This window comes from Sceloporus undulatus, chromosome 7 (assembly GCF_019175285.1).
Source record: "Sceloporus undulatus isolate JIND9_A2432 ecotype Alabama chromosome 7, SceUnd_v1.1, whole genome shotgun sequence".
Taxonomy (NCBI): domain Eukaryota; kingdom Metazoa; phylum Chordata; class Lepidosauria; order Squamata; family Phrynosomatidae; genus Sceloporus; species Sceloporus undulatus.
The window spans coordinates 42,561,773-42,615,295 of NC_056528.1; the positions used below are offsets into that span (position 1 = coordinate 42,561,773).

A 53,523-nucleotide genomic window follows, 5' to 3' on the forward strand; every position below is an offset into this window, starting at 1 on the left:
CTGCCTGCCTGCCTGCCTGCCTGCCTGCCTGCCTGCCTGCCTGCCTGCCTGCCTGCCTGCCTATCTATCTATCTATCTATCTATCTATCTATCTATACTTTAAATAAATTGATAGAAGATTCAATTCATTGGTTTTGCAACTACTTGCCTCACTATGAGCTGATTGCCTGGGTAATTGCAAGTAGTTGCAAAATCAATTAAGCAAATCTTCTATCAATTTTTTTAAAAATCATGCACCCATAGGTCACACCACAAGCACAAAGGCAGCGCTGGGAGGGAGGAATTGGTGGATCTACCAAAAGCTGAGGAGGGATGGTAAACACCCCTCTGCCATTAGTCCCTCACCTCCAGAATGACGCAATACAGAGCCGTTGTTTCCACTTGTTGAACACTCATTGGAATCGATTATTTTCAAAAGAACCACCAAAGAACTAGTGTCAGGAAAAGGGGGTGGTTGCGTTTGCCTCACTTCATCACGATTGAAACTGATCACAGTAGGATCGGAACCGGTTTCAAATGGGAATGACGGTCATATAACCCGATCAACAATTTGCTTTAAATCATAATGGGAATGCAGCCCTGATCACACTCATGAAATAAGACAGCCAGGGACTCCAGAACTGTTTTAAAGGCTGAGCCTCAACATTGGCAGGAAGGTTGTTATTAATTTCATCTACTTGCAGTGAGTAGTGTCACTAGGGGGTGTGGTGGTGCTGACCACACTGGGTGACTCCACAGAGGGAGGTGTCACTCTAGCAGAAAGGCGGGTGGCTGCCTTCCGGGTCCCATGCAGCCATGGCCACATGGGACTTGGAAGGTGGGGAGAAGGTGCCAGATGAAGGAAAAACTTTCAGTTTAGGTTGACACACTAGTGTGCTTCTCAGAGACTTGGACAATTCTGGACCTGCTCTATTTTCAGGGGTTTTTAATAAGTAATGTTAATGGAAAACATTTCTGTTCAGTGCTTTCCAAAAGGAGTACCCTTGTTAGCCTCTTGTGGTGAAACACTGGAAGACTGTGTGGCACCTTTGGGAGTGGCAGATTTGTGATGTCATGAACTTTTGTGGACTACAAAATTTGTACAAGATTTCCACAAGATTTGGGGCTCCATGCTATGAAATTGTGGACCACAAACCCACTTCCTCAGATGCATGAACTATAATTTTAAAGGCTCAGGTACATATACAGTTGGGTGTGTGACTCTGACATGTAGAAAATACTGACAGTGTGTAAATAGAGTTTCCCATAAAGCATCTTGTCCATCAGTTCGGGCAACAAAATGTCTAGGGCTGCATACACAGTGCAGAAATAATCCAGTTTGACGGCACTTTAACTGCCATGGCTCCATGCTCTGGAATTCTGGGAAATGTAGTTTGCTGTGGCCCCAGAGCCATGGCAGTTAAAGTGATTGATTGATTGATTGATTGAGATTTTATTTCTATACCGCTGTTCCCACGATCACGGTGGTTTACAGGCAATACAAATGCGATACAATACAGATTAAAAGAAAACAAACTTCACAATAAGAAACACCCCAATTAAAACCAGCATAACTATACATCATTAAAATCCACATAGAATCAATTAAAAATACTAGTCAATCTGAAAAATACAATACAATACAACACACAGTACCTAGGGGAAAAACAGTCAGGACATGTGAGGGAAGGCTTGACAGAATAAATGAGTCTTCAAGTTCTTCTTGAACGACTCCAGGGAGGGGGGCTAAGCGGAGCTCCTCAGGGAGAGCGTTCCAAGATTGCGGGGCTGCCACAGAGAATGCCCTTTGCACCGTTAGTACAAATTTTGTCTTGGGAACGCTCAAAAGATTTTCCCCCCCTGACCTGAGTGTACGGGGCGGATTGTATGGGGAAACGTGATCCTCCAAGTACTCTGGGCCCAAGCCATTTAGGGCTTTATAGGTAACAACCAACACCTTGTATTGGGCCCGGAAGCGAATTGGCAGCCAATGCAGATCTTTCAGTATCGGTGTTATGTGGCTGGCCCTGGAACTACCAGTGCCATCCCTAAAGTGCCATCAAAGTGGATTATTTCTGCACTGTGGATGCAGCCTAGGCACAAGCCCTTCAGAAAGGATCCCAGCAAGGATGCTGGAAGGACAAAAAAATGTTACAATCTCCTCTTTGAACTGCCATCCCCTTTGCTCCAAAGAAGCCTATTAGAGTATATTTGAAGCCCTGGGATATAAGGACATTGTCCAGAAGCTGGGGAAAGCTTAAAGGAATGTAGGCTCTGATTCACTGGCTAGTTAAAGGATGCAAGGCCTGCCCTATGTTCCTGTAGGTCACAACCTCTGACCTGGCTGCAAATGGTGATACTTTACAGGGCAGCCAGAATCGCACACACATCCTGGCTCAGTGACACTGTGCTGCCTGTTTGTGCTTCTCTTGTCCTCACAGTGCCTTCAGCAGCTGCAGCTGAGTTGCATTGTCAACTGGCTCTCCTTTTTAAAATTCTCCCAGGGTTTCTAAGTGGAAAATCTGATAACATTCAACTGATAGGAGCTCATCATAAAAGTGATACTTCAGCACTGGATCGGATTCACGTTGGTTTTATCCCTCTCCTGTGGCCATCTGTTTATGTTCAAGCCCAGCAAGGCATATTCACAGCTCATAGCTCATGCAGGTAAAGGATCTGTGAACAGCATTTTACCACTGACCCTGGAAAAAAAGAGACACAAATCTCTCCAAGGAAGTTATTAAGAACGATGGTTTCCAGATAGTGTGGTGAGGAAAATACCAAAGTTATCATTTGAACAAGTTCTCCAAATGTGTGTGCACACAACCGAGTGCATGGGTGATTTCATGCCCACAGATGGTTGAATATGTTGGAGAAAATGGGTGAGTTGTTGTATTTTGTTTTTCTCCAAAAAGTGAACATTTATTAAGGGAGACCACAAGATTTATTAAGGCAGACCACAAGTAGCATAAAGGATTGCCAATTACTCAGGAAAAAAGAAAGAAAGAAAGAAAGAAAGAAGACAAAAGAAAAGAAAAATAGATTGATTTATGACTATCCCTTTCATAGATTCTTGCAATGCAACGTTCAATAGGTGATGGTTGCTCATTCATACCTGTAAAGGAAATGACAATGCAGTGCTACAGGGAGTTATTTAAAAAGTTGACAGAACAATTGGATCTCTTCTTGTTGTGTGCTTTCAACATTTTATTCCACTTCCATCCCTCATACTGATACTTGCCTAAGCGTCATTTTCTGCCTAGACCCTAGGGATGTCTAGATACAAAGGAAGCAGAGCCTGTAAAAGTTACTTTTGGGGAGGGACTATAGCATGGATGGAGAATTCTGGAACCTAAATTGGAACTTTTCCATGCTTTGAAAAGAAGATAGTGGAGGTAGAACAGAGTACTTTAACTGGTATATAGCATTGGTGGTGTAGTGGTTTGAGTGTTGGACTATGGGGATTATCACGCAGAAGGCTTACCATCATTAAAATGACGGTAAAATGCTCCAGAAGCATGAAGGTGTGATAGCCAGTCATGCTTCTGAAGCATCACTGAAGCATCCCCTCTCCCGTCTGCAAAGTGTTCACTCAGTGACACTTCAGAAGCACGCCCAGCTATCACACCTTCACACTTCTGGGGTGTTTTACCGGCATTTTAACCACGGTAAGCTTGGGTGTGATAATCTCCTATGACTCAGGAGATCAGGGTTTGAATACTAACTGAACCATGGAAACCCACTGGGTGACCTTGGGCAAGTCACACTCTCTCATCCTCAGAGAACAACAATGGCAAACCTGCTCTGAAGAAACTTGCCAAGAAAACCCCATAGGGTCACCATAAGTCGGAAACAGTTTGAATACACACAACAACAACAAATCTCACATGATGCTCCCACTTCCATCTATTCTTTGGCATTTGGCCATCCTATAGAACAGTAGCCTATGCTATCAACTGTAACTATGCATGTGATCAAGAGATAGAATAAATGGGCCTACCTTGGAGGGTTGTTTTGTGAACCATCTTGGACTACTACTATACAGCATTTGGCTAGTTGACAAAAACTTTTTAAAAACCCATCGCCGTGGAAATGTCTATTCCAGAGATTCCCATCAGCACAACAGTAGGGCAGTTATTACTCAAAGGACTCCTGATGGTTCCTCTGAAACATGTAACATAAATTAAAAGAGACATAATCTGCATGAGATTTGGAACAGACACTTGCCAAGATAAACCTCCTTCATCTTTCTAATAATTACATAAACGTTTAAAGAAGAAGAAGAAGAAGACAAACATCTTAATCAATCCAGCCTGTCTTTTTCCTAATGTTTTTGTACTGGTACGGAATTAAACATTCATTTGGAACATCCCTATCCCTGGCATGGAATGAACACCAAAATATGAGATACGCACACACACATACACACAGCCCTCCATAATTTATCACAAGAGGAGAGAAATGGGAATAAAGCCTGCCATGAAGGGAATTAAAATCCTCAAACAGGAAGGATGGCTGCAAGACAAATGGGAGGGGAGCAAAGTGGCCGGTTAAGATGCTATTTTTAATTGCAACAGCAGTGGAAAGGGAGGGAGGGAACAACCCTGCTTCCTTGTTACCATAGCAACGCCATACCATCCTGAAATTTGGGTTGCCATGGCAATATGAACTGCCCAGCTATCTCCACCTCAAGTCATCAAGATGTCTTCTTTGGGTAATTTATTTAAAACTGGTGGCTTCTCACACCTCTGGTTGGGCTATCATTATCACTATTATTTTCTACGAAGACTGAGGCTGCATCTGCACTGCAGAAATAATCCACTTTGACGCCACTTTAACTACCATGGCTGCATGCGATGGAATTCTGGGAATGGCTGTTTGGTGGAGCACCAAGGCCTTTCCCAGAAATCCATCACATGGAGCCATGGCAGTTAAAGTGGCATCAAAGTGGATTATTTCTGCAGTGCGGATATAACCAAGGGGGAGGGAGGAAACAGCTACTATGGACTTGTTTACACTAAGATGAATGAAAATTGCAAGGTGTTGCCTCAGATTGAATTTGGTGGGAATAATAAGATACAATGGTTCCTCCACATTTGCTGGGGTTGGGGTAAAAGACCCCCATGAAGGTAGAAAAGTGGCAAATTAAAAAAAGCACTATTCTTTTTACCTAAGAGGACATCTCACTAGGAATCTCCAGTATGACTCTATGGTCAACATCTGCCAGACATTGCTCACAAGATCATGCTGGAGGACCTACAAAATGCCTAGAGGAGTGTTTTCTCTAGGGAGGTCTAGGTTCTCCAGCACAGCTCTGTGGTCAACTTCCAGCAGAAGTTGGAGGACTTAAGAGATTCCTAGAGAGGACATATTAATCACAACTGCAAATAATCAAATCTGCAAAAGTCAAAGCCGCAAATGTGGAGGGCCCATTGTAATTAGTAAACGGTTAGAAATGGGGCAAAAATAATGCATTAGCACAGGGCAACAAGCAGCTGCCTTTTGTTCTTGTTTATTTTTATGGGACAATGAAAATATTTTGCATCTTCATAGTGTTCAGGAGCTTGTATATTGTTGTTAACTGCCCTTGAGTCGACCTCAACTCATGGCGACCCTATAAGTGAGATATCTGGCCCTGCTCAGGTCCTGCAAATTCAGGCCCATGACCTCCCTGAGAGTCCATCCATCTGGAGTGCAGTCTTCCTCTCTTTCTACTGCCTTCTACCTTTCCTAGCATTATTGGTTTTTTCCTAATTATTCATTTTTTTCTCATAATGTGGCCAAAGTACAACAGCCTCAGTCTGATCATCATGGCTTCCAGGGAGATCTCAGGCTTGATCTGTTCAAGGACCCATTTGTTTGTCTTTTTCGGCTGTCCACAGCACTTTTCTCCTGCACCACATCTCAAATGAGTTTATTTTCTTCCTATCTACCCTTTTCCCTGTCCAGCTCTCCCATCTGTACATAGTGATTGGGAATACAGTAGGTTAGATGTTTCTAACTTTAGCATTCAGTTGTATATCTTTACCCTTCCAATTTTTATTCTTCTTCTTATTTCTTGACTGCAATCTCCATTCTGATCAAAGTTTGATCCATTGTATGAGAAATCTTTATTTAAAATGATATCTATCTATCTATCTATCTATCTATCTATCTATCTACCTATCTATCTATCTATCTATCTTATTATTATTATTAACCTTTATTTATAAAGTGCTATAAATTTACACAGCGCTGTACATACAATCTTTTTAATTGGACAGTTCCCTGCCCTCAGGCTTACAATCTATCAATAAATATATATCAAGCAGTAACAATATCAGTTTCAAAATCCCAGGCTGTAATACAGCAAAATGTGAAAAAGTCATGGGACAGATGTCAATATGGAATTTTGGAATAGTAATATGCCTTGCAGGAATATTAATACCGTCTCTGTCACATAATGATCTCGTCTGACAGGCCCGGTTATTAGAAACGTGGGTCAAGATTGAGCTTTACGGGGTTCTGTCTCCACAACCGACCCAAGAAATTTTGCTGCCTGAGGCACAAGACCAAATGCCATTGCATGCTAGGGTTGCAAAACTGAAAAACAGAGAGGGCTCCTGTACTTTTATGGTTATGTAGAAGAGGGATGTCATATAAGCAAGCAACAAGCAACCTCTGCTGAAAGTCTCTCTTCGACACATTGAAGGCAGCCCTGACACACATACACAACCATGCAAACACAGTGGTGTTTATCACACAAAGAAGATCGGAAGTTTATCCCATGAATAACCCGGAAAAATTGCATAATTACACATAACTATTTCACACAGTGTGGCACAAAACCTGCCAATAAAGTGATCACAAAGAAGCATTAATGCACATCTTTCAGTGACAATGCATTTCCAATATCATTTTATTTGCGCAATTGCATGTGATAATCATTTGCGCAATTACTCTAATTTCTGCTTCATTTGCGGGATGCGTCAAATGTGCTTTAATCTCTCTTTTTAATGTCAAAATCAGGCCCAGTGTGATAAACTGTAGGGTGTGTGAGAGAGAGTAAGAGAGGGGTTTCCAGATCTGGAGCATCACAGACCCTGAGATTTCAGTGCCAGAACCTGGATTCCCTTGGGACAACTCCTGGAAATGTCAAGTGCCTAGGGGCCCTTTCGCGCTACACAGTCATAGCACTGTACTCTACTTTAATTGCCATGGCAACATCCTATGGAATTCTGGGATTAGCATTTACAGTATTTACAGAGGGGTATTTAGAGTTGCTGGGGGAGGGGGAGAAAGAGAAAGGGGACAATGGAGAGAAGTCAAGAACGGATAGAGAAACTGAGAGCCTGAGCAGAAAGACATGTGCTACCACCCTTCTTGCTGGCAACATGAGACTCAGACCCCCCCAAATGAGCCTCACCGCAAGAAAGGAAATTGTCCTGTGGCTTTAACTAATTAGGATAGGATGCGGAGGGTGGGGAGAAAACTGGGAAAGTGAACAATAAGATCAGAAAAGCCACAAAGCAGCAGTCCCTTAGTACCAGATTCAGCAGCTCCCAAGGCAGTATTTCCCCATGCTGATCACCCCCTCCCTCCCAGTGAACCCTGGAATCTTCAGAGCAGGGATCCCCAAACATTTTGGGGGCTACCATCCCTTTCCTCTTTGGTGACAACTTCTAGTGCCCTCCCCATGCTTATTTTGGGGGCATTCACCCTCATATTTTTGTCCCGAGGAGATGTGGATCACTGTGCTAACGCATATCAGATATGTTGTTCCCCTTTTGAGTGGGTTCGCGAGTTTAATCTCTTTAAATCACTGTAACCCCTTTGTTATTCACACGTGTCATGGTTTCATGATAAAACGGAGTCGCTGCCCTTCCCTTGAATGATATAGAGCAATCCAAATTGATTTCGAAGCTTATTCATGATGCTGACGATGCAGATTGATGCAGATCTTTCTTGAAAAATCAGAGGTGGGAACGGTATCAGATATCCCAGTTTAAGTGGGTATTTTGCCAGTTCCCTCCACCCCAAAGTGCATCGAGTGCATTCGGGACATGTGTGAACAACAAGGATTCAACCCGAATCCATCCCAGATTCTTTTTGTAGTGTGATTGGTGCTAAATTTTTCCTTGAATGTCCTACATTTTGTGGTGCTTAATCCTCCTTTGTGGTTAGGCCATCTAGTCACTGTGCTAGAAGTAATACTGAGCAGGCGGTGATTCAGGATGTTCTTCTATCTAACCAGAAGTAATATGCCAATAAAATGGCATTTACGACTGGAACAGGAGTTGGGAAGAGCTCATGATTCACATGAGGACCTTTTCCTTGCTATTCTCTATTTCAGTCTTGGGCTTTTCTGACTAAAACAGCTGCTTCCATATCACCAAAACAAAAGACAAAAGTAGACAACAATTTGCCAAAGTAAAAATAAAAATACGTTTTGTATAGATGCTAATTGAAAAGTAATTACTCAGATTTAAACAGAGGTGCAGTACCTTTTGGCAATGTAAGGATTGCAGAAATAATCAGGTTTGACACCACTTTAACTGACATGGTTCAATCCTATGGAATTCTGGGAAGTGCAGTGTGATGAAGTTATACAATTCCTCATCCTCCTGCACAATCTAGTAAGGATTAAAGTTACAGGTGCACCATCCTGAGCCAACCTTGCAGTGCTAGGTGTTTTCAATGGGCAGCCTTAATGGGCATCATCAAACTCTTTAGAGTGCCAGCATGGCGTAGTGGTTTGAGTGTTGGACTATGACTCTGGAGACCAGGGTTTGATTCCTGGCTCGGCCATAAATCCCACTGGGTGACCTTGAGCAAGTCACATCCTCACAGCCTCAAGGGAAGGCAATGGCAAACCTCCTCTGAACAAATCTTGCCAAGAAAACCCCACAATAGTTCACCTTAGGGTTGCTTTAGGTTGGACATGACTTGAAGGCACACAACACACACATGTTGAAGCCCCTTGCTCTCTTTGCTTTATTTTTAAACTGGACTTAGACTGAAAGGCCTTCCAATAGAGGACATCTCCAAAAAGACCCGCTACTCTCTGCCTTTCAAGTAGAACTGCATTGAAAGGAGTGGAAAAACTTTGGTCCTCTAGATGTTTTGGATTTTGTTGTTGCTATGTGCCTTCAAGTTCACTCAGGCTTATGGTGCATGTCTTCTAGAGTTTTCTTGTCCAAAAAAAAATGGTTTAAATGAGGTTTGCCATTGTTTTCCTTGTTTTCCATTGAAAGAATGTGGTGAGCCTAAGGTCACCCAGTGGGCCTCTATGGATGAAGAGGGATTCAGACTCTGGTCTTGAGGAGTCCCTATCCAACATTCAAATCAGTAGAGTATGCTGGATTAATTTTGGGCTACAGTTTCCATAACCATTGAGTATGTTGGATGGGGCTTCTGGGAGCTGAAATCTAAAATACGTGGAAGTTCAAGTTAGGAGATTCGCATAGTAGCGCGCCCCATTCACCTCAATGGCAGGTCACCCCTCCACAGATTGTCAAGTTCACCGATTTCAAGTCTGTGGACTTGGAGGGGCGACTGTAGAGGACTGTCCTCTGCAGTAGCGTGTTTCAATCTTTGGTACTCCAGCTGTTTTGGACTTCCATTACTGAAAGCTGCAGCATGCATAGCCAATGGCCAGAGACTGTAGGGGTTAGAACATCTAATATGACCAAAAGTTAAGGACCACTGTGAACTCATGGTCTGTCCATCTGCCACGAAAATTATCCCAGGTTCATGGGGTGGAGTGGACCCAGTTTGAAATGGTCAGCTACCTGCAGCAGCAAAAATACAATGGGCCCTTGGTATCTCCTGGGGTTTGGTTCCAGGACTTCCTGTGGATACAAAATCCATGGATGCTCAAGTCCCATTAAATACCATGGCAAAATCAAGGTTTGGTTTTTGCAATTTATATATTTTGGGAATATTTCCAAGCCATGGATGCTTGAATCCATGGATAAAGAATCCGTGGATATGGAGGACAGGCTGTAGATTGATCTGGAGTAGATGGTCTAGTAGTACCATGCAGTTTCATGTAGTCATAACAGCCACTAGACTAGGGTTGGTCAGTGACAGCCCTCCAGATATTTCTGGTTTATAACTCCCATCATCCTGAGCCTTCATAGTCAATGGGAGGGAGTTGCAGTCCAAAAATATCTGAAGGGTCACTGCTGCCTGTCTCTGGAACCTCCTTTGTTTCATTACAGCAAGATAGTATGTGTCACCAGCAACCTGAAAACCCTGCTTCTTTTTACAAAGGGTCTTGGCTGTACCAACCTTAGAATAGCCAATGCCCAGTGCCTGGTAGCCAGTCCTCCCAGCAAGTTACAGTGCAACAGGAGTGCCACCTAGTGGTATAGCCAAGGTGTTGCTAGGTAGAATTACATAGGCTCTTTCTTTAAGACAAAACACAACAACAATAACAACAACAACCCTGTTTGTATTTTCAGGGATACTTCACAGAACACTCTTTTATGATCATGTTTTTATGTTCTGGTTGATTCAGTCATATTCTTTCGCAACTTTCTTTTGGTGCTCTCCAGTAATTAAATGTTTCCTTGCTTCCGTGCAGAAGATTATTATTATTATTTCCCTTAAAAGCAAGGGTGAGCAACTTGTGGCTCTCCTGATACTGCTGGACTGAAACTCCCATTGTTTCTCACAAAATAACCAGTGTAGAAGCTGCAGCTTTACTTGGAAGTAAATCGTTTGGATCTGAAGCAGGCCCATTTTGGAGGAGTGCAGAAATGATCCGGCGCACTGGGGAAATAATCCGGTTTGACTCCACTTTAACAGTCCTGGTTCAATGCTATGGAATTCTGGGAACTGTAGTGTCGTGAGACATTGAGCCTTCTCTGCCAGAGAGCTCTGGTGCCTCTGCAAACTAATAAATTATTATTATTATTTTGCAGTGCCTTGTTCTCCTTTGGGTACCCTGCCTCCAGCCTTGAGGAGAGGCAGGAAAGAAATAATAATAATAATAATTATTATTATTATTATTATTATTATTATTATTATTGTTGAAATATTATGCAGTCTCCATTCTTGATGAAGTACCGGAAGTAAATGGAGCAAAACTGCAGTGCCGCATCATAGGGAATTTGCCACCTTGGAGGTTTGGGGGGTGTACCAGGACAGAAGCAAAGTTGCATTCCACACCAGACCAATTCAGATTGAAATAGAAGTGAGCTTGGAAACTATTTTTGTGAATTCACTTGTTACCGAATTCACCTACATCAGGAGTCACTTTGGACTGGCTTTGGATCTGGCTCAGAAGTATTCCCCATTGAAAGCAATCAAATGTGATAATCTATCACGTTTTAGCGTGAATTTGCATGGTTGGACCAGAAGTGACTTTGGATTGGAGCTGCAAAACCCGTCATGTGATACCGTCCTTCGTCTCTCTTAAAGCAGCAACTATTAAAAAGAGGCAATAATCCTTTTTATTTTCCTTTCCAAGTGATCTTTGGGAGTCCCTGAAGTTTCCATTCTTTGTTGCTTTCATTAGATTGCTTGTTGAACATATGGAACAGCTTCCAGAAACAGCAGATGTTTGGCCAAGGATGAGTCCTGCCCAGCCCCACTATTTTGGGGATTCCAGGAAAACGAAACACTAAACAACTTGAGAGACAACAACAGTTACACTCAGAATGGGTAGGGTTCAGTTTTGCTCATCAAAGAGTAATTGGGACCTGCATTTTTCCAGTGCAAGGAAAATGATCCAAAGGCCCCTTTTTCCCCTGCCACACTGTATAGGAAGCCAACAGCCATTCTTATAGGAGGGTGTCTGTCACACTGTGTAAGCTGCAGCTGGACTTGTCTCTCTGTGTCAAGTTTAGCCCCTCAGCTTGAAAGCAGGTGGTCCAATGTCAGTCCCAAGGAAAAAGCCAAGGAATGTCCTTCTGAGACCTTGAGAAGGAGCTTTGCACACTGTCTACTTCTCTGAAGCAGAGAGCTCTGCAGTGGACTGTGGAAATGCAGCCCCGCTAGGATCTCATAAACTATCTGTATCTGCTGGACTTGATCCCCTTCCCCACTGCCATTCCCTTCTCCTTTTGTGCCATGTCTTTTTAGACTGCGAGCCTGGGGGCAAGGAACTGTCAAATTCAAAATCTGTAAGATACTCTGAGAGCATTTCTGAAGAGCGGGGTATAAATACAATAAAATCATCATCGTCATCATCTGAAGTTTTGCCAATGGACACATCCCAGTCACAAATTTTGTCAAAGTAAACTACAGAAAGCCCACCTGCACCTGAGGCTTTGGTTCTTGAAACAGGACTTGCCGCTGTTAAACTGGCATTTTTTCAATGCCATATTTTCAATAGGCCACTGCCTCTGTACCATCAGCGTAGGAATGGTGATGTGTGGGCTTAACAGCAAGGTTAAACTGTAAGTTCGATCAGTACTAACCAGCTAGCCAGTGGTGAAGGATCATGGGAAATACAGTTCAACAACATCCAATGGGCCACATTTTCTCCACTGCTGCTTGAATAGGTTTTGATACGCAAACATGGGGAGATCCCCAGGGAGGGGGAGTTCTACTTACTGATGTCTACCATTATAGGGCAGTGTGTATCTGTGTTTATTTTGCCACCATAGCCACACCTATGTGTAGTGTAGTGTAGTGGGGGACCCTCCTCAGATGGCAACTGTATTGAGTGTCTGCTCCCTTCCTGTGCCCAAGTGCCACTTTGAATGTTAATATCTGCATATGTATTCTGGCAGCTTTGATGCATCCTCACAATCAGTAAAAGAAAGCAATGAGAAGGAGGGAAGAGGGCATGCTGGCTAGCTTCTCAGTGTTTGCAGCCAGGAAAGAGGCTGCCTAGGAAAAGTGCAACGTCAGGGATCAATTTCTCTTGGAATTTGCTTTTGGCTGGGTGGGTACTCTCTGGGGTCCAAGGGTCAGCAACAGAGAGAAGCCTTGGCACAGGAATTGTGAGCAGCAAGATTATTAACAATAAAGAGGAAATTTCTTATTAAAAAAAAACCCCACACACACACAATTTTGCAAATACTAATTTTTACGGACAAGTCCAGATTTGGAAATAATTATTACAACTTATATAATGTGTCTGATCATAGAGGGAAAGACTAACAGGTTGTAACTGAATTACTTTCAAAGACCCTTCTTGAAGTTGGCAGCAGTTGCAATCTTTCAGTTATTGCGCTCTGTGAGTGCGCGCACGCACACACACACACACACACACACACATGTGCCTTCAAATTGCCTGTCAACGTATGACCCCATGAATTTTTCACTGGGTTTTCTTAGGTAAGGCTCTCTCAGATATAGTTTGCCAGTTCCTTCCTCTGAAATAGAGCCTACAGCACCTAGCTAGTGGTCTCCCATCCAAGTACTACCCAGGGCTGACCCTTGCTTAACTTCCAAAATCAGACAGGATCTGGTGCCTTTAAGGGTATTTAGATCTTCCTTTTGCACTATGCTACAGCAAAATTCATGGAGTCACCATAGGTCCACAGGCAATTTGAAGGTGTGCTTGCACAGCACACACATACACACAAAGAGAGCAAAGGCAGAAACAGAAGAAAGAGACCGACAGTGACACTCTTTAGGCAGCCAAGCCGTTGCTATGAACAGGGAGTGGCTGACGGAAGATCTTCTAGGAATTGGTGCATGCATTTCTGCACGTTAGCAAAGTCATGGGAGGCTTTCCACATGGATCTAAGAGGACAGAAGAGACTGAAATGTCTCCTGCTAGGGCTGCCATGTGACAGAGGAAAGAAATGGCACACCAGCTGCCCTCTGAATGCAAGTGCTTTGGCACTGCCCATGGAAAGGAAAGAAGCTGACTTTCCCTAGCTTCCTAGATATACTACAGTTTGTGGCCATGGCCTGTGGGGCACAGCCAGCACTGCTGTAATCTGATGAGTATTTATTACACTTATATAACCAAGGCAGATCTTGGGACTTGCTGAAAGTAGAGCTGAACAGTAGAGCTGGAGCAAGGGCATAGCCAGGATGGGCAGCAAAATCCCCTGCTCTGGAAATCTAGGAGGAGATTGAAGCAGAGGTGCGATCGCACTATACTTGCAGAGATGAAGGCAGTAGCGGAGCAAAATGTACCAGCCCTAACAGCCAATGGCAGGCTGCTGATGCAGTTCCCATGGCAACTGCATCCCTGAGGATGCTCTGAGCCAAGCTGTTTCCTTTCATCCACAGAGGTGGAAGGGAAAATCTTTGTATTATTCGTTTTTTGTGGGGTTTTGTGGCTATGTGGCCATGTTCTAGAAGAGTTTCTTCCTGATGTTTCGCCAGCATCTGTGGCTGGCATCTTCTGAAGCCCAAGATTGTAAAGCTTCTCATATGCACACATGCTAATAATAGTAGCAGCAGTAGTTATATTGAATGGTGTGCTTTGTGCAAGGATAGGTGGATGTTTCTATTTCTCATTGGAAATATCTCCCAAAATGGAACTTCTGTTCCACGCTTTATTCATTCTGTAATGGACTTCTAGCCACCATTCTAAAGTAAATTGATTGTACTAAGGTTCAGTTATTTAAGTTATAAAAGTATTCCACTTTGATTAGACTTTTCTAGTGATTGTCAGAGTATCTTAGGACCATGTTTATGGTCATGTGTGACTAAACTTAATTATCTGTTTAAGAGTACTCTTCCTGTCCCCTATTTTGCGGGAAATTTCTACAAATCTACAATTTTTAGAGTTCTTTAGAATCATAACATCATAAAACTGGAAGGACTGCAAGTGCCATATAGCTGAGCTTTCTGTCATGCAGGAACTCTTATAAGATGCCCATCCAGCCTCCCAAGATGGAGACCTTTAAAGATGAAGAGTCCACTACCCTCCAAGGCAGTTCATTCAACTCTTGAACTGCTCTTACAGTCAAGAAGATGGTCTTAATGATTATATTGTAATTTTAATGCATTAGTTCATGTTCTAGTTTATTGAGCAGCAGTAAACAACCTTACACCATCTTAATCTACATGATATCCCTTCAGATATTTAAAGATAGGTATCATGTCACCTCACAGTCTTCTCTTCTCCAAGCTAAACATTCCCAGTTCCCTAAGTTGCTCCTCATAAAGCTTGGTTTTCAGACCTTTGATCACCTTGGTTGCCCTTCTCTGGCACATTCCAGCTTGTCAGTATCTTTCTTGAACTGCACTGCCCACAAATGGACTTCAGATAAGCTGTGACAAACGCAGAATACAGTAGGATTACTTGATCTGGGCACTATACTCCACTTCTTCCAGTGGTTTCGTGCAGATGTTAAACAGCATGAAGGACAGAACTGAGCCCTGGGTACCCATTCGCTACTGGCCAGGGTGTTGAACAGGCATTCCCCCAGCCACTTTTTGGTTGTGCTGTCCCACAAGATGGACTGGAGCCACTGTAAAACAGTTCCCATAGGCACAACCCAGAGAGATGACTCAGAAAGATACCATGGTTGGTGGTACTGAAAGCATGGTTAGTGGTACTGAGGGCAGACCCAGCTCCACCAGGGCTAGCCTGAAGAAAGAGTCTCCTCCCTCCTTAACTGTCATCTTCCAACCTCCTATTCCCCTCCAGCTATGCTCTGACTGTGTGGGGGAGAGGCTTGCATACCCTAATGAAGTTGTGAGCTATGCTGGCGGTGGTATAATAGTCAGCGGCAGCGCCTCCCATGCCAGACAGGTCACAACTGAAGGGTCTGACCAAGAGCGCCAAAGGGCAGGATGGGTTCTCTAGCCTTATGGCAACCATCCTAGGAGAAGTAAAACTCTAATCTCAAACCCAGGCAGATGGTGCTCGTCTAACCCTGTAAGGTCAATCATCTAAGAGAAGGAAACTCTAATCAAACCTACGACCCGAGGACCTCGCTGCCACCGTCCATGCTTGTCAAGGCCTCAGCAGTCGAACCTCTGGTTTAAAGGGTGAGGCCAGGCCTGAAGCCAGACTGAAATGGATCTAGATAATCCATTTCATCCAGCAAACCTTGGAGCTTGAAGGCCACCACATGCTCCAATACTTGCCACAAAAGGGGGTATTTGTGACTGGCTGATAGTTCTCCATTCTGGTGGGATCTAGGGAAGATATTTTCAGTAATGGCCTCCCCAATTTTTTAACCGGATTTCAGCTACCTATTGGGTTTACATCCAGTTTAATCAAATGTACAATGTCCTTGGGGCTGGCTGTGCCTTACCATTGGGCAGTGAGGTAGCTGCTTCAGGCAACATGTGTTGGAAGAAGGTGAGCTTTGACAGACATGGCTTGTCCTCTACCTCCAAGCTGGACTACTGCCTTCAGCTGTTTTCCATCACCTGTGCTGAAAAAAGATCCAGCTCCCAGTCGATTCAGCTCTTTGACATGGAATGAGAAGGTCTTCCATCTTTGTCTCTGGCAGCAAAATGTCTTGGACCAACTCTGACATCCTGTTTCCAAAGGTAAATTATAGCCCAGAGCTGGAAAAGCTATGGTAGGGTTACCATATGTCCTCCTTTTCCTGGACATATCCCCTGTTTCAGAGATAAGATTTCTACCTGGGCAGGTTTTTTAAATGACTGGTGATTTTAAAAATTGCCTGTTGCTGCTCTGCCTCTTGCCTGCCGACATTGCCTTTCATCACTGTCTTTCCGGCTCCATCAAGAGCTCCACTGAAAGGGATGAAAACCAAGCCAGAGGAGGGTGCAGAGAGAGAGACAACAACTCAGGCGAGGAGAGAGGAGAAGGGAGACAGACCCAGAGAGAGAAGTAGAGTTATCTGAATGAGGCACATGGGGGCAAATGGAACAGGGCCACTTAGTAGTGTGGATGAAACTGTACCAGCTCCAGAAGCAGAGGTTTCAATCAGGAATTGTGTGAAGTGAAATGGCTCAGCAGCTGCCTGTGGCTCCAGCAGTGCTGAGGAGTCAAGGGAGATACAGTAGGCCCTCCTTATCTATGGATTTTTTATCCATGGATTCAAGCATCCACAGCTTGAAAATATTCCAAAAAAGTATAAATTCCACTTTATATAAAGGACACTATTTTGCTATTCCATTATATTTAATTAGACTTGAGCATCCATGGATTTTGTTATCCATGGCGGACCCTGGAACCAAACCCCAGCGGATAACAAGGGAGTTTATCGCACACATTTTCCAGCCCAATCTGTGCACTGGACGGGATCGGGCTGGAATGGGGGGAAACGGGTTTTACTGCACATAAAATTACGGCTGCGCTGCCATCTGACTATGATCCATCCCCAAACAGTGCTCTAGCAGCTGATTTTGGTAAGACAGAAAGCTTTTGTAGTACCAAAATTGGCTGCCAGAGTACTGCTTGGGGATGGATCATGGTCAGACAGCAGGGCAGCAGCAATTCTGCATACATTAAAACTCATTTTCCTCCATTCCAGCCCAATCCCATCCAGTGCATTGTTTGGGCTGGAAAATGTGTGCGATAAACTCCAAGGTCCCACTGTACTGACAAGGTGTCTGTCTGACCTCAACTAAGCCTGAATTGGAACTGCTTGAATGGGTACCTTTATACGGCACAGTCTATCCTGGAGCAATTTTGGGACTGAGATGGGTTTTCCAGATGAGAGAATCAGCAAGGAAGTGGAGACTAGCCCGGCCATCTACACAGATGTCCCTTTACAAAGGCATATCTCTCCTAAAGGGAGGTACTCTTGAATTTCTATTTACTTGCAAGCACAAGTATTGCACACGCTATTATTTCCATTGATGAGGGAATGCAGATTTCGATCACTGGCAGATTTCTCTGGGCTTTGCACTAAGTGCTCCCATGCTGAGCCTATGGGAACTCCTTATATCAAGCAAGTCAAGCTGCTTCCTCCATACTGGGACTCCCTCCAGCTTTAAACCTTGTGACAGCCACTTTAACATTAAGTTTATATCAAATGAATGGTTACCCTGCATGGAGGCATGATCTTTGAGATAACAAAGGACAACAGTCTTGCAACATGTAGTGGCTCTTGCTTTTCCAAGGATCCTGTTCACATCTGCAGGTTGTATGCAGACCATACATTTTAGGCATCCTAGCATGCTCATGTGGCAACCTGGCTGGGGAATTCTGGGAGCTATAGTTCAAAACCTAACTTTCCCAAACTCTGTTTTTATGGGATAGATGCATCCCATGAAGAGGTAAGGAAAGCCAGAGAGATCCATATTAAGCACACATGCATTTACATGTGTACTTGTCAGTTAGTTCCTACCTACAGAGGCCCTTCCCTGTCCCAGTTCATCTTCTTTTTCAGCAAGCACAAGTTTGGCAATATAATCTGCTAACATCTAGTTTTGTCCTCAGATTAAAGCAGTCTTGCTTTAGGCCTAAAAGAAAATAAATCAATGTAAATCTCCAGAAAAAGTTCCAAGAGACAGTGGACTTTCAGCTGCCTTACATTTGGACTTTGTGTCTCTGTCATGTGCCTTGTTATCTGTTTGTTTTATCTGGTGAATAGAATCTGATCTCTGGGGCATAGCGAGCTATAGTATCTGGAAGGTTAACAGGCGTTCTTATACTGCTCTAACATCTTTAACAACAAGACTTGGACATTGACAGAGGGAAACTCTGAGGCTGATTTTTTTTAACCTTCTTCAGAAACCACAGCTTGGTGAGGTCTCCAGTCTGAGAAAAAACATCATGGTCTGTTCCTCTGGTATCTTGTGGGTCTGGATTTCCCTACTTCTTCCTCTTCATGGTACGTATGCTGGTGTGGGTGCCATCTTGCTTTTCTGCAGCAGTTCTTAGCAAGTTGAGCTTGTTTGTGTTGGCACACAGGCTCAGAGCAGAACTACACATTGCACCAGAGCTGGCCCAAAACAGTTGGCTGTCTAATGCAAAGCAGAAAATGGTGCCACCTGCATTACCAACTCAAGGTACATAGTAGCTAATGCAGCCAAATTATCCTGTCATCTGAGACAGAAGACTCACAAAACTCTGGGAATAATAATATGTTCTAATGTGTTGATAACATTTCCTGCTTTTTCACGAGATCAAAAATCAGCTGTTGCACCCTAATGTTAATGTAAATCCAATGTAATGCAGAGTTCCTTCCCAATCATGCAATTAGATAGGCTGCATCTGCACTGCAGCAATAATCCCATTTGACACCACTTTAACTGCCACGGCTCAAGGATATGGAATTCTGGGAATTGTAGTTTATTGCAGCACCAGAGCTTCACCTGAATGATATCAGTGATCCAGGGATGGGGAGAAAAATTGGTTGGGAGTGCTTAACACTTCTCCCACCTACCAGTTCTTCTCTGCAGCTTCTTCCCCTCATTAGACAGTGTCAAGAAAGACAGCAAATTACTAGTGATTTAGGCCCTATACAGACCGGCACTTTGCGCCAGCATGGGGGCAGAGTTGGTGTGTAGTGTCCTCACAACACACACTCGACCCCACCCTCCAGAGCATCAGCATCATGGCGCACCTCCAGTGCTGCGTCTAGATGATGCAGCACCAAACGAGCACTATATATCCGCATTGCCGAAACTATGGTGCCCTTTCAAGCTTTTTGTGGCTCCTTTTTGCACCCTCGAAAGGCCAGATCAGGTCCACGGCGTGAGATTGCCGCAGCCCCAATCCAGAGAGGAAAGGAGCAGCTGCAGGCCACCCCTTTGGGGTGGTTGGTCGAGCCCCTTAATTTATTATATCTTTTGTATTTTTCTGACAGGAAAAACACTTGTGAATTTGTTTGCCTCAAATCTTGATTTGCTTTGAGTAATGCGAAGTATGAGTTGGGCCCATAATTTGCTAGGTTTATACACCTCCAGCAGCAAAATATTTGGGATCAGCAAAATATAATCAAGTGAAAGTAGTTGGCGGTAAAACTGCAGAGGCAAATCAGCAGTAACTTGTTCAGTCCACAATTTTTTTTCTGCCAACACTTCTTTTCTAGTTGCGCTGTGCATGTACAGTATTACAAAGCACAGATAGGTTTGTGCTTGGAAACTCCATGCATGCTTTTGAAGAGACAGTTCCACCAAGAACCAGACATTTTCCAACTTTTTAAAAAACTTTATTAATCATTAAAATATTACATACATCAAACTTCAATTGCATTAGTTCTTTACAAGTAGTTAAATTACCTAATCATTCAACTATATTAGCTACTACTAACATGGACTTCCTCGAAGATAGCGAGTTCCCCCCATTCACTAATCTTATCAATAAAACTAACTCTTATTACTCTACCCATTTTGCAGCTTTTAAAGGCAGAGCAGCAAATAGTACCCCTGCTCAAGCCAAGTCAAAGTTCATATTACACAAACTTTCACATCTACATGGTTTTAACTCATTTAAACTGTTGGAACTCATTTTAACCTTTCTGCTTTACTTGTTAAATTGTTTAAAATTCTCTTAGCTTCAAAAAAAAACTTTTAACATTTTATTCTAACACCGCAAAACAGGGATACCTTTACTGGGCCAACCAAAATGTACAGGATACATTTGCGTGGAGCTTTGAAAGCTTGCAATGTGTATCATGTGCATTTTGGTTGGCCCAATAAAGGTATCCCTGTTTTGTGGATTATGGATGATGCTGTATTGTTTAATATATGAGCTTATTGCTTGGGAAAATAAACCAGCTTATCTCTTCCGACTTCAATTCAGGATCTCCGATGCCCCCAGATGTTATCATATCTAAACAACCACCAATCTAGCTGGGATGCCACTGCCCAGTTGCATCCTGGATTGAAGCCGCTCTCAGCCAGTATTTTTTCAAAGTTGGGGAGTTTTCAATCTCAAAAATTGGCCGGCTGAGCAAAGTTTCGACCTGGGATGCATCCAGGCAGCAGCATCCCGACTAGATCACTAGCAATTTAGGTATGATAACATCTGAGGGCATCCCAGATCCAGAATGTAAGCTGGAAGAGGTAAACTGGTTTATTTGCCAGTGATAAATTCCTTAGTCAGGCTGGTTTTATTGTATGCCGCCCTGAAATTTTTAGACAGAGGGCGCAATATAAATATTTAGATAAATGGTAATAAATAAATTACTCAAAGCCAGAGGAGATGTTTTAGCAACTGAGGCAGGAAAACCCGCAAACATCCCCCTTGCAGTAAAAATACAACAATAAACAACAAATTAAATAATTTTCTGCCATTTAATGACATCCTGCCCTTATTTCATGAGCAGAAGAATCCTTATTGACATTGGTGAGGGAACAGCGTTCTCCACTGCACCAGTTTAGAAGGATGCCTAGAAAGCCACCTGCCACACATAGCTCTCTAGTATTTAAATGCTCTTCCTTGACCATGCTGCCTAATGGTAGGGCCAGCCTTGTCCAATCAAGGCCAACTCCAGGTCATGCACATTTGAATGGTAAGTGGGAAAATACAAGCCCTATAGTTCACCCTGTACCCAAAATAGCCAAGAACTATGCAGTCTGCATACCAAGCCTGTGAGACTGCATGAATTGCTGCTATGAAGTTTTAGTAGCATGCTGTGTGTCATCTCCCTATCCCTCAAAGGATGAGAGAAGGATAGATTTTTTTGAATAGTCACTTACTGCACTGGATTTGCAGTTTTAGCTTTCCGGACACTTGCAGAGATGATGTTTGTGATACAAAAAGATGTATCACCAATGGCGCACTCGTGATGTAACGGACGCGCAATGATGTGCGGATGCTGTGCATCCCTTATGTCAAGATGGCGGTACCCGTGTGGACGGACACCGCCATCAGGCCACCGCCATTACATACCAGGGTTCCAGACCATGCGGTTTCTGCGCCGTCTGGAACCCTAGTATCGCCGCCACCACACCCCTTTTGGCCCGTCTGTCTCAGGCCTCAGATACTACATTAACTAATATAATCAGGTTAAAAGCTGACAACTTTTTCTGAGTAAAGAATCGACTACACTGTTCGTTGGCTAGTATAAAAAGTGATATTCCCACTGCTCAACATGTCAAATCTTTTATCCAGTTTTGCAGTGAATACTGTACATACATGTGTTTTCTGAATACTCTTATTGCATGAGCTTTCTATATGCTCTTCTTTTTCCAAGCAACCAAGTCCCATTTCTTCTAGGTTGGATCACCAACTTTTTTCACTGACCCTGCTCATATGCCTTTTGCAGGATGGCACATAGAAAGCTAAATAGGAAAGTTAGATCTTCCTTGGCATGGAGATAAAAGTGCTGGGGAAAATTTCCCTGTTTAATTTCTGCCTGTCCCCATCCAGCTCTTAAAAGCACAGGGCCAGGAAAAACTGTATGCTGTTTAGATTATGTCAGCTTCTGCCTGCTGCCAAAAGGAATAACGTGGCACATCTGCAATGAGTCCCTTGCCATCCTTCCTGATGGGATGACCCACACACTCTTTACTGGAAGCCAAGCTCAGTGCTGCTAAGGATGACTTATACATCCAGTAAAGTCAGTACAGTACAGTGGACCCTTGTTATACGCTGGGGTTTGGTTCCAAGATCCCCCATGGATAACAAAATCTGTGGATGCTCAAGTCCCATTAAATATAATGGAAATCAAGGTTTGATATTTGAAATTTATACTTTTTTTTAACATTTTCAAACTGTGAATGCTTAAATCAGTGTATAACAAATCCATGTGTATATGAAGGGCCAACTGTACCACTCTATCTTCCTCTCCTAGCAGGATCAGAAACCTTGAAAGTTTCAGGCACTTTCAGATCAGATAAGTGCAAGGCAAGTGACCTTAGCAGACCAAGCTACTAAGGACCCTAGGCTGGATTCTGTATGCACATTTGTCACTGCAGCAACCTTTGGATCATACAGTACGTCCAGTTTATACATCATAAATTAGATGTATGAATAAGCTGTTGAAGAAACATCACACAGCGACTTGGTCTATGGAGGCTGCAGAAGAAGGTGGTTGAATAGATGCAGCACTTCAGACTATAACTGAGGATGCAAGCATGCTGCAAGTTAAATCTAAATCAGAGAGAAAGTTTAACATATTGGTTACCGTGTTAGTTTTCTACTTGCACTGGAGTTGTGTTTTACACAGTAGAGCATTAAAAATGTGGTTTCCTCCACAGTCTTGAAGTGGTATTGTCAGTTCTGGTAACGCATACATAGGACTGAATGGCTTCATTTGATGCTTCAGCCCATCCTCCACCCCAAGCAAAGTAGACTGAACCTTTTGGCATCAGCTCGGCCATGAAACCCAATGCGTGACCTTGGGCAAGTCACATGCTCTCAGCCTCAGGGGAAGGCAATGGCTAACCTCTGAACAAATCTTGCCAAGAAACCCACATGATAAGTTTGCCTTAGGATCACCATAGGTCAGAAACGACTTAAAGGCACACAACATCAAACAATGGGATGGTGTCTTCTTCCATTCCTGCAGGTTAGTTTGAAGGATTTAAGACACATGCAGAACAGAAAGTGGGTGGAAGAAATGGCAGGGGTGTGTCTGTGTCACTAGTGTTATTTCTCAATATCTCCTGCTAAAGACAATTGCCTCACTCTGCTAATAGATTGCAGAGAAGTTGCTATGTTAGTCAGTTGCATCATAAAAAGGAATACAGGAAAGAGAGAGAAGAAATGTGGCAGCACCTTTGAGACTAACTGGTATTTACTTCAGCATGAGCTTTCATGGATATAAACAGTCGGAGCGCCACTGTGTGATGGCTACCGGAAGAACCTGCTTATCTCCAAATGCAAGAGGTAGCAATAGAGCCAGTTGGTGCCTTTGGTAGTCAGCAAGGTTTATCCTGGCCATGTGGGAATTAGTCCAGTGTAAAGCATCCACTTGCAAAGGCACCTAGCCATATCTTATTGCTCCTGCCTTTAAAAATCAAAGCAAAACAAAACCTTAGGATCCAGCATCTTACAAGGATAGGGATGTACATTCATATTTTTGCAAGGATATAAAAATTATGGTAATTTGTTATTTTTCAGTATACTCTTGAGAATAACTGCTGGGGCACTTGCTGCATATCCACCCTGTCTATGATATTTGATCCCTGTCCTTTATCTATCCTTTTTTTAAAAATAAAAGAAAGTAAGGCTGCAGCCTTTTTAGAGGCAGAGATACACACGGAAATGTGCTGGCAGTAATCCACAGAGTCACTCCACAAATAACAAGCCTCTTCCTTACGTCCATTTTTCTAAGCAAACAATGGCAGCAGAACAGAGACGGCTACTGAGGAGCAGGCTGGCTGGCTCCCTTAGTCCCCCAAAGCAGCAAGTTTCTTTTTGTATTCTGAGTTTTCTTTCTTTCCACTCTAGGCTATGTGACAGGTTATCCCAAGCCAAAAATGTCTGGATCATCGAAAGACACCAGAAACTGTACAGCAACTCCTCCGGTAAAATCTTGTAACACCACAAGTCTAATGTGGGAGGGTACGTCAGTGGGTGAGAGGAGGGAGGGAGGGAGGGAGAGAATCCAAGACATTTTGCTGCCTGAGACAAAGGACAAGATGGTCTCCTTTTCCATGCTGTGTAGAGAAGCTACATGGACTGTCAGTTACTTCTTCAAAACAAGGGACAGGTCAGTCAATGTTCTACGCTGCCTCTGAGTGAGCAGACTAGCTCAGGAGACACAAGGTGGGGCATGTAGCAGAGACATAGTTCTGCCCTCCAAAACCTAGCCACTACTCCATTCCTCTCTGCAGCTGCCTAACTGTAAGGCCTAATGGCAGAGTTGGTCTTGTGTTTCTGTGTGCCAACTCTGGACCAAGACATTTTGATGCCTGAAGTAAAGGCAAAATGGCAGCCTCCCCTCTACATACAGTTAGCTGACTGCAGTGTCTTGAAATTTTACTTTTTTGGATGACAGCTCCCAGATTTGCCCCGCTAGCATCAGCTCTGAGTAACTGATTAGTTGAACTTTACTTCATCATTGGCAATAGGGCATCCTTCCTTCCACTTGCCTGCCTAGTTCTGACTTAAGCTATGATCCTGATGTGTTTCTACATGCATTTTTAATGAGATTTCACAACCTTTTCCAGAGTGAATGGTGTCTAGCCTAGAGCCCTAGACCAACCAAAATGTTAGTGTTGTTTTGGGACCTTGACCTAACACTGAGTAAGCAACAGTGTGTTCCCCAGTTCTCTCCTCTCTGCTTGCTCTCCTTTTCACCCATTTTATCCTTAAAACAAGCCTGTAAGATAGGTTAGGTTGTGAGATAGCAACTGGTCCAAGGTTACCCAAGCATAACCAAATATGAATTTGAACCTGGTGGCACAGTGGTTAAATGCTGGTACTGCAGCCACAAGGTTGTAAGTTCTATCCTAGAAGAGGGCTCCAAGGTCCACTCAGCCTTCCATCCTTTCATAGGCCAGTAAAATGAGTACCCAGCTTGTTGGGGGCAATTGGCTTACCCATTGGAAATGGCCTAGAGAATGCTAGTTCACTGATAAGTGGTATAGAAATGTACTTGCTATTGCTATTGCTATAGGTTCCACAATTACAATGCTGTGCTGATGATATCTTTCTTTGTGATGTCAGTACTTACCTCCTACAGTGATCAATACAAGCGAGCGGCTGAGCATCCTGCGGCATCACATGCAGTCTTACAACCTCTCTGCCTATATTGTCCCTGCCACAGATGCACACATGGTAAGACAAAGGACGCAGCATCTCTCCTATGATCAGGCTACTGAAATTCCTTGCAGTGTTGGACTTCCTCAGATGCAGAGTTTCCAGATGTCTTGTACAAGTCTACAGTCTTTGTGTCATGGTTACTGGCAATGGTAGGAGATTAGGGAAGCTGAATTATTGCATTTGAGAAATACCCATCCAGGTATTGGATTGATTTTCCAACAAATTCCCTTTACCTTAGTCTAGAGCCTTTTTCTGCAGAATTCTGTGAGCACCTCATTTCCCAAATAGGTTTCTGAAGCCTTAGCCTGAGCACATCTGGAAGAAGTGAAGATCATTTCTAAACAGCAGCTTCCTATCTGCATTTTTTTTTTCTGTATCCAGAGAAAAGCTGTGGCTGAGTATACAAGGGGAAGTTGACATGTTTGCAGAGCAAGGAGCAGGATCTGGATACACACTAAGATTTATTGGCAAATAATGACATATAACTTATAAAACCATACAGGATATATTGCCAGTATGATATATGCATATATGAGTGTCTATATTTTAAACTGTTTTTTAATATGACACCTTGTTATTTCTGATATAAGCATCCATGCAAAACTGGCAAAGAATTTTAGGCGTTTTGAAATAATTTATTTCCTTTGCTGGTTCTGATGACATGAACATAATTGGTTCTGCCAGATGAGGCCAAAATTTTCAGAGGTTGCTGGAAGATGTAGTATTATTGCAGTTCTCAGGGTTTGGTTGTTTGCTTGTTTGCTTGTTTTAATATCCAAGCAACATTTCTGGTGTCCTGGACTGTTTTTTGATACTTCCCAGGAGCAGCTGCAACATATTACAGTCAGCCCTCCTTATCCACGGATTTTTTATCCACGGATTGAAGCACCCACGGCTTGAAAATATTCCCAAAAAGTATAAATTCCTAATAGCAAACCTTGATTTTGCCATTTTATATAAGGGACACCATTTTGCTCTGCCATTATATTTAATGGGACTTGAGTATCCAAAGATTTTGTTATCCAAGGGGGATCCTGTAACCAAACCCCAGCGGATAACAAAGTCCCACTGTATTCTCAACCCAAATGGGTTTCTTTTTATTTCCAAGACATATCAGAACTAAAAAAATGTATCCTTCTCTTTTTTCTATTTTTTTTAAAATGGTTAAACTGGATGTCATCTGATAATCATTTCGCTTTTGCAGGAGAGGAAGGGGGTTAGTTTAAATCACATTTTCTCTCCCATGTGATAAACTGCTTAGTTTCCGAACTTGTCTTTTTCCTAGAGTGAGTATATTGCAGAACGGGACAAAAGACTATCTTGGATGACAGGCTTCACAGGATCATCAGGTGAGTACCCTTTCAAACCCGCCATCCACCTTCCTTGACCAGCTTTCACTAGCCACCCAAATCCTACAGACCCTATATGCTGTTATTCACAAGGAATCAAAACCAGTACCTGATGGGAATGTGAAATTCCAGCCCTAGAAACGTGAGGAAATGTAAAAACAAGAGCACATCTGAGCATATGAAGGTTACACTTGACACTGGATAACTACATCTCATCTCCATGATAAGCTGGCAAAGCCTCTGTAGTCAAAACATGTGGTTTCCAGAGCCAACACCAAGCAGCTCCATGCACACATCTCTAAATCCTTATGTCCATCTCCTTGGGAATCTGTTTGGGTCGGATAGAGTGTTCCTCAGCAGATCTGGCTATCCAACAAAAATTGATGGGGCTGGACATCGTACTGTGGGCGAAATATTGACTTGTCTTAGACAGTTGGAAATACTCCAGAATTAAATTGCTAATATTTACGAAATCTCAAAATTTAAGAGAAAATTACTGGAAAATGAAACAGAGATAGCATCTAAAACCTAATAAAATTGCAAAGGTATACAAAACTGCCTCAGATCTTTGTTGGTTTATCTTTTAAATATGCTGAATAAGGTCCCACACCAGATTGAAAAGAAATATTGGCGCATTACGCTATATTTGATATCAGTGGCCAGAATAGTAATTGCTCAAAAATGGAAAAATCAAGAAATGCCCACATTAGATGATTGGCTAATGAAATTATTAGAGATGATAGAAATGGATAAACTGACCTGTCACCTGAATAATAAAGATATGAATGAAATAGAAGAGGAATGGTTCCCGATTATGGAATTCTGCAAAATAAGATGGATGTAAGGTGTAAGTAGAATGAATGCTTATACAAAACATATGATTAGTCTGAAAGGAAATTACTATAAATTCTAGACTAGATTCCAGCAAGACTGTTATAAATTTGTAACGGGTTTATTCAGGTGGTGTGTCTGCTCCTTATCTACTGGGCCTCATGTTTTAGAAGCACGGTGGCACTGACAGCAAGTTATGTGCTTATTGTGGGAGGTATGTCATTTTCATGGTCATGCCCTACTGTTCATCCCACATGCTTTAGTTCCTCCTTTTCTGGGCACTGCCAAGGCACTGTCTCTGCCACATTATAGGACAGATGGCAGTGGCAGTGTAGCCAAAGGTTTCTGCTCTTTTGCAGATCTGAGCATATGTTGTATTTACTACTGGTGTAGTAACAGTGTATTTCCAGCTCAGAAAAGTTATTTGAATCCCCCAGCAAAATTCCCTACAGCCATACAATGGCTGGCTGAGGATTCTGGGAGATGGTGTTCCAAAAAAACTAACTTTGCCAAGCTTTGTGCAAGCCCTTTTGTAATTGTAGCACACGATTACTCTGGCCACCGATTCATTATGAAATTCATAAATTAAAAGAAAGATAACAAATACAATTGTTAAAACAATGGTTCTTTACTGAGTTCTGAAATAACAAGCGCTGTGGTGCAATAGCTGGCTTTAATATCTTCAAGATGCCAGAAAGTGTCCTGTGTAAGTCATTGTAGGCAATTTTTAAAGATAACAATAGAAACCAACAAACAAGAAACATAAATCTTATGCATCTGATTTTCCACATCTATAATTTGAGTGTGAAATGAAATGTACATCTGTATTTGGTCTATGAATGGCTATCATCCACACCCTAGCTTGACATTAATCTCATTCGCCTGCCTTTAAAAATACTTTTCCATATTTGGAAGCCAGACTTAATTTTAATTAGAACTTTCTTAGATTGAATAAGAAGCACATGTTTCTAGTCAGGTGCAGAGTGCAGTAGTCTTTCCATGATGAGGGATAATCGTATCCAGCAAAACAAAACTGAGATTCAGGGGAAACAGTTTTAACATGGAAGCAGAACATAGAAATGTTACTTTTGGGAACAAATCCCAAAGGGCTCATTCCCACTACAATTTTCTCCGAAGCGTGATTCGGACTATATGACCCTCGTTTCCATTTGAAACCATTTCCAATCCACCTTTGAGCGGCTCCAGGTAGAAAACAACGGGGCAAATGTAAAAACCCGGGGTTTCCTGACACTAGTTTGAAAGTAGTTTTTCCCCCCCAAAGAATTGATTCTGAAGCGTGCCCAATAAGTGGAAACGCCAGAGCAGAATCGATTCTTTCTGAGGGGAGGTACAAATGGCAGAGGGGTGTGTACCATCCCTCCCCAGAGATGTCACACACACCCTGAGTGCTGCCTTTTTGGGTCCTTTTTAAAAAAAAAAAATAACCAAAAAAATTGATCGATTGGTCAAGCAACTACTTGCAAAGTCCTTTGAAAGTAGTTGCTAAACCATTTTTTAAATTTGATTTGAAGAAGAAGAAGGGTCCCCCTCCTCCTCCTCCTCCTCCTCCTCCTCCTCCTCCTCCCGGGTACCCCGTTTTTCTCTCCATCCTTCCCCAGCCTCTTCACTCCCTCCCCTGGCCCCTGCACTCCGTTTCCCGGCTTTCTCTCCATCCTCCTCCTCTCCGCTGCCTCCCCATTTCCTGCCATGCTCCATTTCCTGCCCTGTCAATGCCCTGGACTCTACTCTGGGACCAAGGTAAGGCCAGGGGAGGGAGCGGAGAGGAGGAGGAGGAGGAGGACAGAGAGGAGACCAGGAGACGGAGCACAGAGGCCAGGGGAGAGGCCAAGGCAAGGCCAGGGAATGAGTGCCATCCAATGGCAATGACAATCATGTCAAAAAACATCAATTCCAAAAAAGGTCCCAATTCATAGTATGAATGAGGGACCTTTTTGAATCAATTTACATAGCGGAGGAGAGCCAGATCGGGAATCAGATTTTACGGTAAGTGGGAATGACCCTAAAGTAACTCTTCTAAATTTTGCATGAAAGAATGTGTTTTCAAAATAGCCTCAAACCACTACCACCATCTCCCTGATTTTAGCAATTAATTCCTACCTGTTTGTCTTAGGGACTGGTGTCATCACTTTGCAGAAGGCAGCCCTCTTCACAGACAGCCGCTATTGGATCCAAGCTGAGCGCCAAATGGATTGCAACTGGGAGCTGCAGAAGTCAGGTTGGTTATCACCTGAATCATACCTTTCTGCTCTCCACCACCTTCTACTTTCTTGTCCCAAGTTATATATGGAATCACATACTGTATGTGGACCATATATATGGCATCACATTTGTGGACCTCCAAGGTCCCCGAGGGTTAATACGGTCCCCTAACTACTGAAAGTTGTCTAACCTGGCCCACAGCAAAGAATAACATGGCATCTCCTCATACACATTACATATACAAAGGCATAGCAGTCATTGGGTACCCCAAATAGGAATTCTGCCACCCAAATTAAACTTTCTTTCAGTACCCCAAAACTTCAGTTGAACATTTAGAAATAGAGTTTAGGCATCCAAAGAAAATAATCTCGCCAAGTGACCAAGGGAATGCAAACAGAAGAGTTCAAGCGATGGATGATTTTTTGATTTCTCACCACGTACAATGCTAGAAATTTATGAACTGAAGGAAAAGTTCACTGTGGGCAATTTTTTTTATTTGGAGAGGCAACTTTTGCACACACACACACACACACACCCCTCATGCATGTCACCACACTCCTAATGCTGACTTTGGACCTGACCTGCCCAGAGACTTAGCTCTTCAGTGGAATCCTTGCCCTGCCTTTTCCTGCCTTAAGGACACAGGAGGAGAATGTGGGAAGGAAAGTGGTGAGCAATTTGACTAAAGAATTTCATGAAGGATGTAAAAGGAAAAACAGATAATGAAAGAAGAGGTATGTCTTAGAGATTCTGAAAAATGGAAACTGAGTATATGGTATTACTGGTGACTTTGTATATTTATAAACGGATGTACTGTACGTATGGTTTTCTTTTTTTCCTAATTTAATTTCCCTCTCTTTAACTTCTTCATTGTCTTCTCGTATGACCTGTATATATTTAACAAAAATATATTATAAAAGAAAAAAAAGAAAGAACACAGGAAACTATCTTCTAATGAGACAGACCATTCATCCATTCAGCTGTGTATGGAGGGGACAACATTTGACCCCGCAACTGACTTCAGGTCTTATCACCCCTCACCATTGGCTATTCTAGCTACGACTGATGGGACTTGTAATCCAACACCTAGAAATACACCAATAGCCTACCCCTGGTATATCCAGGTCTGTACTGATTCTCTGAGGTTTCAAACAGAAATCTTTGTGGCCTTTCATTGTTGGGAAAGACTTGCAGGAACACAACAACAAGTACAATATATCTAGAAGTTACTACTGGGTTGTGGAAGATCCATTTACTCCGAGTGACAATGGCTTTCTAGGTTTTCATACTGGAGATATCAAGGTTTGGCCTGGGATCTTCTACATGGAAAGGATGTGTTCTTCCAATCATTTTTGGTCACTCCAACAACTGACTGGCTTTGTTGCCGGTAGAGTGAGTTACTGCTGGGATGGTCCAACCTGCACCAAGACACTGGGAAGTTACTGATGGTTTGTCCTTTCTCTTTCAGTTTGGATTCCCTCTATTGGGCAGTGGATAGTTAATGAAGTTCCTGCTGGGAAAAGGATTGGATTGGACCCCTACCTTTTTTCCATTGGTAAGAATCACTTCTTAGCTGAATCACATGAAAACAACTAGGGATTATTCAGACCCTGAACCTGGAAAAGTTGCTTCTTGGAGTACAACCTCTAGACTACCCCAACTGTCATAGCCATTGTAATGCTGTCCTAGGAATTCTGGGAGTTGTGGCCCACAAAAACTATTCCAAGATCTGTTCAAGTCACAGGGGGCTGACAGCGATGCATGGTAATCTTTCCTCACTCTGAAATGTCTCATGGTCCCTTTTCTTCTGTTGCCATCCTCCACTATACTTTGCATATTTGAGTAGTGGGCTGATTGGTCTTGCCCTTCCTTGCCCCAACAGCCACTGCCTAAGGAAAACAGCCCTGAATTGATGGGGAGATTGGCATGATTCTCTTATGTCTATATACTTGTCATGTTCTCTTTCCTTAGATAACTGGGACAGCTACCTCCAAGTCCTGGAGGATTCAGATCGGATCCTTGTTGACATAAATGACAACCTGGTGGACCTTGTATGGGGTTCACAGAGACCTCTTCCACCCACCAACACAATCTACCAGCTCTCAGACAACTTCACTGGTAGGTTCTTACGTCATGAATGAAGTTGGCTGTCTGTTTCTTATTCAGGCAAAGGAGAGAGGAAGCAAGGGCATAGATAAAGGACATGGAGGGTACTGAGTACAAAAGAGTTCCAAGTTTATTTTCTGCTGCTCAAGGAGATAGTGCCCAAACCTGTGCACTCAAATAGTTGTGTGTTTTCAAGTCCTTTCTGACTTATGGTGATCCAAAGCAAACCTATATTTCTTCAAAGGGTTTTTTGCCATGGCCTTCCTCTGAGGCTGAGCATGTGATTTGCCCAATGTCACCCAGTGGGTTTCCATGGCCAAACCCAAATTTGAACCCTGATCAAACCCTAATCTGGCTCTCAAACTGCGACACCATGCTGGCTCATTTAGGCCTTAGACAGGAGATGTTAGGCCCTGGCTTAATATTCCTGCAGCTGCAAGTTAGTCCAATGACAGAGCAAATTGCTCACCAACCAGCAGTTGGCAGCAGGAGCACTAAAAACAGGGCTTGAGAGCATTGCAGTACTTTGCTCCAGGGGTGGGAAAAGTGCAGCCCATGGGAATCACGCAACCCATACACCCCATTTTGATGGCCTCTCAAGTATCCTATTAAACTGTCCCTCACTTAAGTACTGTAGATATGTTCCTTCTTTAACAGAAAAAAATGTTTTTGTATTTTTCTGATTCCAGGATCAGAAATAATGTAGAATTAATAATGATAAGTTCCTGCATCAAAAAAAGAAGAGCAGTTCAACATGTTCAGCAAACCTTTTATTTAAAATTAACAATAAGCATATGTCAAATAAAAAAGGTCAAATAAGCCTTGCATAACTAAACAAAAACATTTTGAACCTTTTAAAGACCTTTTACATATCTCTTCCAAAATGCAAATGCATAGTTCTTTTTTAGTTTCTTGGAGGAGAAACACATAATGCACCATGCCACTGGCCTTGGCACCAAATGACACCTAAGTAGTGATTTACCCATAACGTTAAATGTATCTGACCATTTTGGAGCCAATTACAGAATTACACCACAAAAGCAGGGATGTTGACCCTTATTGCATTATAAGCATAATGTAGCTGTGCTTCAGCAATTGGGAGAAAAGAATCAGTTATATATAACTTGATTAGAAACTAGTTACTTCAAAAATTCTGGATTGAATATAAAGAATTTTGAAGAAATAGTAAATTTAGTTTCTGGGATCCACAATTATGGAGAACTTCAATATGTCATTACATTAATTTGTCTTTTATAACTCTGTTTTGCCTCCTGCCCTTTGGATCCAATGTGATGCCCAATGTCTGTATGACAGACAAGCAGGAGTAAACCACATATAGGCCACAGTAATATGTTCACACTATTTTTGTGGCACAGTCCCCCCCACTCCCAGGGCAAAAAATATTTTTTGGGGAATGGAGAGGAAGTTTTCCTTCTTCCAGAAGTTTGCAGGAATAAGAGTTTTGTGTTTTTCAGGCTCACATGATCTTCCCAAATGTTTCCAGGGACAAAATAAAAGCAGACATGGAGATTTATCCAAGCAGACATCAGTCTATTTTCTCTTCTTTGCATTTGGGGGAACCACTGCAGCTCTTAAAAGGCTTTCCAGGCCAACAATTCTCCTCCACAGACCTTTTCAAGGTCTTCAGCAGAGGTCCTCTTCCTCCTTGTCTTTCTTTCCTTTAGGGAGCACCTGGCAGGAGAAGGTTTCCCACATCCGGACCCTGATGGAGAATCACAACAGGAAGCCCACCGCAGTCCTGATCTCCGGTCTTGAGGAAACAGCCTGTAAGTGTTCCATCAATGTCAAATGCATCCACCCCATGCCTTCTCCGCCACACCCACATGCAACTTTCTCATTTGCTCTATCGCCACCACCACTGAGCTCTCAATAGGGAAGTGTGAGGAATTTGCTGCATCAAGTTCTTTTATGTGTAGATTTACCCAATCCACACCTCTTGGAACTTGAGTGTAGACCCAAATGCAATTGGTGGTCAGCTATCCATACATTAACAGGCTGGTGATTTAGGGTTTGGCTATGAGAGCCTTCTGTCAAGACTACAAACATCTCATTGAAAGACTGTGAACAGTTCCAGGCCACATTGTCAGACTTAGTATAAAAATAGCTTCAGGTCACACAAAATGCCTACCCCTGCTTTATGAAAATCTGTAAGCAGAGATTTTCAGGATGTTCAGGATCTCATCTGATCTCATTTTCTTCCTCTCTTCTGTTCTGCCCAAGCTCCTCTGTGGTGGATTCCAATCGTTTCCCCTTCTTCCTCTGTCCCAGGGCTTCTTCCCTTCCTCCCACAATGCTTCTAACAACTTCTCTTTTTCTGCAAACCACTGCCTGCTCTCCTTTCAACAACTTAAGGGCTGCCCTGGCACAAAAGAAGAATGGGTAAGAAACAGCTGCCTTTCCACAGGGCTCTTCAATCTTCGAGGAAATGACATCCCTTACACGCCTGTCTTCTACGCTTACACCCTCCTCACCAAGACGACCATCAGGTACTTGACTTTCCTACACAGCATCAAACAACAGTCTGGTCCATATTTCCCAAATGAGACCAGTAATGAAATGTTGCAGCATGGAATTCTGTTCAGGGTTCTAACAGGCCCTTTTCTAGTACAGTATATGCCATTCCTATTCCCTTCTCGTTTCTTCCACTCCTCTGCACAAGTAAGTCAGCTCCTGCGACTACTGAGATGTTTTATACGTTTCTAAATAAATTTATATAAGCCCCATAAGTTTTAAGCCCACCTAAAGATTGTTTTGTATGTCTGAAAATTGTATGGTTTCTCCAAGCTTACCAATATAACATCTTCTTTTGTGTGGGTGGTGCCATTGCAGCTCAGTAAGCAATGTGATTCACCTCCGAAGTTGGGAAACAGAGAATTACAAGGCCCTCTGTGCATGTTCAAAAGCATTGTTATTGTTTCATATAACCTGGAACCAAGTCACAGGTAAATGTTTTCACCAAGTAGGCAAAGGGAGATGTTGCAAACAATGTTAATTTTAGATTTTAATTAATTCCTGGATAATGACATGTCCATCAGTGGCTATTACTAGCAATAGCTAAGTCAAGTGCCAAAGTTCAGAGGCACTCCAAAGGTGCTAGAATCCAGCGATGCCTGTTACATGCATTTGTACTTATAAGCTTCCAGAGGCTTCTGAATGATTTTGTGCTATAACCCTGAAAAAATGCTAGTTGGAACTTGGACACTTCTTTGAACTCACCTTGCAACACACTCCTTATTTCCTTAGTGAGAAAATGGATTGCTTATAAAATAGTTAATGAAAGGTGGCAGGAAGAGGGCGAGGGAAGTAAAAGAACTATTTTAAAACCGGATATACTTTGAAGGCAACATCTATCTTGCCTATGAACAGTGGGTGTGAGAATTTCAAAAGAAGTAATCCAGTTGTGACAAGCACTTAATTTGACGGATCTATGTCATAGTTGTGACTTGTATTAAAATAACTTGGCCATTTGGGGATAAGGTAGAAAAGGAGCCTTTACATATAAGTGTCTATGCGTTCCATTAATAGTCAGCGTTATATTTGCATCTATTCCAGACTAACTATAGTATCCAGGGATAATCATTAACCGTTGTTAAAGATCCTTCTATTTCAACTGTTTAGAGGGATGAGGGTCTCTCAGTGGCATCACTAGGGTTGGTGTCAACCCAGTACTCATGCTGTTACCCCAAGCTGCCCCCCTCCACCAGCCAGGCCACCTCTGCTGTGGTTGGGGTGGGTGCTGCTGCCACCTGGCAACCCTTCTGGGTCTGGAAAGGATGTTGGCTGAGTAGGAAAGGGGGCTGCCTGCCTTTCCTGCCCAGGCAGCATCCCCACCAGACCCAGAAGGCAGCAGCCACTGCTAGGAGTGGGATGCTGCTGCCACATGGCAGCCCCTTCCGAAGAGGGAGGTGACTCCCTTTCCAGCTCTGCCAGCAGTCTCACTAGTCCCAGAAGGGGTGACATCTCCCTTTCCTACTCAGTGAGCATCCCTGCCAGACCCAGAAGAGGAGGTGACTCCCTTTCCTGCCCAGCCAGCATCCCTGCCAGGCCTGGAAGGGGCTGCCAGGTGGCAGCAGCACTCTACCCCTACCGGTGGTTGCAGCCAATGGACGGAACAGTTGTCTTGACTGGCATGGTTTACTGTCTTGGAATGGACAGTGAACCATCCCATTGGGTATTTACTGCCCTCTGAGGTGTCACCCAGTGTGAACTCCACCTCCTGCATCCCCTACTGTCTCTGTTTGAGGGGCTCAGACATACCTCACATTGTACATCAGTCAGTTATTTTTGAGGAAGCACCCCTAATGAACTGTCAAACATGCTACTCTATGGGAATGAAAAAATTCTTGAGGGTTCTCCACAAGAGTCTACCAAAAGTGAATTCATTTATGTCATGTAGCCTATAGTTTATGTTGGACCATCCTAAGTATACTCCCCCAATTTGAGGAAAAACCATCCAGGTATTTTACACATGATATGGCAACAAAGAGACAGATAGCAACAATATTATTTATGTTGTTTACCTATTTTTTTTAAAAAAAAAAGCTGAATTCAGCTCATCAAAATCTTTCAAATAATGTGTCACACTACTCTGTCTGAATGATACTGGGATTCCCTGTTAGGGGCCCCCAAAATGAATTTCCTGTGCACCAACTAGCCTGTATTTTAAGTCAGACTGTCCTAGACATAGTCTCCAAATTTGGTGACAATCCATTAAGCCATTTTCACAAGACAAGTGTCAGGCAAACAGAACTTTTATTTATAGATGAAGTGAGATACACAACATGCCTAATGATCATTTTGAACCTCACTTGTAAAAGTGACAGCGATGCCTAAAATAAATTCCTCCCACACCCCAAACAAGCCCATTCCACAGCCACAGCTTTGCAAATTTGGGGTTATAACTCCCAGAACCCCTCTGGTAGCATGGGTAATGCCATGCCAGCTGGGGAACTATGGAAATTGTAGTCCAAAAAAGATCCAGGATCACACTACCCTTAGATCAAGTCTGATGTAATAGATAAAACAGCTTTCTTCTTCCTGCCAAATGTGCTGGGTTGTAATTCCCATTGGTTTAGCACATCTGGAGGATGCAACATTAAAGAAAGCTGGGATGGAGTGTTAGATACAGGTTCAAATCTTTGCTCATCCACAAAACAATTTCTTAGCTTAACCTTTGCAGGGTTGCTGTGAGAAAAGGCTCACTAAGTCCACATCTCATGTATCTTAGAAGAGCATGAGAGAATAATTGATGTATCTAAGGGTTTATATTGCCCTATGTGTCCCTTTTAGAATAATTGAATAGTTGCATTCTCTGCTCCTATTGCACATCTTTATGACCTCCTTTGCTTTCCCCTCAGTCTGTTTGTGAATCAGAGTCGACTGAGTGAGGATGTATCACAGGTGCTTTCAGCTGGGTGCCCAGGGTCCCTCTGTGTGACACTAGAAGAATATGGGCAAGTGAGTACGAGCCTAAGAAAGTATGCACAGCAGGACGATGTTCGTGTCTGGATTGGAACTGAATACACAACTCTGGGACTCTATAGAGAAATCCCTCAGGTAAGAGATGAGAGACAAGAACAGGGAGTGGGGAATCTTGTTCAGTCCAAGAACCGAATTATAATCTGAAAAGGGTTTTGGGGGCAGCACTTCCCAGTGGAAGGTGGGCTAAGGGTACAGAGCAGAGCCAAACCAAAGATGTGGGGTGAGATGTAAAGAATTACAGTTAACAATCTGGACATTTCCCCCACCAAGTATACAAAGCACAGCTCAGTTCTATGCATGTCTCTGCTGAGGTAAGACCCAATGCAACAAGTTTCCTGGGCTACAGAGTAAGGCTCAGTTCATCTTGCAACAGAAGGTGCACAGATAGAACATGGAGAAGGATAGAACCTATGTGGGACATTCTGAGGAGAAAAAAAAACAGGAAGGACACAAGGCTGTGCCACCATAGTAAAGATCAGAATAGGAAGCCACGTTGGCAGCAGGGGTTGGGGCCTGAGCAAGATTCTCTCTAAGAAGGACTGGACATCCTAGTGCAGTCCTTATCTATTCTTCTCTCTCTTTACCACTGACCTGACTGTCAATGCAACCCTTCCCACCTGGGCCTCTCCCACTGCCCAGAGGGAAAGGGCATGGAATATAAAGTGTTAGATGATCGGTTATATCGTAGAGCCAGAGCTCACAGGATCAGAGCACCAGGACATTTCAATTAGCAAGAGTGATTATGACATCTGCCACTTCCACCCCACTCACCCCCTTGAGCGGTCTTCTCTGTGGGTTTTCCTAGCAAGAGATCACTGTTGCAGGCTATCTGAGTTATGGTGTAAATTACGCTGGTGTGGCTTGGGAGATTATCACACAAGGGCCAATTCAGCAACAATTGTGGTAGTGAAAGGTAATGCAACAGTAGCACTGTAGCACTTGATATTTTCTCATAGTGGTGCAGTCACATGATAATTGTGACATAAATGCCAAATAATATCAAGATCACATTCCGCACACATCCATGAATGAATCATTAGTACAGCGGAATTGATAATTTCACACCAGTGTCAACAATCCCCATGATAACCCCATCTCAGATTTCAATGGTTAGTCTACCAACAGTAAAACTTTAAATTTTACCCAGTGCCAGGTTTGTGGGAACTGCAACTTACAGGAAGTGTATAAGCAAAGAGGAACCATGTAAAGTGCTCTGTGACTGATGGCCAAGGCCAGTCACCATCTGGGCTGTTGCAGAGGAGGCACACAGGTGCATCCCTCGTGAGGCCTGGAAAAAGCCTGTGGACCCTGTTCTGTCTTTCCTTTCTCACAGGAAAAGCGCCTCGAAGAGAATTATTCCCCTGTCATGATCACCAAGGCGGTCAAGAACTCCAAGGGGCAGGAGCTGCTGAGAGCTGCCCATGTATGTAAGACCTCACAAGCAGAGAAACGTCACTATGATCATGTGAGTTAGGAACCAGAAGCAACAGCAGGGACTAACAAAACAAGGATGGGAAGCCTGTGCCCCTCCAGACGTTATTAGACTATATATCTGCTATCATTTCTGGCCATTGCCTTTGTTGGTTGGCAAAGATGAGAGATGCAGTCCAGCAACATCTGAAGAGGTTCAGGTTCCCAAGACCTGAAGTAAAAAGAACCACTTCAAAGGTCTTCAGGAGGTTAGCAGGCTTCCATATTCATCAGAACTCCTCATCAGGCTAGATTAAAAGTGAGACATCACAAAAAAGGGAAGGATGAAAGACAGAAAAGGGGCTGATTTAGTCACAACACAAAATGCACACTTTGATTCCTGCTGAGTTCCAGTTCTGTATTTACAAGCGTAATTACAGGCATCAGTGTGCAAAGGGATCTTGTATTATATTTGAGACTAAGTGAAAGAAAGAAGTTGGTAGCATGAGATTTTGTAGACTCAGTCTACTTCCTCAAATGCATCTAGAGATCATTTCAGAATTTCAGAGGATGAGGTATGGAAGTGGAAATGGATTCCGAGACTAAACTTCAGTAAGTCTTCTTTGCTCAGATTTTGCCCAGCTGTGTTTTAAAAAAAAAAGACAAAGCAGTGGGAATGGTGGGATCAAAACTACAACATAATACAAAATTGTGCTGGTTTTCTCATCACTGTCCTCACACAATGGCTCATACATAACTGATGCATTCTGACTTCTTTGCTTTGGTTTCACTCACAGGTACGAGATGCTGTTGCAGTGATCCGGTATTTGGTCTGGCTGGAGAAGACTGTCCCCACTGGTTCTGTAAATGAAATATCTGGAGCACATTATGTGGACCAATTACGAAGGTTAGTATAATCAGGACAAGACTCTTGGTTGTCCCTAAAAGTAGCATTATTATGAAGAAGTAATATACGAAACTATAGATTAGATTTGAGCTTGATTTGATCTGAATCATGAAGTAAAAGCAAAGAAGGGCTAAGAAGGTTTGAGTCCAAATCTTTCTTCTGCCATGAATCCCCCATGTAGTGTTCAGTGGTAGTGAGTTGTGGTAGTGCTGATTCTTAATCCTTCCGACTGAAGCAAAGAATGTGCCTCAGCCCTGAATGGGAATGGCTTGGTGCCGGGCGACAGAATGGGGCTATTTTGAGGACACTTAGAGGTGCGGTAAAATGCATCTTTTCTCAGACTCGCGTGGTCCCGAGCGGCCCCTTCCCGCACCCATAATGGAGGGGAAAATGGGTCCGATAAGGTTCTTCGTCTTTGCCCATCTTGGCTGATAAGATACAATAGAGGTGGTTTGATGAGGGGGCAGCAAGGATCTCGTTGTACCAGGGAAGATGCCTGACACTTTGAAAGAGGGAGTGGAACAGCCTCGCCTGGAGAGGACTTCCCTAGATTCAGCTGTATATAAGAACTACCACCCTTTTGCCAATATCCTTTTCAGAGCAAGGTCCGTGAGCATGTGGTGGCTGGGCAACTTCTGACATTATTTTTGGAGTAAGCTAATGATCTCAACACATTTCAGTCTATAGAAACTAAACAGACAGGGAACTCAAGAGACATCTTTCCTTTTCTTTCACAGAGAAGAGCTCTACTGCCATGGGCCAAGTTTTGAAACTATCTCTGCCAGTGGTTTGAATGCAGCTCTGGCTCATTACAGGTATTTAATATGGAGACAGAAATCTGGGGAATGTTCGGAGACCAGTAGTGGTTCCCTGCCCCTTTGCCATTTTCCTAGAGATGCGTCATCACACTCTCTATGCTGGACAAGGAAAAAAGCATTGCAGGAAGGAATAGCCAGGTATCCAGTCATAGGAGTTTATCAGACAAGGGAAATTGGAAGTATAATCCAGTGGCAATATGAACACAATCATGGGGTTTAACGTTATTGCGTGATAACCCACTACATGCAAATTCAGGCAATTGGAATTAAGTCTGAACGCAATCATGTGGTTTCATATTATTGCGTGATAGACTACCACACACAAATTCAGGCAATGGCATGCTATTTTCGGGCAATGGGAAGCCAGTTCAAACACAATGCGCATTCACGTAATTGTGCTAAACTAGCGACTTTAAGTGAATGCGTTCTGGCCCCACTTTCTTTTCATTTGAATTTAAGAGAAATTCCTCCCGTTTGATAAACTCCTACCATTCAAAAGCAATGGGTGTCTTTCCTTCTTCACAGAGGAGCCAGCAGTCCAATTGCCTCTTTGCACTTTCCATGAGAGCAATTTAAAATTGGCCTTCTTAAAAGTGAATGCACTGCCAATGTGCATATGACCTAAGAATATTACATAATAAGGACATAACCTATAACATTTCTGAATATGTAAGATATACTACGCTGGAATGGCTCTGTACAGAGGGAAGAGTACTAACAATTCTGTAGCCAAATATTTGTTTGTTGTGTGTCAAGTCACTTCTGACTTAGGTTGACCCTATGGTGAGCCTATCATGTGGTTTTCTTGGCATGCTTTATCAAGAGGAGGCTTGCCACTGTCTTCTTCTGAGGCTGAGAGAGCATAATTTGCCCACAGTCACCAGTGGATTTCCATGGGTGAACAGGGATTTAAACCCTGGTCTCTTAGAATCCTGATCCAACACTCAAGCCATTCCACCATTCTAGCTCCCATGCCAAAATATAGCCTGTGATTTATAATAATAATAATAATAATAATAATAATAATAATAATAATAATTTATTTATATTTTTCCACCTCTCCCAGATGGATTGAGGCGGGATTACAGTTCACTAAAATACATATAAAACATATCAATAAAATAGAACAACAATTAGTATTATAACTAACTCATCATCAAGTGGCAATACAATAGAGTTACACAACAATCTGAGGATGGGGGATATCTCTTATACAAGGTCAGGTGGGTAAGCTCGCCGGAAGAGATCCGTCTTAAGTGCCCTCTTAAATGCCTCCAAGGAGGCAATAAGACGGATCTCTTCCAGGAGACTATTTATGTACATGGTTGCTTGAGTGCTGCTTTATCACACTAGGGGGCAAACAGGATTTAAATGAGAGTTAAACGAGAGTTAAACAGGAAATGTCGTATGTTAAACATCAGGCATTTCCTATTTAACTCTCGTTTAACTGTTGTTTAAATCCTGTTTGCCCCCTGGTGTGATAAAGCCTGTCGTCTTATGCTTCTCTGACTTAAGAACCTTCCAAGATACAATTTCTTGGACTTTTTCCCATTGAGCAGACAGACATCTCTAGAAAGCTGTATAATTAGGCAGAGTGAGGCAGTTGCATCAGGAGCAGATGTTAAGGTGTAGTGTGCAGGTGGACAATGTTTTGTGCCGTGTGGCATGGCCTGCCTTTCCAAAGGTAGCTTGCTGCCTTCAGCAGTTGCAGTAAAAGATGCTACCCCATTCCCCAGGTTGAAAACTGAATCAACTGCCAATCCAGACAGCCTTTGCACATGGAATGGGAGGAGGTGTCATCTTGTTCCCTGCCCCAGACAGCAAGTGTATGGGTCTAGGGCCACCAGGAAGATCCTTCTCCATAAAGGCAATGATTCCCACTCACCTTTCCACGAGGAAATGTTATTCAGGAACATGGTTCATTTGTACAAGATGCGATGCTAGCCACCAATTTTGATGACACTGGACACTTCCAGAAAGATAAGGTTATCCATGGCTGCTAGTCATGATGGCTATACATTACCTTCTGCATCAAGTGCAGTAGTCACTGGGGAACACAAGTGGGAAGATGCTACTGACCTCATGCCCTGGCTTTCTGTTGGAACATCTGGTTGGCCTCTGTATGTGGGACTAATAAGTGTCCATGTATCCAACTTTAAAGATCAGAGTTTTCTGTTTGAAGACACTCTCTGTTTGAAGTACTGCCTGCTTCTAGTCCAGCTTAAAGTTAACCATAAGGAAGGAAAACTGAGGGACCTTGAAGATGCCCACTGGCAACAGGCTGAGTGGGCACAGGAGTCAGCTAGTCACGGTTTTCTCCACCATGATGGCAAGACGTATTCGATTACTGTTTAATTTGTCTCTCTCTATCTCTCAAGGGTTCCTTTGAGAACAGGCCTGGGCAACTGGGGCTTTCCAAAATGTTGTTGGAGTTCAACTCCCTACAGTCCTATCAAGCATAAACAATAGTGAAGGATCATAGGAATTGTGGTCCAACAACTCCGAAATGGCCATAGGTTGTTCATACCTGTACTAATGGAGGAATGTCACTGCATTGTCCTATTCTTCCCCCCTCCTTCAGGCTCCTGGCCATTGAATGCAAGCTGAGAAGAACCAATTATCAATCCTGTTGTTCCTCAAAACCATTTTTTTCCTTGCCCTCTTTTCTTCTTTCAGCCCATCCAACACTACTAGCAGAAAATTGACTATGGATGAAATGTACCTGCTGGACTCTGGAGGCCAATATTTGTGCGTACAAAGAGTCTACTATATCTCTCTTTGGCCAGGCTCAGTTCTTTGCATTTGGCAGAAGGATTTTTGAAACTTCCTCACAGGCAGTAACCAGGTCCTTGTATAGTAGGGTTTGTTTGGTTTGATTTACACACACCTTTTTCAAAAAGGTTTACCTTTGTAAGCAACATACACATAGGTGTATAGAAGAATGTTGTTCGTTTTACACATTGATTAAAAAAAAGTACCAAGTTTGCATTTTCTAAATGAATATGGAGACTGGAATACAGTTACTTTTTGGTGTTCAGAATTTTGTGATGAAGTTCTACAAGCAAAAAACGTATTTATTAGGAAGATAGGCACATATTAATTTATATCAAAGGAGAAAATAGAGAAATCTCTTTGCAAAATGTTTGAAAAAACTCAACAAATTGCAAACAATTGTTTGTAATCCACATGAAATTACATGCAAATTTTCATGTATTTTTTAACATTGCAAATGGTTGCAAAAACACAGCAAAAACAAATGGAAGCAGGGAAAAGTGAGAAACTGAGTCAAACAAAAGATTTCTCTCCTTCTGTTTGCAAAATATAAGCAGCATGAAATGTAAACTATTCATCAGAAGAGAATACCAAGTAAAATAATTTAGAAAAAAATATCATTTTATACATCAAATATTAAATTTCTGCTTTCAAGGAAGAATGGGGTAAAAATGTAATATATGTTTAAATTACACTTTCAGCTTTAAAAGAGTACCTAGAAAAAGAGCCTCAAATGACGCTTTTAGGACGTTATCAAACTAGACAAATCCCGGTCAGAAACAGGATGTAAAAGTAGACAAAACCTGCAAATGCGGGATGTTTTTCAGACAACCGAAAGTAAAAAGGTGTCATTTTTGTCGACTTTGCATTTGCCTTATTTTCATGTTATTGCTGTTTGGCGCAAACGCGTCTGAAAAACATTCCACATTTGTGGGGGTTTTCTGTTTTTAAAATCCCATTTCTGAATGGGATTTGTCTAGTTTGATAAGGCTCTTGGGGACATTTGTAAAAACAAATTTCTTTCTTTGCTTCGTAAAGCAGATAATGGAGTGAAGTAGGTCTCTATAGACAATGTACTCAGTGTTGTAAAGGAAAAGTTGCTGTCCTTAAAGGATCTGCCAGGGGTCCATTGAATATACCCAGCACAGTTTTGAGAAAGTGAAAGGAGCTCCCTTTGCAACCCAGTCATCCGGCAAACCTCCTTTCTCTCTTCTCTTTCTTTGGCAGCGATGGAACAACAGACATAACCCGAACTGTTCACTGGGGGGAGCCCACAGCTTTCCAGAAGGTAATGCTTCTTTCAATATGGATTTGAGTTGCAACTGTAGGAGACAGAGGAGCCGCCAGAGACCCTTCATTCCAGCTGCTATATTAGCAATAGCAAGTACGGTGGGTCCTTGTTATCCGCTGGGGTTTGGTCCCAGGATCCCCCATGGATAACAACATTTGTGGATGCTCAAGTCCCATTAAATACAATAGCATAGCAAAATGGTATCCCTTATATAAAATGTAAAATCAAGGTTTGCTATTTGGAATTTATATCTTTTTAGGAGTATTTTCAAGTCGTAGACGCTTGAATCCATGGACAAAAAAAAATCTGTGAATGAAGAGGGCCAACTGTACATTTCTATACCGCTTCTCAATCCATTTAAGATCTCCCTAAGTAGTTTACAGTGTGTAAACCAATTGCCCTCAATAAGCTGGGTACTCATTTGAGCAACCTACGGAAAGATGTCAGGCTGAGTCGATCCTGGAGCCCTGGGATCGAGTTCACAACCTTGTGGCTGCAGTACAGCATTTAACCACTGTGCCACCAGGGCTCCTGGTTCATATACTCCCCAAGTTGCTCTGAATGATTTTGCCCTTCTTTATTTCACTACCTTGGATCAGCACATGGCTCCCAAGTGCATCAGAAGGAGACACTAGGGGGGTGCAGGCTGCATCCGGCGAAACCTTAAAGGGGGGGAAGACCCCACTACTCCCCAAACATCTGACTTTTGGCAGAAACAAGCTGTGGAATTCGCCTTCATTCCTTTAAAACACTGAAAAGATAGTATGAATGGAGCAAGGCTCAGTGGGAGGAGGAAGGAGAGGCTTCAAGGTTTGTTTGTTTTTAAATAAAATTTAAAATTAAATGCATTTTTAAATCATTTTTTAATTTTTTCTTTAAAAACATCAACTCTTACCAATTTTTCACTTTTACCACATGAAACTATCTTCCTGTAAATACATTTAGGCTGTTCATATGATATTGTAATTTAAAGGTATAGTTTTAATTTTCCAGTTGCCTTATGTCACAACTGTGAGGATTACATTCAGTGATACATGTGGGAATTATGATTTATGGGTAACATTAGTACAATTTCTAAGGAGTCTGTATGATCTAGAAAGGGAGGCTGACAATGTGTGTGTGTGTGTGTGTGTGTGTGTGACACAATGAGTTACCGCACCAAATGATACCAACCTTAGTGATGTCACTTGGATGAGGTCACCTTGAGCACAATCTCTTGTGACCTGTGTATGTATATGTCCGTGAATTTCATAGGGTTTTCTTAGGAAAGAAATACTCAGAGATTGTTTTACCAGTTCCTTCCTCTGAAATATAGCCTCCAGCACCTGGTATTCATTGGCAATCTCCCATCCAGATACTAATCTGGGTTGACTCTGCTTAGATTCCAAGATCAGATGGGATCTCATGCCTCTGCTCCAGGAAATCCATCTACCCAAGGAGCAACCAAGACACACTATATCCCTGTTCCCTTATAGAGACCACATCTCTTTCATTTCAGGGCCAACTCAATTTCAAGGCGCTGTGGACTTTTTTCTCTAAGGGTAGACAACTCTTGCCCTCCAGATAAGCTGCAACTCCCCTTACTGCTGCCTATGCTGGTTAGGGATTATGGGAGTTGCAACAAGGTCACACAGGCATTGTTCGCCCTGTTTTAAAGGGATCAAGAACCAAAGGTTCTGCCCAAGAGAAGGCAAAATATGATAGCTGTTTATTTATTATACTGAATTGAAGTTCCTTACCCAGAAGAGTATGGAAGGAAATGCAATGCAGTGTTTAATAAAACATACAGTGATATTTTACAACTGCCAGGAATATTTGCACACACACAAAAAAAAATACTTAAAATTATGTGTGAACTTACACTTGTGGTGGAGAGCTCTTACACAAGCATCCACTCCCTTGCTAGCTTTGTTTTATTTAAACCAGGGCTTCCAGATGTTTTGGATTAGAACTCCCACAGTCCATTGCTGTAGGCCACACTGGGTGTGGCATGCAGGAGTCTCCATCCAAAACATCTGGAAGACTGAAGTTTCCACCCCATGATTTAAACAAGGGCAAGGAATCCTAAGGCCCTAGATGAATCACTCTGGTCATAACACACCGTTAGCTAGGCTAGAGTTAATGGGAAATCCAGCAACATCTAGAGGACCACAGCCTCCTAGCCATTGATTTTTCTGTAGCTTGTGGTTTGGCTCACTTACTCAAGTCATCTGAGCCCATTGCTTTGTAAGAACATCTTATAACCCACCTGTTCTCTTCTTAGGATGTGTCTTGTTGTCCTCTCTTTGGGATGCCCTAACTCTGGATTTCCTGCATCGAATACAGTGTTGAGTTAGATGACATCTGGGCACACTCTAGTTCTCTGATTCTAAGAATTTGGGTAATCCTTTAACATCCCAACTCCTTTTTCATTTTATTATCTTTTTTCTTCCTTGCCTTAGGAAGCATATACACGGGTGTTGATGGGAAACATTGACCTGTCGAGGCTTGTTTTTCCACCCAGAACATCAGGTGAGGATTTGTCTGTGTGTAGCAATCAAAAGAGCAAAAAAAGGCAATGGATGGGAGATTATCTGCATGTTGCCTGAAATTTTCCAACAAGCCATGAAAACCGCATTTAGAATAAGCAAAATGCTTGGTTTATATGGGCCTTTGTTGATTTGCCACTGAATAGTAGCACAGTGGCTGTGGCTGTATCCAGTAAGTGGTGGGGCACAGGGCATCAAAACTGGCCCACAGGTTCACCAGATTTGCTCACCCCACCTTTTACCAACTAACTGGGCCTAGACTGTTGAGTGGGCTTTTACAGAGGAGGGGAAATAAATAAATGTCTCTGTGGGACCCCATGGATTCTCATAGCTGATACTCAGCACAAGTTGCCCTTTGACTTTCAGGGAGAATGGTGGAGGCCCTTGCTCGCCGACCCCTATGGGAAGTTGGACTCAACTATGGTCATGGCACTGGCCATGGCATCGGCAATTTCTTGTCTGTTCATGAGTGTAAGTGGCATAATGGGTTGTGTTGACTCTACTGTTTGGTAACAATAGTCAATATGAGAAATCTGGGGGTGGGGGTGGATTTGTGCTCTTATTATTCAGCTGCAAGGTGAATTTTGCACTCCCTCTAAACCAGGGACATAGGTGGATATCAAGCTAAGAATACTAATCCAGCACTGAAACCACCATGCTGATTCACCGAGCAATTACTGATGCTGCTTAATATGGCACTGGCTACAAATTTGACAAGGTTTTGCACCCAAGTCATTTATAAAGATTTTGAACGACACCAGGCCCAGGACAAACCCTGTGAAACTGCACTACTCTCTAGTGACTGGATGTACCCACATTGTCACCACTCACCTGAAGACCAAATGTATGGATTTTAAAAAATAATAACTTTTTTAGGTATAAACAAAGTACTTTGAACATTGGAGAAAAAAGAGGAAATAATCCCCCCAAAAAACGTAATTGGGAAAAATGTCATATGGATATTTTTAAGAGCCCTCTTTTCCCAATATTTACACCATTAATTGAGCCCATAGTCCTTTCACACAAAAATTCAGCTTGGTAGGGCAATATTTCTTGGATTGATTCTTGCAATATAAGTAATTTATCTTCTCTCCTCTAGGGCCTGTGGGCTTTCAGTCCAACAATGTCCCTTTGGACAAAGGCATGTTCACCTCCATAGGTAGGTGCTGCCTTATTTTCTCAGGTCCTAATGCCAACAAGACAGGCTCTCCAGCTCTAGGCAGAAACTATTGCCTCAGAGGCTCCAGCAAATAACCACACAACAACATATTGGAAGAAAGGCCACAACTTTATTAGCAAGCAATTGGTAAGGGTTGGCACAAAGCATGAGGTCAGGATCTGCGAAATCAAACAACCCGATGTTGTCTGATTATCCAAAACCTGGCACCCACCAGGCGCATGGGATGACCTAGGGGCTAAGGAACACAACCTTGACCGCAAACCATGTCATGCGTTCACATATTCACTAAGCCCCTAGTCACCGGGAGGCGCTCCCACGTATGGCCCCCGCAATGGCCATACGCCTGCCCTATTCGCCCCCGGGTACCTTGTGACTCCCAAACCAGAGCTCCCTATCCCTGGTACCACACCGTGCAGATCCTGGCCTATGCTGCCGCCCAAAGTTGTGACTAAAAACCCACAAGATAGCGGTGGGTGGGCGGGGGAAGTTTCCCGGTCTTCCTCCCTTGGCTCTGCACCGTGCAGAGCCAAGCGCCAACTGAGGGACGGGGCCAATAACGCGGCCTTATATAGGCCTAAGCCCCGCCCCTCCAACGTGTGGAACGGAGCTCCTCCTCCAAGGCAGCCCAGCCAATGGGCGCCCTGGAGGACCGGAGCTCCAACCACAGAGCCCGGTCCCAGAGCGTCGCGGGCGGAAGGGCCCACCCCTTCCGCCCCGCGCACCAATAGGGAGCTGGGGCAGCCCCAGAGCACTCTGGGGCTTGTAGTTCTTTGCCGCCCCATCGGCAAAAGGCCTGCCCAGCGAACGGCCGTATTTTGGCTAATTTTTCCCCACCTTCTTCTGGCGCATGATTCTCTTTGTCCCACAGGATACTAACTCTGAACTGTTTCAGCTTAGTCTGAAGAAGCATACAGTCTTTCAATAAAGCTTTTGCCACTTGTTGAGTGTTCATCTATCCCTCTCTTGGTGTTGGGGGCAGTTGTTCATAGTGGTAGCTTGGATCTTCACTCTTTCAGAGTTTGTTTCTTTTTTAAGTGAAGGCTTGGTTTTTTGAAGTGGTGCTATGGTTTGGAAAACATATATGGAGGCCATGATGATCAAATTGCAGCTGCCATACTTTGGCCACATCATGAGAAGGCATGACTCACTTAAAAAGACAAAAATGCTAGGAAGGGTAGAAGGCAGGAGAAAGAGAGGAAGACCACAAGTCAATTATGAAGGTCATGGACCTGAATCTACAAAACCTAAGCAGAACAGTGAAGGAGAGCGGGGCTTGGAGATATCTTATACACCGGGTCCCCATGAGGTGAGGTTGACTCAAGGGCAGCCAGCAACCAGAAGTGTAGTTTGGAGATTTTTAAAAACAACAACTGAGAATTGCATCAACAAATATCATAACCTCCAGCAAGCTCCTCACATATTTGCCATGTCTCAAGGAACCCCACATTAGTCTTTTTAGTCTGCAAGAAAATTTGGGGAAATTACATTGTTAAACTACAGTTCCTACAATCACCTAGCCGGGATGGCTGTCGGAGCTTTCTGGAAGTTTCAGTCCAAAGAAGTTACCTTTTCCAAAGTCTGATCTGTAACAAGAAGTGTGTATGGCAGTCTTGTCAGGCTTTACATCAACCTTCCTTGATCAGATGGCATCCAGATGTTTTAAACTACAGCTGCCAAACATGTGGATGGCACTTGGTTGAGAAAGGGTGATTTAAAGATTCACTTTCCAGACTATTGGCCATGCTGGCTGGAACTAACAGTGGTTGAAAGCTGAAAAGCTTACTAATCCGGTTTCTGAACTGGGGTAAAAGGTAGTCTGAATGGCCCCTCAGCAAATGTCTGTGCCATTCTTTCATGGTGCAAAAGGAGGTGGGTACCAAATGGTTTTATCCTTACTGGTCTGGAAACCCACCTCAAAAAAAATCTTCCCAAGCACTGGGACACACAGAAGCCCTCCAAGACTCTGTCCCTCAGCTTCAGCCTTTGTCTTTGATGTTTATCACACTATGCTCTTAAAGAGGTACTATTCCAGTGTGACTCCTCTAGCTGCCTCCTGTTGCATGCTGGGATTGGCAGTTTTAAGGAGGGGTATTTAGAGTTCTCAGGCAGAGAAGTTCAGCTCCTTAAAACTGCCAATCCCAGCATGCAACAGGAGGCTGCTAGAGGAGTCACACTGGAATAGTAACTCTTTAAGAGCATAGTGTGATAAACATCTTTGTCTTTCTCCCTTGTTCTCTCCAGAGCCTGGTTATTATCACGATGGTGAATTTGGGATCCGTCTTGAGGATGTTGCAGTCGTGGTAGAAGCACAGACCAAGGTGATGCTCTTTTCCTGTCTTTGACTAGTCCAGCCTTAATGTCCTATTGACAGCAATGCTTCTGAGCACACATGATGAGACGAAACCATAGTAGATAGATATTCCGCAACATATACTGAGTCATTTGACACCCTGCCTGAACTACATGCTGCAGGCCTGATCCAGTGCCAGCCCTAAAAGCAGTGGCAAAATGCTGCTCCTTTTGGAGCCAGAAAAAGGGCACCTTTGCTGCCGCAGCAGCACCTTCTGGCACTCCTTTAGGTGTGTGTCATCTGAACGCCATGCCAAAGGAGCTCTGTAACACCACCCACATTGCAGGCGGGTAAGCGGTCTGATGGTGGAGTCAGGGTGTGCATCATATGGCCACCACGCCCTCACTCCACCCCGATGCCTGCCTTTTTGGCCGGTCTGTTTAGACCCTTAATCTCCCTTTCCTGCATGTTGTTGTCCCAGTAGCTGAGTCAGAATCCTAGAGTTGGAAGAGACCCCAAGGGCCATCCAGTGCTTAGCAATAGCAAGTACATTTCTATACCGCTTAGCACTGCACTTAAGCACTCCCTAAGCAGTTTACAAAGTGTAAGCCAATTGCCCCCAAGAAGCTGGGTATTCATTTTAGCGGCCTCATCAGAAGGATGCAAACCTGTGTCGAGCTTGAGCCCTTTCGCTGGTATTGAACTTGTGAGTGAGTAGCTGCAGTACAAGCATTTAACCACTGCGCCACAAGGACTCCAAGTTATTACAAACCATGTCTCTGTTCAAAAAAAAGAAATGAATGATGAAGTGAAGAATGTGCATGCTAAACATGCCCTCACATATAAGAACACAAATTCCCTTGACCATCATGAGCATTCACCAGGGCTAGGCTAAGATATTTGGCTGCCTGATGCAGAGCAGTACATAGCATCCTCCACTTATCCAAGTCAATGTACTTAGGACCCAAAGCTAGGCAAGGCACACAAGGCAGAAAATCTCACAAGTGTCTCTTCATCCCTGGCAGTAAAACATACTATAATGGCATTGCTAGAGATTTGCTGCTGTCTCATGCCACCCAAAGGCTGGAGTCTTGTTTAGTAGGCCCATTCAGTCAATTGTTGAATGTTGTCTCAACACATATAACACAGATTCCCAGACTCTGGCCTTCCATGTGTTTTGGACTTTGGCTCCCAGAATCCCAGGCTGGGGCATCTGGGAGCTGAAGTCCAAAGCACCTAGAGGACCAGAGTTTGGGAATCCCTGCAATGGATTCAATGGGTTTATGCTAGTCAGGGCTTAAAGAGGGTTTTGGCTGAAATCTGCTGCCTGAGATAACCACTTTATTCTGCTGAGTGGTAGGACTGGACCTGGTCTATCCCTCTCTTTGTTTGTCACAGTACCCAGTGTTCGGAGAGCCCTACCTGACATTTGAAGTGGTGTCACTGGTGCCCTATGCCCGGAATCTCATTGACGTCAACCTCCTGTCTCAAGAGCAGGTGCGTGGGAGTTGGTGGGAAACACTGGGAAATAGTGGGAAAGGGGGCATAAAAGGAGAACCCATCATGAGTTCTGTGCTTCATTCTCTCTTTCTTTCTCTCAATCTCTACAGATTCAGTACATCAACAGCTACTATGAGTCTATCCGCAAGCACATCAGTCCCGAGCTACAGAGACGCCATCTGAATGAGGAATACCAATGGTTGCAGCGAAACACACAGCCGTTTTCCCGCTCCTCCCTGCTGGCAGCCTCCCTGGGTACCCTGGCTATGGGCACTCTGGCCTCTACCTTTTTGCCTGGAGCATAGAAATGAATCTGGGGTTGTCTCGTTTTTTTTCATTCCTGCACTGATGGCTGTTTCTCATTTCTGATTCCTCACTCAAGCCCCTACAGTCCCATATCTGGCCTCTAAATACCATTGCGACCAAACCTTATCCAATCAGGTCTTACCAGTGTCTTCTGAACCAGGCCAAAACATTTTGCTGCTGGAGGCAGAACATCACAGAGTGTCTCCAACTTCCCATAGTCTAGGTACCTGGTTTCTCAGGCCGGTCAAGTTACTGTGACACTTGAGGGACAAATTTTACAAAGGCCTCTTCCCCACCTCAGCAGAAATAATACAATACAAATAATACAATTTACTCAGACTCACTGTGTAATGATAGGACTGGACTGCTGATGTCTCCACCTCCCTTCAGATCAAAAACATTCTGAAATTGTGTGGGTTTCTTTCTTTGAACCACCTGCATGTAGCCAAGATGGAGCAGAACGTGGGTATGAAGAGGAGAAAAAATTGGGTTCTTTAGTTTAAGACTTCTCTGAATGTTAACAGAATCTGTGATCACCTCATCTTGCCGAAGAATTCAACAATGAGGTGAAAGCAATAGTACTGAATTTACTTCTTGTCATTCCGTTTCTATCGCCTACGGTTCCTGCCTTAAAAAGAGAAAGAATTGATAATGAGAAACAGAGTATTTATTAACATTGGAGTTTATCAGACAAGGGAAACTGGAAGTATAATCCAATGGCAATCTGAACGCAATCAGGGGGTTTAACGTTATTGCGTGATAACCCACTACACACAAATTCGGGCAAAGGGAAGTCAGTCTGAACACAATCATGGGGTTTCACGTTATTGCGTGATAGACTGTCACATGGAAATTCAGGCAATGGCATGCTATTTTAGGGCAATGGGGAGCCAGTTCAAATGCAATGAGCATTCACATAATTTCGCTAAATTAGCGAATTCATGTGAATGCATTCTGGCCCCACTTTCTTTTCATTCAAAATTAAGAGAAATTCCTCACGTGTGATAAACTCCAGAGATGCATGGTCAGAGAGTTTTGTAGA

The 53,523-nt window shown here is 43.2% G+C and overlaps 1 protein-coding gene across 3 annotated transcripts; it reads left to right on the top strand.

The window, feature by feature from the left end:
- Nucleotides 1-18,394: 18,394 nt before the first annotated feature.
- Nucleotides 18,395-53,133, top strand: XPNPEP2 (X-prolyl aminopeptidase 2). Of its 3 annotated transcripts, none has more exons than XM_042479093.1 (21): nt 18,397-18,641; nt 24,155-24,231; nt 25,376-25,486; nt 26,757-26,820; nt 29,783-29,887; nt 31,340-31,426; nt 31,843-31,989; nt 33,663-33,764; nt 34,403-34,484; nt 37,356-37,554; nt 38,813-38,944; nt 39,687-39,796; nt 40,534-40,611; nt 43,291-43,362; nt 44,614-44,674; nt 47,119-47,188; nt 47,572-47,676; nt 48,305-48,364; nt 50,627-50,703; nt 52,074-52,172; nt 52,286-53,133. In XM_042479093.1, the coding sequence occupies exons 1-21, from the start codon at nt 18,584-18,586 to the stop codon at nt 52,478-52,480; spliced, it is 2,091 nt and encodes a 696-aa protein (XP_042335027.1). In that variant the 5' UTR covers nt 18,397-18,583; the 3' UTR covers nt 52,481-53,133. The 3 variants fall into 3 exon arrangements, 2 of the variants coding, with proteins under 2 accessions (XP_042335027.1, XP_042335028.1); XM_042479094.1 differs by having other exon boundaries at nt 18,398-18,641; nt 38,813-38,902; XR_006105004.1 differs by lacking the exons at nt 48,305-48,364; nt 52,286-53,133 and having other exon boundaries at nt 18,395-18,641; nt 52,074-52,129.
- The last annotated feature ends 390 nt before the right edge of the window (nt 53,134-53,523 follow it).

What these genes read in the sequence shown, in the direction of transcription:
- XPNPEP2 (XM_042479093.1), top strand. Translation starts at nt 18,584, where the DNA reads ATGGTCTGTTCCTCTGGTATCTTGTGGGTCTGGATTTCCCTACTTCTT. An exon ending in CGGTCTTGAGGAAACAGCCT is followed by an intron (nt 33,765 to 34,402) that starts GTAAGTGTTCCA and finishes GCCTTTCCACAG; the next exon opens with GGCTCTTCAATCTTCGAGGA. An exon ending in GCAGCTCTGGCTCATTACAG is followed by an intron (nt 40,612 to 43,290) that starts GTATTTAATATG and finishes TTCTTCTTTCAG; the next exon opens with CCCATCCAACACTACTAGCA.